Source organism: Aethalodelphis obliquidens, unplaced genomic scaffold (assembly GCF_003676395.1).
Source record: "Aethalodelphis obliquidens isolate GAN/ISIS:26980383/991018 unplaced genomic scaffold, ASM367639v1 scaffold51, whole genome shotgun sequence".
Lineage (NCBI taxonomy): Eukaryota > Metazoa > Chordata > Mammalia > Artiodactyla > Delphinidae > Aethalodelphis > Aethalodelphis obliquidens.
Window position 1 is genome coordinate 12,192,622 of NW_020837995.1, and position 68,331 is coordinate 12,260,952.

The 68,331-nt window shown below is 50.9% G+C and overlaps 4 protein-coding genes and 1 long non-coding RNA gene across 7 annotated transcripts in view; 3 read left to right on the forward strand and 2 right to left on the reverse strand.

The window, feature by feature from the left end:
- Positions 1-19,553: 19,553 nt before the first annotated feature.
- Positions 19,554-37,036, reverse strand: DUOX2 (dual oxidase 2). Of its 3 annotated transcripts, XM_027084179.1 has the most exons (33): positions 36,942-37,011; positions 36,565-36,654; positions 36,149-36,313; positions 35,363-35,550; positions 35,007-35,208; positions 34,742-34,908; positions 34,301-34,361; positions 34,057-34,153; positions 33,523-33,613; positions 33,146-33,248; positions 32,496-32,659; positions 31,790-31,965; positions 31,470-31,588; positions 30,971-31,108; positions 30,634-30,747; positions 30,234-30,436; positions 29,753-29,938; positions 28,752-28,977; positions 28,579-28,672; positions 26,792-26,979; positions 26,201-26,270; positions 25,693-25,776; positions 24,979-25,157; positions 24,591-24,821; positions 24,331-24,430; positions 23,575-23,624; positions 23,156-23,283; positions 22,751-22,904; positions 21,242-21,474; positions 20,856-21,014; positions 20,377-20,532; positions 20,098-20,226; positions 19,554-19,820 (listed from the first exon to the last, which is right to left on the reverse strand). In XM_027084179.1, exons 1-33 carry the CDS (start codon positions 37,009-37,011, stop codon positions 19,698-19,700), a joined length of 4,638 nt encoding a protein of 1,545 aa, XP_026939980.1. In that variant the 3' UTR covers positions 19,554-19,697. The 3 variants fall into 3 exon arrangements, with proteins under 3 accessions (XP_026939980.1, XP_026939978.1, XP_026939979.1); XM_027084177.1 differs by having other exon boundaries at positions 19,687-20,226; positions 36,942-37,036; XM_027084178.1 differs by lacking the exon at positions 36,565-36,654 and having other exon boundaries at positions 19,687-20,226; positions 36,942-37,028.
- Positions 37,037-38,120: 1,084 nt separating this feature from the next.
- On the forward strand, positions 38,121-41,461 carry LOC113608122 (dual oxidase maturation factor 2). The gene is made up of 6 exons (XM_027084206.1): positions 38,121-38,280; positions 39,348-39,405; positions 39,700-39,834; positions 40,094-40,307; positions 40,666-40,880; positions 41,237-41,461. The coding sequence occupies exons 1-6, from the start codon at positions 38,134-38,136 to the stop codon at positions 41,428-41,430; spliced, it is 963 nt and encodes a 320-aa protein (XP_026940007.1). The 5' UTR covers positions 38,121-38,133; the 3' UTR covers positions 41,431-41,461.
- A 156-nt stretch (positions 41,462-41,617) lies between these two features.
- Positions 41,618-49,678, reverse strand: LOC113608121 (dual oxidase maturation factor 1). Its single transcript, XM_027084205.1, is given in 9 exon segments — positions 41,618-42,867; positions 42,869-42,932; positions 43,619-43,836; positions 44,086-44,276; positions 44,278-44,300; positions 44,555-44,692; positions 45,361-45,418; positions 45,738-45,916; positions 46,022-49,678. Coding segments are annotated over 9 exon segments (1,224 nt in total). The 5' UTR covers positions 46,044-49,678; the 3' UTR covers positions 41,618-42,536.
- Positions 49,679-52,736: 3,058 nt separating this feature from the next.
- LOC113608123 (uncharacterized) lies at positions 52,737-58,168 on the forward strand. The gene is made up of 3 exons (XR_003428218.1): positions 52,737-52,877; positions 54,767-54,875; positions 56,947-58,168. It is a non-coding gene; the product is annotated as an uncharacterized LOC113608123 (long non-coding RNA).
- Positions 58,169-58,657: 489 nt separating this feature from the next.
- LOC113607904 (dual oxidase 1-like) overlaps positions 58,658-68,331 on the forward strand; it is a 14,699-nt gene continuing 5,025 nt past the window's right edge. Inside the window, 5 exon segments of the mRNA XM_027083645.1 lie at positions 58,658-58,748; positions 58,811-58,977; positions 59,358-59,418; positions 59,567-59,663; positions 65,594-65,721. Coding sequence (XP_026939446.1) covers positions 58,658-58,748; positions 58,811-58,977; positions 59,358-59,418; positions 59,567-59,663; positions 65,594-65,721 — 544 coding nt within the window.

The window sequence follows — 68,331 nt, forward strand, 5'->3', positions numbered from 1 at the left end:
TTCCAATCCATGAGCATGGTATATCTTTCCATCTGTGTTGTCTTCAATTTCTTTCATCATTGTCTTACAGTTTTCTGAGTACAGGTCTTTTATTTCCTTGGTTAGATTTATTCCTAGTTATTTTATTCTTTTTGATGCAATGATAAATGGGATTGTATTCTTTTTTTAAATAAATGTATTTATTTATTTAATTTTTGGCTATGTTGGGTCTTCATTGCTGCATGAGGCTTTCTCTAGTTGTGGCAAGCAGGGGCTACTCTTCAATGCAGTGCACGGGTTTATCATTGCAGTGGCTTCTCTTGTTGCGGAACACAGGATTTAGGCATGCAGGCTTCAGTAGTTGTGGTGCATGGGCTCAGCAGTTGTGACTCATGGGCTCTAGAGCGCAGGCTCAGTAGTTGTGGTGCATGGGCTTAGCTGCTCTGTGGCATGTAGGATCCTCACGGACCAGGGATCGAACCCATGTCCCCTGCATTGGCAGGCAGATTCTTAACCACTGCGCCACCGGTGAAGTCCCTGTCTTCGTAATTTCTCTTTCTGATAGTTCATTGTTTTTTTGTGTGTGTTTTTTTTTTACATCTTTATTGGGGTATAATTGTTTTACAATGGTGTGTTAGTTTCTTCTTTATAACAAAGTGAATCAGTTATACATATACAAATGTTCCCATATCTCTTCCCTCTTGTGTCTCCCTCCCTCCCACCCTCCCTATCCCACCCCTCCAGGTGGTCACAAAGCACCGAGCCGATATCCCTGTGCCATGCGGCTGCTTCCCACTAGCTATCTACCTTACGTTTGTTAGTGTATATATGTCCATGCCTCTCTCTCGCCCTGTCAAAGCTCACCCTTCCCCCTCCCCATATCCTCAAGTCCGTTCTCCAGTAGGTCTGTGTCTTTATTCCTGTCTTACCCCTAGGTTCTTCATGACATTTTTTTTCTTAAATTCAATATATATGTGTTAGCATACGGTATTTGTCTTTCTCTTTCTGACTTACTTCACTCTCTATGACACACTCTAGGTCTATCCACCTCATTACAAATAGCTCAATTTCATTTCTTTTTATGGCTGAGTAATATTCCATTGTATATATGTGCCACATCTTCTTTATCCATTCATCCAATGATGGGCACTTAGGTTGTTTCCATCTCCGGGCTATTGTAAATAGAGCTGCAATGAACATTTTGGTACATGACTCTTTTTGAATTTTGGTTTTCTCAGGGTATATGGTAGTTCATTGTTAGCATATAGAAACACAACAGATTTGTATATTAATTTTGTATCCTGCAACTTTATCAAATTTATTGATGAGTTCTAGTAGTTTTTTGGTGGTGTCTTTAGGATTTTCTATGTATAGTATCATGTCATCTGCAAACAGTGACAGTTTTAGTTTAGGGGAATTTTTAGCTATTACATCTTCAAATATGTTCTCTGCCTCTCTCACTCTTCTCTTTCTTGGACCCTTATAATGCGAATGTTAGTATGCTTTATGTTGTCCCAGAGGTCTCTTAAAACTGTCCTTACTTTTTAAGATTCCTTTTTCTGTTCAGGTTGAGTGATTTCCACTACTTTGTCTTCCAGTTTGCCGATCTGTCCCTCTATATCATCTAATCTACTGTTGATTTCTTCTACTGTATTTTTAAAATTTCAGTTATTGTATTCTTCATCTCTGGTTCTTCTTTATATTTTCTAACTCTTTGTTAAACTTTTCAGTGTGTTTATCCATTCTTCTCCTCAGTTCTTTGAGTATCTTTTAATTATGACCTTGAACTCTTTATAGGTAGGTTGCTTATCTCCACTTCACTTAGTTCTTATCCTGGGGTTTTATCTTGTTCCTTCATTTGGAACACATTCCTCTTTTGTCTCATTTTGGCTAATTCACTGTTTTTATTTCTATGTATTTGGTAGGTTGGTTGTGTGTCCCAATCTTGGAGAAGTGGCCTTTTGTAGGAGACATTCTTGGTGTCCCAGCAGTGCACTCCCCTCTGGTCACCAGAGCTGTACTCTCTAGCTGTACTCTGTGGGTCCTTAGGCTAACTAATATGGGTGGTCTGATAGGTGTTGCTGGTCTTTAGTCCAGTTGGCTACTGTGCCCTGCCTTGTGCGGAGGCTGCCAACTGTTAGTGAATGGATCCGGGTCATGAATCAACTGGCTGTGGAGTCCCAGGGAGTCCCAGGGCTAGTGCTGGCCCACTGATTGGAGGAGCCAGGTCCTGAGGTGGTGGCTGGTTGCAGGGCCAGGTATCCCAGATCTAGTGTCAACCTGCTGGTGGGCAGGGCCAATTCCTGACATGGCTAGCTGCAGGGTCTGGGATGTCCCAGTGCTGATATTGGCCCACTGGTGAGTGGGACTGGATACTGGAATGGCTGGCTGAGTAGCCCAAGGTGTCTCAGAGCTGGTGTCAGCCTGCTGGTGGGTGAGGTTTATCCTGGGCCTAGTGTGGGTCCACTGGTGGGCAGAGTTGGGTCCCACGGTCCCTGACTGCATGGCCCCGCAGGTCCCAGAGTTGGTGTTGGCTCACTGGTGGGTGGGGCCTGATCCCAATGGCTTCCTGCAGGGTCCCAGTGGTCCCAGGTCTAGTGCTAGTGCACTGGAGGGTGGGTCCAGGTTCTAGTCCCTCTGGTGTGTGGGGCTGGCACTAATAAGCTAGAGGGAGGATTCAAAAATGGCGCTTGCCAGCACCAGTGTCCTCATGGTAGAATGAGCTCCCCAAAATTGCTGCCGCCAATATGTTCCCAGTTGCCTCCTGCCTTTCTAGGAGGCTCTTTCCAAAATCAGCAGTTGGGTCTGACCCAGGCGTCTTTCAAATTACTGCTTTTGGCCTGGGTCTTGGAGCATGTGAGATTTTTGTGTGCCCTTTCAGAGTGGAGTCTCTATTTCCTCCAGCTTTCCTGAAAGTAAGCCCTGCTGGCCTTCAAAGCCAAATGTTCTAGGGACTTGTCTTTTCCATGCAGAACCCCCAGGATGGGGAGCCTGATGTGGGGTTCCCCCTGCTTCTTGGGGAGAGCCTCTGCAATTGTAATTATCCTCCCATTTGTGGGTCATCCATTGGGAGGTATGGGACTTGACTATACTGCATCTCTGCTCCTCCTACCCATCTTGCTGTGATTCCTTCTTTATATCTTTAGTTGTAGATCTTTTCTGCTAGTCTTCAGGTCTTTCTCATTAATAGTTGCTCTGTAAATACTTGTAATTTTGGTGTGCCTGTGGGAGAAGGTAAGCTCAGGGTCTTCCTACTCCACCGTCTTGGCCACTCCCATAACTACATCACACATCATCATTTTATATCACCATATCCCACTGTATGGATATACCATTATTTATAAAGCAAATCACAGTAGTTTGGATATTTGGGTAGTCTACAGGGTTTGGGGCTTAAGATAAAGTTGCAATGACTATCCTTGTACATGCATTTTTGTACTTCTGACTTATTCTTTCATGAAGTTATGTTTTATAATGACAATAGCTGGGTTGAAGAGTATACACATTTTAAAGGTGACTTGGTTAGACAAGAAAACAAAATATTGAGACTATCTACGAAAATCTGAGATTGGGTGTGCCCTGGTCCATGTTCAATGTGGGAGGACGCTGGGGAGTGGGAGAGCTTTCAGAGATGGGGCCATGAAGCCACTGGCTCTCTGGCTTCAGGCCAACCCTGGGAAAGCTGGAGGCTTCGGCCTCACCATCTATAACTTGGACAGGTCACCATTTCTTCAGGCATTAGTGTTCTTATTAGTAAACTCAGTGGTTGCTTCTAGTAGGACATGAGAACAAACAGCCCCTGTAAAGGGCTGGCATAGGATTCATGGGGAACTGTGGCTGGATTACTGTGGAGCAGTGGACCCCATAAAAAAACTTATACTGGAAGTCATTAGGAGGAAGTGAGGGTGGTGTATATAGAATGTTCCTTTTTGCCTCTGGCTTCTCTTATATATTCAAATCAATGTGGTATAGAATGAATTGGAATAGTTAATAAGATGCAAATCTTGGATTCTCAGACCCTAGAGATGGACAGTTTGTAATACTCTTAAGGAATTTCTGAGCGAGTGATTAAAATACAATCGTCATATTGCTATTTTAATCTCTTGTCACATATATATTTAATGCTCTGCTTATATAGCTTAACAATGTAGATTTTCAAGTGTGCTTGCATATTTTTTTAACATTTTTATTGAAGAATAATTGCTTTACAATGGTGTGTTAGTTTCTCCTTTACAACAAAGTGAATCAGCTATACATATACATATATCCCCATATCTCCTCCCTCTTGCGTCTCCCTCCCACCCTCCCTATCCCACCCCTCTAGGTGATCACAAAGCACCGAGTTGATCTCCCTGTGCTATGCGGCTGCTTCCCACTCGTTATGTATTTTACATTTGGTAGTGTATATATGTCCATGCCACTCTCTCACTTAGTCCCAGCTTACCCATCCCACTCCCCATGTCCTCAAGTCCATTCTCTACGTCTGCGTCTTTATTCCTGTCCTGCCCCTAGGTTCTTCAGAACCTTTTTTTCTTTTAGATTCCATATATATGTGTCAGCATATGGTATTTGTTTTTCTCTTTCTGACTTACTTCACTCTGTATGACAGACTCTAGGTCCATTAACCTCACTACAAATAACTCAGTTCTGCTTCTTTTTATGGCTGAGAAATATCCATTGTATATATGTACCACATCTTCTTTATCCATTCATCTGTCGATGGACACTTAGGTTGCTTCCATGTCCTGGCTATTGTAAATAGTGCTGCAATGAACATTGTGGTACATGTATCTTTTTGAATTATGGTTTTCTCAGGGTATATGGCCAGTAGTGGGATTGCTGGGTCATATGGTAGTTTCATTTTTAGTTTCTTTAAGGAACCTCCATACTGTTCTCCATAGTGGCTATATCAATTTACATTCCCACCAACAGTGCAAGAGGGTTCCCTTTTCTCCACACCCTCTCCAGCATTTATTGTTTGTAGATTTTATTTTACTTTTTTTTGCAGTATGCGGGCCTCTCCCCTCACGGAGCACAGGCTCCGGACGCGCAGGCCCACGGGCCCAGCTGCTCCGCGGCACGTGGGATCCTCCCGGATCGGGGCATGAACCTGCGTCCCCTGCATCGGCAGGTGGACTCTCAACCACTGTGCCACCAGGGAAGCCCTGTTTGTAGATTTTTTGATGATGGCCATTCTGAATGGTGTGAGGTGATACCTCACTGTAGTTTTGATTTGCATTTCTCTAATGATTAGTGATGTTGAGCATCCTTTCATGTGTTTGTTGGCAATCTGTATATCTTCTTTGGAGAAATGTCTATTTAGGTCTTCTGACCATTTTTAGATTGGGTTGTTTGTTTTTTTGATATTGAGCTACATGAGGTGCTTGTAAATTTTGGAGATTAATCCTTTGTCAGTTGCTTCATTTGGCAATATTTTCTCCCATTCTGAGGGTTGTCTTTTCACCTTGTTTATGGTTTCCTTTGCTGTGCAAAAGCTTTTAAGTTTCATTAGGTCCCATTTGTTTATTTTTGTTTTTATTTCCATTTCTCTAGGAAGTGGGTCAAAAAGGATCTTGCTGTGATTTATGTCATAGAGTGTTCTGCCCATGTTTTCCTCTAAGAGTTTTATAGTGTCTGGCCTTACATTTAGGTCTTTAATCCATTTTGAGTTTATTTTTGTGTATGGTGTTAGGGAGTGTTCTAATTTCATTCTTTTACATGTAGCTGTCCAGTTTTCCCAGCACCACTTATTGAAGAGGCTGTCTTTTCTCCACTGTATATTCTTGCCCCCTTTATCAAAGATAAGGTGACCATATGTGTGTGGGTGTATCTCTGGGCTTTCTATCCTGTACCATTGATCTATATTTCTGTTTTTGTGCCAGTACCATACTGTCTTGATTACTGTAGCTTTGTAGTATAGCCTGAAGTCAGGGAGCCTTATTCCTCCAGCTCCATTTTTCTTTCTCAAGATTGCTTTGGCTATTCGGGGTCTTTTGTGTTTCCATGCAAATTGTGAAATTTTTTGTTCTAGTTCTGTGAAAAATGCCAGTGGTAGTTTGATAGCGTTTGCTACTATTTTGTTGAGGATTTTTGCATCTGTGTTCATCGGTGATATTGTCCTGTAGTTTTCTTTCTTTGTGACATCTTTGTCTGGTTTTGGTATCAGGGTGATGGTGGCCTCATAGAATGAGTTTGGGAGTGTTTCTCCCTCTGCTATATTTTGGAGGAGTTTGAGAAGGATAGGTGTTAGCTCTTCTCTAAATGTTTGATAGAATTAGCCTGTGAAGCCATCTGGTCCTGGGCTTTTGTTTGTTGGAAGATTTTTAATCACAGTCTCAATTTCAGTGCTTGTGATTGGTCTGTTTATATTTTCTATTTCTTCCTGGTTTAGTCTCAGAAGGTTGTGCTTTTCTAAGAATCTGTCCATTTCTTCCAGGTTGTCCATTTTATTGGCATAGAGTTGCTTGTAGTAATCTCTCATGATCCTTTGTATTTCTACAGTGTCAGTTGTTACTTCTCCGTTTTCATTTCTAATTCTATTGATTTGAGTCTTCTCTCTTTTTTTCTTGATGAGTCTGGATAATGGTTTATCAATTTTGTTTATCTTCTCAAAGAACCAGGTTTTAGTCTTATTGATCTTTGGTATTGTTTCCTTCATTTCATTTTCATTATTTCTAATCTGATATTTATGATTTCTTTCCTTCTGCTAACTCTGGGTTTTGTTTGTTTGTTTGTTCTTCTTTCTCTAATTGCTTTAGGCATAAGGTTAGGTTGTTTATTTGAGATGTTTCTTGTTTCTTGAGGTAAGATTGTATTGCTATAAACTTCCCTCTCAGAACTGATTTTGCTGCATCCCATAGGCTTTGGGTTGCGTGTTTTCATTGTCATCTGTTTCTAGGTATTTTTTGATTTCCTCTTTGATTTCTTCAGTGATCTCTTGGTTATTTAGTAGTGTATTGTTTAGCCTCCATGTGTTTGTATTTTTTACAGATTTTTTTCCTGTAATTGATATCTAGTCTCATAGCGTTGTGGTCAGAAAAGTTACTTGATATAATTTCAGTTTCCTTAAATTTACCAAGACTTGATTTGTGACCCAAGATATGATCTATTCTGGGCAATGTTCCATGAGCACTTGAGAAGAAAATGTATTCTGTTATTTTTGGATGGAATGTCCTAGAAATATTAATTAAGTCCATCTTGTTTCATGCATCATTTAAAGCTTGTGTTTCCTTATTTATTTTCATTTTGGATGATCTGTCCATTGGTGAAAGTGGGGTGTTAAAGTCCCATACTATTATTGTGCTGCTGTTGACTTTTTGACTTTTATGACTGTTAGCATTTATTTGCCTTATATATTGAGGTGCTCCTATGTTGGATGCATAAATATTTACAATTGTTATATCTTCTTCTTGGACTGATCCCTTGATCATTAGGTACTGTCCTTTGTCTCTTGTAATAGTCTTTATTTAAAGTCTATTGTGTCTGGTATGACAATTGCTAGTCCAGCTTTCTTTTCATTTCCATTTGCATGGAATATCTTTTCCCATCCCCTCACTTTCAGTGTGTATGTGTCCCTAGGTCTGAATGGGTCTCTTGTAGACAGCATATATACGGGTCTTGTTCTTGTATCCATTCAGCCAGTCTATTTCTTTTTGTTAGAGCATTTAATCCATTTACATTTAAGGTAGTTATTGATATGTATGTTCCTATTCCCATTTTCTTAATTGCTTTGGGTTTGTTATTGTAGGTCTTTTCCTTCTCTTGTGTTTCCTGCCTAGAGAAGTTCCTTTGGCATTTGTTGTAAAGCTGGTTTGGTGGTGCTGAATTCTCTCAGCTTTTGCTTGTCTGTAAAGGTTTTAATTTCTCTGTCGATTCTGAATGAGATCCTTGCTGGGTAGAGTAATCTTGGTTGTAGGTTTTTCCCTTTCATCACCTTAAATATGTACTGCCACTCCCTTCTGGCTTGCAGAGTTTCTGCTGAAAGATCAGCTGTTAACCTTATGGTGATTCCCTTGTATGTTATTTGTTGTTTTTCCCTTGCTGCTTTTAATATGTTTTCTTTGTATTTAATTTTTGACAGTTTGATTAATATGTGTCTTGGCATGTTCCTCCTTGGATTTATCCTGTATGGGACTCTCTGTGCTTCCTGGAGTTGACTATTTCCTTTCCCATATTAGGGAAGTTTTCAACTATAATCTCTTCAAATATTTTCTCAGTCCCTTTCTTTTTCTCTTCTTCTTCTGGGACCGCTATAATTCAAATATTGATCTGTTTAATGTTGTCCCAGAGGTCTCTGAGACTGTCCTCAGTTCTTTTCATTCTTTTTTCTTTATTCTGCTCTGTGGTAGTTATTGGCACTATTTTATCTTCCAGGTCACTTATCCATTCTTCTGCCTCAGTTATTCTCTATTGAGTCCTTCTAGAGAATTTTTAATTTCATTTATTGTGTTTTTCATCATAGTTTGTTTGCTCTTTATTTCTTCTAGGTACTTATTAAATGTTTCTTGTATTTCTCCATTCTATTTCCAAGATTTTGGACCATCTATACTATCATTACTCTGAATTCTTTTTCAGGTAGACGGCCTAGTTCCTCTTCATTTGTTTGGCCTGGTGGGTTTTTACCCTTGCTCCTTCATCTGCTGTGTGTTTCTCTGTCTTCTTATTTTGCTTAACTTACTGTGTTTGGGGTCTCCTTTTCGCAGGCTGCAGGTTTGTAGTTCGGGTTGTTTTTGGTGTCTGCCCCCAGTGGCTAAGGTTGGTTCAGTGGGTTGTGTAGGCTTCCTGGTGGAGGGAACTGGTTTCTGTGTTCTGTTGGATGAGGCTGGATCTTGTCTTCCTCGTGGGCAGGACAGTGTCTTGTGGTGTGTTTTGGGGTGTCTGTGACCTTATGATTTTAGGCAGCCTTTCTGCTAATGGGTGGGGTTGTGTTCCTGTCTTGCTAGTTGTTTGGCATAGGGTGTCTAGCGCTGTAGCTTGCTGGTCGTTGCGTAGAGCTGGGTCTTAGTGTTGAGATGGAGATATCTGGGAGAGCTTTTACCGTTTGATATTACGTGGAGCTGGGAGGTCTCTGGTGTACGAGTGTCCTGAACTCAGCTCTCCCACCTCAGAGGCACAGGCCTGACACCTGGTCAGAGCACCAAGACCCTGTCAGCTACACGGCTAGGTACATGGAGAGTTTCTTGCCTTTTGGGAAGTCTGAGATCTTCTGCCAGCATTCAGTAAGTGTTCTGTAGGAGTTGTTCCACATGTAGATGTATTTCTGATCTATTTGTGGGGAGGAAGGTGATCTCCACGTCTCACTCCTCCACCATCTTGAAGGTCTCCCGTGCTTGCATATTTGTGCCATGTGCTTTCAGGAACACGAAAGTTAATCATCTCCCTTGTTACCCATTATATGGGGTGAGATAGGACTACCAACATTGATAGTCTCAAGGACTGATGATTCTAAGGGACTTCTGGATAAACTGTTATCAGTAAGCAGAATGAAGCACAACATATGACCTTAGAGGGAGTGAATGAGGAAAAAGCTCAGAGAAAAAGGAACTAGTAATCTAGGGCAGGGTGAAGAAAGTGACTCAGCTGTGACCTTTGTAGACTGGGGCTGCTTGTTCTGGGGAAAAAGAGCTGAGCTTTCAGTACAGCACAGGGACAGACAGGCTCTAGTCAGAGCTCTCCTGAGCACCCTGGACTTGGCTTCCCCTGCTACCACATACAAAATTCCCACATCTTGCTGTACACCCAAAAAAACTAGAACCTGAGGAAACCATTGCTCTGTTTACTGGTCCCTAAACCCATACTGCCTTTCCCAGAATAGGGTTCCAAAGGGAGTGAATCTTCCAGGGGTAAGACAGACATTGCTGAGGTGGTTGGCTGAGGCAGAGTATTCTGTCCATCCAACATGCATCTTGTCATTGGCCTGACTAGAGGAAAAGCTCTCCTGCATTTGGAAGAGGCAATAAAGGAAGAGGCCAGTGGGGTGTTTGGACATCTTGGGCTCCCTATAGTAAGAAAGAGGTAGGTACACGTTAGGCTACTCCGTTTTCTTATGACTTTGAGCAACTCAAATTCTTCAAGCGTCAGCTTCCTCATTCTTTAAGTGGGAAAGATAATACCTACCTCAGTGTTGTCACAGGGGCAGAATAAAGAGATTTTTAAGTCCTTAGCATGGTGAATAGCACCGTGATTATGCTCAGTAAGTGCTTGTACCCCTGCCCCTTCCTCACCAAACCTCTCTTCAGGTGGTAAGTGAGCAGAGTGGATGATCCCCAAGACTTTTCTAGCTCTGAGCCTCGAGTCTGCAAAGGTGCTTCAAAGAAGTTCTCAGGGTGACAGGAAAGGCTCAGCCTGTCCATGACTCAGTAGCCTCTGCTTTTCCATAAACCTTTCAGGGCAAGGGAGATAGCACCAGAGGTAGACGTGGAGGCCAGGCAGGTAGGAGAAGTGGGGACCAGGAATTGCTCTCAGGAGCTCCCTGTTATCTGCCTGCACTGCTCTGCCCCTGTGACCACCCAGAGGAGCCCCTGCACCCAGGAGCCCTAAGTAAGTGATTGGACCCTGCTGGACAGGGCCTCCCTGAGGCCATGGCTGTGCCTCACACCTACATTATGGAGGTATCCCTCAGTGGCTGGTGCAGTGCCTGGCATACACAGAGGGAGCTCTGGAAGTGTCTGTAGCCTGATAAGCAGCCTGATCTTACTCTCAGCTCTGAGCCATTGCCTTCTTGCCAATCAGCCTGAGCTAACCCCAGAGCAGCTGGGAGTGCTCAGCATGATTCACTGTGGAAACCCGTCAGAGACAGCCTGGGGTCCAAATAAGATGGGGCAACCAAGCTGGATCTCACTGGGGGACAAGGAGTGAGACCAGCTGCCCCCTTCAGACCTCTTTGGCTTTAAGGGGGCTTGTGGGGGACCCTGTGGTATGATAAGAACAACTCTGGGCCACAGGCAGAATCCTAGGTTCTGGGCCCAGCCCCCCACTAATTTTAGTAGAGCCATTTAATTTGTGTGTGTTCTTGGGCATCTGTGATGGGGACAGTAAAACCTCTCTCAGTAATGTCATCTGTACAGTAGGATACTAAGCTGCTGTGAAAAAGAATGAGGGAATAATCATAACAGCTAACCTCTGAGTGCTAACTACGGACCAGGCCCTTTTCTGAGAATGCTAGATATCTTAACTCATTTCACCCTCACAACAACCCCATGGGATTAGTATTTCCCCCATTTTAAAGCTGAGAAAACTGAGGTACAGAGATTAAATAATTGCTCCAGATGCCCCCCCATACATACATATGTTTGAGTATGTGTGGGAAAATTGTCTAGTAGGATAGACACCAAACTGTTAATAGTAGTTAACTCTGGAGGAGAGGATTTGGGGGTTTTGTGGTGTTTGAGGGTAGGGGAACCCGAGGACTTTCATTTTTTTACTGTATAAATTCCTCTATTGATCGAAAAAAGTTTTTACCATTATCATTTAAGAAATTTAAGAAAATGAATAAGGATGTCAAAACTCACTGTAGCTTTCAGACTCAAATGCAGAAGTGCATAAGCAGTGGCACAGGCTCCCAAGGCAGAGGACACTCTCCATTCCCAGAAATCCTTTGGCTGCAGCCAGTTCCCAGGAGCAGGGAGAGGAAAGGAGCCACCCAAGCTCAATTACAACCTCAACCCTCACCCCTAGAAGACCCCCGGCAGCCTGGGCAGGGTGATCTGTTACATCATGGGCCCAAGGATCACTTGTGAAGTCTCAGGACTATGGAGTGGAACCACTGGCTCTGAGAAGTGAGCTGTTTGCATCCTTGAGCTATCTCTTGGTCTTCTTAAGTAAATCATGTGCTTTATCTGATGACTAGGGGAGTAACCTCTCACAGCTGGGCAGTCATTGGCAGTCCTCCCTTTAGTTCTGCATGCCTGCATCTTTTGGTCTTAGCCGTGTTTTGTGGACTCCATGACACTGAGTTCTATTTTTGAATCGAGTCAAGGCCCTTTCCATTTTCAGAAGAATTCAGCTAGTACTCATTTATGCCTCTGATTATGGTGTCTGTCTTTCGTTATCCCTTGGACCTGCCTTGGTTACATAATTCTTTTGCTTCCATTCTCCCATATTTGATTTCTGTAGAGGACTTTGTGTTTTCTGGATCCTTTTAAGTTAGGTCAGAGGAGAACATTACCTCATCTTTCTAGCTTTTAAAACTGGTTTTTACCTTAAAAACCTTCAACAGAATGCTTTTTATCATTCCTGCTATTAATTTCTATGAACAATTAAGTTATATTTTAATCTTGCTTTAGAGAATTGTGGATTTAAGTGTTTCCTCCCCAGTCTTACTCAGCCCTTGGTATTATATAGCTGTCGAAAAAACCCTGTCAAACCTCCCTATTTACTCCCCTAGTGGTTCTCATGATATCGTATCTGATACACCATTTAATGAGACCTCATGCTGTTAAACAGGACCTCAGTTAAGTCTTTCAGATCATATTCCATTTGGTTATGTAGTTTACTGAACTACTCCCTTCCCATTGGACATCCAGATTATGGCTTCCTCATAGGGTTGCTGAGAGAATTGAGAAAGCATATTAGGGAACTAGTTCTGGGCCTGACTCAGAGGGGAACTCCATTTCTTTGTCTGCTGACCCCCTCCTTCAGCCATTCCAGGTAATGTCATTCCTGTCCCCCAGAAAACAGCCGTAACTGCCTCCCCTCCTCATCTGGGGGCCATTGCATCACATCCTCAAAAGTCTGTGCCTTCCAAGAGTGTCAGCCTCTCCTAAACCCAGACCAGGTAAGACTCTTGTTTCTTATAAAGTGATGTCATAAGGTGACAATCCTTCATTGGGGTCACTGACACTGATGACGTAGCCATATCACACTGGATGTCAGCAGATCCGAAGGTAATAGGAATTCAGAGATGTTCTTTCCTTATGAAGATGCCATCTTTAGGAAGGTCTGATTGTGAAAGGGGAATATAGCTCAAGTCTGGACCAGTAGAATGTGGACTCCAGCCCAGAGATGAGTTTGTACAATTGACCTTTATCCTTCAAGGTTTAGCTCCTTCCTCCAGAGACGTTTCCTGAACTCTCTCACGGCTCACCCACTCATCTTGGCATTTAATCAATTACTTATTGTGTAATGTAACTTATGCACCAAAAAGCCCGCGAGAATCTGCTCTGTGCCCGGCACTCTGCTAGGCAGTGGAGAAACAACAGTGAAACAGCAAGGGCCCAGGCCCTACCCTCTAGAAGCTTACAGCATAACAGGAAAGACGGACCTTGAACAAGCACTGTGCTTGCAAGTGTGATGAATTACTGCACTTTTTCCCCAGAGCTGGGCTAATTTTCCACTCCCAGAGGGCTGGGATATATTGGGTTGGCCAAAAAGTGCCTCCGGTTTTTAAGTAAACATAAAAGACACATTTTCCATTTTCACTAAGAACTTTATTGAACAACGTATTCACCCTTTTGTTCCACTACCTTCTGCCATTTTTCAGGCAACTTCATAATTCTGTCTTCCCAAGATTTTTTATCTCTTTGAGCAAAGAACTGTTCCAGGTGCCTTTTATAGTCTTCCAGGGAATTGAAATTTTTTCCATTAAGAGAATTTTATAAAGACTGAAACAAATGGAAATCCAGAGGTGCAATGTCTGGTGAATGTGGAGGATGAATCAGAACTTCCCAGCCAAGCTGTAACAATTTTTGCCTGGTGATCAAAGAAACATGTGATCTTGCCATTATCCTAATGGAATTGGATAATTGCAATTAATTAATTAATTGATAGTTACAATTAATTGTTTGGTTTTCTGGAAGGAGCTCATAATAGAGGATTCCCTTCCAGTCCCACCATGTATACAATGTCACCGTCTTTGGATAAAGACTGGCCTTTGGTGTGGTTGGTGGTGGTTCATTTTGCTTGCCCCACGATCTCTTCCATTCCACATTATTGTACAGTATCCACTTTTCATCACCTGTCACAATTTGTTTTAAAAACGGAACATTTTCATTACATTTCAGTAGAGAATTACGTGTGGAAATAGTCAAGGTTTTTTTCGCTTAACTTATGTGGAACCCAAACATCATTAACATAACCAGGCTGGTGCAAATGATTTTCAGTGCTTGCTTTGGATATTTTGAGTATGTTGGTTATCTCCGGCGTGGTATAACGTTGATTGTTCTTAATTAATGTCTCCATTTTGTCGCTATCAACTTCAGCTGGTCTACCTGACCATGGAGCATTGTCCAGCGAGAAATCTCCAGCATGGAACTTCACAAACCACTTTTGACACGTTCAATCCATCACAGCACCTTCTCCATACACTACACAAATCTTTTTTTGCGTTTTTACCTTTCTTGAAATAATAAAGCATAATATGCTGAAAAATGTTGCTTTTTTTCCTTCCATCTTCAATATTAAAATGGCTACACAAAAATTCACCAATTTTGATGTCTTTTATTTAAATGCACGCTGACATGACAGCTGTCACGTACAATCTAACAAAATTGTTTCAAATGAAGTTAAAGACAACTAAGTGCTACTAGAGCCATCTTATGGAAAAAACGGAATGAGCCTTTTGGCCAACCCAACATCTTGCATTCCTTTTGGGTCCTGTGGGCTCTAACGTGGCCTGTCACAGCAGTTGCTCAATAAATACTATTTGAATAATTAACAATGAGAAACAGATTATGAAAATGTTTGTTTCTTTTCTTAATTTAGGTATAATTGACATATAACATTTATATTAGTTTCAGGTGTGCAATGTAATGATCCAGTATCGTGAGATCACCACAGTAAGTCTAATTAATATCTGTCACCTTATATAGTTACAAAATTTTTTTCTTGTAATGAGAACTTTAAAAATCTACTCTCTTAGCAACTTTCAAATATGCAATACAGTATTATTAACTAGAGTCGCCACGCTATAGTTTGCTTCTTGATTGCCTTCTCTTTCTATACCATTAGAGGCACCAGGATGGAAAGAGCAGAGATTCTGAGATTTCATGGGACCTGGCTTCAAATCCTGGTTTTACTTGTTACTTCTTGGATGTTTATGGGCAATTTGCTCTCTGAGCCTCAGGTGCCTTCTCTGTAAAATGAAAGCAACAATACCTTCTCCAAAGAGTTATTGTGAAGATTAAATGAGGCAATTTATGTAAATGTGGTATAGGATCTAAAACACATACAAATTTTTAAATGTTGGTTTCCTTCCCCTAGCCAATTGAACCTTGGATGGAAGGCCAAAGAAGCTGTTTTCCTAATATAGGACTTCCATTCATTTAGGATAATGAGTGCAGAGGGGAACAGTAAAATTTTAGGTCTGGATGGGGTCTTAGCCTAATCCCTTTATTTTCTTGGTGAGGAAATTGAGGCCCAGAGAACTCAGGTGATTTCCCTAGGGTCGCACAATGATTTTAGTAGTAGGGCTGGAAACAGAACCCAGGTCCCGACCCAGCATCCAGTGCATTTTGGGCAGTTTCTCCTAGAATTTTATTGCCAGTCTCTCAATCTCAGAAAAGGGAATGCCTTCATGTTACAGTTCATCTGAAGTCTCCTTCCAGGGAGGAAGATAATTCCTGAGAAGTCAGCTGGAGAAGTTCCCAGACCCTTTACAACTTCCTGGAGACTGGGTGGGAAGGTGGTCAGCTCTCCTTGTTGCATTCCAGGAAAGACCAGGATAGAGTGACTTCCAGATGATCTGGGGGCCTGATGTCCCTAGAGGATAAGGCAGGCCTCCTCCTCCCCCTTCCTGGGGAGATGGGAAGGGAAGGGAGCAGTCAGCACAGGACAGTCAGAACACGCCACTTAGCATCACTCAAGCCCCAAACACTCCAAACTCCTCAGAATATGGAGCTCTGCCTCCTGGAACCTCAATTTCTCTTAATAACAATAATAACGATGACAACAACAATAATATTATGAAGTGCCAGGCACAGTTAAAGGCTATCATACATTATCTTTGCCTGCACACTTGCAGCCTGTTTTTGAGAGGCAAGATAAAGCAGTAGTTAAGGGCTTGGTCTCTGATTAAAACTTTCTGGGCTCAAATCTAGACCTTTCAACTTACATTCTGGGCAATATTGGGCAAGTTATTTAAGCCTTCTTTGTGCTTCAGCTTCCTTATCTATAAAATGGGAAGAATGGTAATATCTACTGCATAGGTTGTTCTAAAGATTAAGTGAGTTAATACATATGAAGCATTCACAATAGCACTGGGCACACAGCAAGCTCTGTGTGCATTAGTTGTTAATATCTTAGAGTCACTTCAGGGGCCTTCCCTTAATCATCTTATCTAAAGGGTCCCCGTTAGTGACTCACTATCAGATTATTGTTTTATTATTTTCAAAGTTCTTTATCATGATCTGGAATTATCTTCCTTTTTTTCTTTTACTTGTTTCTTGTCTGTTTGCTCCCACTAACAGCTAAGTTTCATGGGAACAGGACCTCGCCTGGGATCGAATAGACACTCAGCACACATTTGTTGAATTGAATTGAATTATATCATTGGGGTCTTCCCAAACTCCTGGAAGCAGATACTCCTGTTATTCCCCCCTTTATGAAGAAGCAACATGAGGCACTGAGAGCTCCTTTGTTTGCTCAGGGTCACCCAGCTGGTGGCCCAGTTTGACTCAGGTCAAACCCAGTTTGACTCAAGAGCCCTCACTCTTTTTTTATATATATATTTATTTATTATTTCTGGCTGTGTTGTCAAGAGCCCTCACTCTTAATGATTATGCTAGATTGGCTCCTCTTACTCAAAAATTCTTAGCAAGTGGGTGGGAAGGTTGCCACATCTTATCAACTTTCTCCCCTCTCAAATGGTGCTGGATCTGGAAAGTTTGAAAAAAAGACAAAGAGCTAGTCTTCACGTCTTTCTTCTACAGCTCAGTCTCAGCACCTCCCCATCCTTGTGCACTCCCTTCCCACCAGACCCTGAAGCCCTTCCATCCAGTCTCATCCTCATCTTCTCCATCTCCAATCCTATCTCCATCTAATCCCACCGGATTCCTTTTCCATCCCTGTTCCATTCTCATCTGCGTTCCTATGTCTATGAGGCAGGACTTGGGTTGGGCTCTGTCCTAGGGCCTGAGACCTATATCTGTGACCTGGAGCAGAAAAGGTTTGCTTTCTTTCTCACTGTCAACATAACAGTTTCCGTGAAGTTTTTCTGAGTCACCTTTCCCTAGTCCTCTTTTTATGAGACATTTTGTGGCCTCCCACGTTTACATATTTTCCAGAGCCTAACCTCTCCCCTGTACCCATTTGTGCAGTGACTTCATTTTCTCAGTCCAAAGGCATATCACCTGCTGGCTGCCTGATCTTGCCTTTTGATCCACTTCCCAAGAAGACTTGGCTACAAAGTTCCAGGAAGGGTGGGGCCCACTGAGGTTTTGGTGAATGACCAGGCTGAAAACACTTCTATCCTCTCTGCAAGTCCTTGACTTTTATCACAGCAACAAGTGGGTTTCTGGAAATTCAGCAAGATGGGATAGCAGTCAGATCATATGAATACATGCTTATAGCTGATATCTAGAACTTGGCTGGGGTTTGGAGTCAACGCCAGGCAGCCTAAGAGCCACCCGAGGCTACTCAGGATCATGATGGCACATCCTTCTGTCCAGCTGGACAGGCAATTGACATTGTCTGGGCTCTGGGAAAAAGTGATCATGGAGTCTTCAGGAGACCCTCACTCAGGCTCAGGAATGGTAGGGAGGATAGGGCTGAGTAGAGAATATTATGGACAATCATGACAGCCATGTTAACAATATCATCTGGTCTAGCAAGGGTAGATGAATTAGGATGAGACAGATAAATATTTTGAGTGGTCTTTAGAAAGGAACAAGGAAGGAATTGATGGGCCAGATTTGGGAATACAGCTAAGGCTGAGACTTAAGGGGCTGGAGTTTGGGATTAGTGACTGGTTGTAGACCCAGTGAGGGGCAGGAGGGCTGGAGGCCTGGAGGTTTGATGCTGTTAGGAAATAGGTAGATTAATAATCAAAATACATTGCAATTGTATAATATATTCTCATAAATTTTCTCATCTGTATAATTTTCTGGGCCAGTATCACTGTCTTCCTAATACCCACACAGACATTTTAATACATGAGAAAACAGGCTCAGAGAAGTTGAGGGATTTTCCTCGGTAGCTACATATAGGCAAAGTTGGCACTCGTATCCAGGTCTCTTAGCTCCTGATCTGGTGCTCTTCCAGTTCTGTCAGAGAGATTCCTTCAGTACAGAGGGTAGGGAGCTAAAGGCATCTGACCTGTCAGAAGAGGTAGAGTATGACCAATGAGGACAGAAGCCTGGGGCAGGAATGTGGAGATGGCCTGAAACTCTCCCTGCCACAGATCCTATTGGCTGGAGGACGCTATTACCCAGCAATTTTACTCCTAGATACATACCCAAGAGGAATGAGTGCATTATGTTCACCAAAAGATAAGTCCTAAGAAAGTTCATAGCAGCTTTATTCATAATTATCAAAAACCAGAAACAATCTAAATGTCTATTAACAGAAGATTGGATAAACTGTGGTAATCTCTACAATGGAATACGACACATCAATAAAAAGGAACAAACTACTGATATATACAACATGGATGAATCACAGAGACATTGTGCTAAGTAAAACAAGTCAGTTTCAAAAGAGTACATTCAGTATGACCAAATGAATCTGGAGTAATAACAAAAAATCACATCTGTGGTTGCTTCTAAGGCTTGGGGAGACTGACTGGAAGGGGTACAGGGAAGTTTCTGGGGTGATGGAAATGTTCTATATCTTGATTTGGGTAGTAGTAACATATGTAGTACATGGTAACTTTAAGATTTGTACACTTTATGCAAATTATACCTTTTGTTTTTTTAAATTACAGCTTAGCTTTTGAGGAAAGAGCCAGTTGAAGAAGGAAAAGGAAGGGTCTTAAAGAGTATGGAGGTGATGTCCCAGATTGGCTCCTGTGGAAGGTGACCAACTGCCCTGATTTGCCTGGGACCGAGGGGTTTCCTAGGACAAGAGACTTTCAGTGCCAAGACTGGGAGAGTCCTGGGCAAACCGGGACAGTTGGTCATCCAAGTCCTGTGGAGGAGGGGAGCTGAGTGGGAACTCTGGATGATTGGCAGAGAGGCTGGACTCCCTTGGTACCAGAGCTGAGGGGCTGCTCCAGCAGGCTAAGAGATGGGCCAGCCAAGAGGTGAGGGCAGCGGGTGTTGCTGGTTGCTCCTCAGGGTTCCTGATCCTCTCAGAGCAGGAATGGGTTGGGGGGTAGAGCTGGAGGGAAAAGGCCTCGGAGACTGAATTGAGGCAGGCAGGCCATCCAGGTTTAGCATCGCAACTTCTGAGCTGGGCTCTGAGGAGATTCTCACTCTGAACCCTCTCTTCACACCAGGTATCCCCACCCTGTCCTCCCTCAAATGCCTAGGCCAAGAAAATACCAAAGCAATACATTGATTTTCTGGGAGGAAAACAGACATGGGGACCTATCAGAGGAAAATGCGGTTGTATCTCTTCACCTCCATAGTTGTCACAAGGCAGGGACTGTCCCCTCCCCACTTTGTCTGCCACAGCCTGCTGTGGCTTAAGCTAGAAGGGTCTCCTCTATCTTCTCAGAGCCTGGGACAGATGGGGCAATGAGGGAGAGGCTCTTCCAGCTCTCCAGCTGAGGCCTGAGGTGAATTCTGACAGAAACTGCTGGCAGGGCTGGTCCACGGAGGGATCAGGAACCAGGGAGGGAGGGCTCAGAAGTTCTCATAGTGGTGCACAAAGTGGGCCTGGTCCTTCCTGTTGATGAGCTGACAGGCCTTCTCTACATTCTTGGTCATTCCTGGAGGGCCGCAGCTAAACACCCCAATCTTCCTCACCTGTCAAGGGTGTGGGGGGGGCAGTGGTTGCAGAGAAGCAGAGGCCTGTGGGCTTCCTCCCCAGGAGGGAGCTGCTTCTCAAGCCTGGCTGGAATGACCAGGCCATTGACCCCAGGCCCTGAGAAGGCAGCTTGAGTTGGGGAGGCAGGGGGTGGGGTTTGAAGCCCTTCTCCAATGCTTGACCCCATCCTGAGGTCCTCTGCTCAGTACCCAGCTGCAGGCTGCTTGAGGGCCAGGAAGTCCTGGCAGGGGAAGGATGGGTCGGGGTGGGACTGACCTTTGGGTGGACCTCCTGCAGAGAGTCGAAGAAGGGTTCGAAGGGGGGTCGGCCAAAGTGGGTGATGGAGCGCAAGCCCGTGAACAGACTCCGGTTCAGCACCTTCTGGAAGTGCCGCTCACAGATGTACTGGGGGAGGGAGTAGAGGAGGAAGGTCACAGCCAGGCAGAGCCAGGGTCAGCTCCTAGTCCAAATGGCGGTCCACCCACCTGCCTTGGCCATCCTTACCCTCAACCCACATACCCACTGAGCTGCCCTGCCTGGCCGGCCCTGACGTACCAGCATGGTGGTCCTGAGGTCAAACTTCTCAGCCAGCTGGGTGATGTAGATGTGCACAGACACCAGGTCCTGGTGGTCATTCTCCTCCACCTCCCGGATGATGTCAGCCAGCCACTCAAACTGCCGCTGGGTCCGTGTCACCCAGATGAAGTAGATCTGGGGACACACAACTAAAGCTCTGACTCAGCTCAGCTCAAGATTCCTCTACCCAGATGCTTATACTGAGATGGTGGGAAGCCCTGGACCCCCACAGGCCTGATCCAAGGCTTCTTAGCCACAGATCCCAGCAGAGGCTCTTCTGGCTACACCTCCTACCCTCCCTCTAATGTTTGCCATCTGGGCAACTGGGTATGAATGGTCCCAGCAGAACCAGTTGCCTAGGAGCCAGGGACTTTTTATCATGCTACTCTGCTGGGATGTGGGGACACAATCAGGCTGTCTGTCCCCATTTCTTTGAAGAATGGGAGAGGGACACTCACCTTTTTACAGAGCATTTGGCTGCCTAAGGATGATTTGAAGACCAGGTCTTTGAGGATGGAGGCAAAGGGGGTGACCCCAATGCCCCCTCCCACCAGCACGGACACCTCAAACTTATGCCACTCCTGGTGGCCCTCTCCAAATGGTCCATCGAGGTACAGCTGCCAACAGAAGAGGAAGATGAGATGAGCCTGGCCCTTCCCCAGCTCTGAGGTTAGAAATGGGGGGGGGGGGGCGGGGAGGACAGGGAGAACTAGTTTCTTTGAGGCACCCCAGCCCTCTCCCAGTCTGGCTTTGGGGTGGCTGGAGCATCTTATCCCAAGGTCGGGGAGGGTGGGGACCTTCTATCAATGCCAGAACCCCAAAAGTGGTTCCCAGTGATGGGCACCTTTGGATGTTTGGCCCAGCTGTCACCCGTCACGGGTGAGTAGATCTCCCTGAGGCGGGTGGTCCAGGGCCCTGCTGCCCGGATGTGCAGGCTAAGCGTGTCCTCGTGGGGTGCAGAAGTCAGGGTGAAGGGGTGGTACTCGTTGGTCCCCAGAGCCAGGCAGGCGATCCGCACCCACTGTCCTGACTTGTACTCAAAGTCTTGGGGCCGCTGGAACTCAAGGTGGGTCACTCCTGGGGGTCATGGGCAGGGAGGGGCAGGGATCAGAGGGCTTGCTCCTGGTACCTGAGGACTGGCAGGTACCCTGTCCTCTCCACACACCTGAGGCACAGGGAGTAGTAACATGATCTGAGCGAGTATGGCTTCTGGGGCTGGGAGTTGGAGGGCGCCCTTCTCTGTTTCCTGGGTAACTCAAGAGCTGGGCTTCTCTGCTCTCCTGTTCCAGCCCCTCCCCTCCTCTTTGCTGCTTCTTCCCACTAAGGGCCCAGGCCTGATACCACTGTCCTGGATACCAGCCTACTAGGTCAGGGGACCTCAGGCTCCCCAGGTACCATCTCAGTGTTTGCCAAACCTCCACCATATGAGGGTTACCTTTATGGTGGGCCATATCAGCACACCTGCTGCACTATCATTTATCTAACATTTTTCTTTAAATTGACTTACTTTTTCAATTCAATTTACCTTGAGAAGAACATTTAGGTCCCTAAGGTGAGTAGAAAACCAGCATCATGTGCTCTATCTAGCTCCAGAGGCCGTGCTCTATCTAGCTCCAGAGTCCAAGCTCTTAACCAATACCCTACATTGCCTTGCCTAAGTATCATGTGGTCTAAACAGAAGGTACCATGTTTTATCAAATTTTAGCTGGATACTGTTTGTTGCCTGACCATAGCTGAGCCTCAGGCTTGTTCTCTCTTTGTGGAAAAAGGAGATTCGCAAGTACTGGAGGATGCAGAAGGCATGCTAATACCATGCTGAGACTTTGTTCTTAAATAATCTTGATTGAAATACAGTTGAAGTGAGGTTTAATTTTCTTACTATGTGAGTCCTGAAGGTTAGCTGGCCCCTTGTCACTTAAGTCATCTTCCACCACCCTTTACATTGATGTGAATCCCCACTCTGGCCAACATTGACTATCAACAACAGACTCTTGCAGTCTGGGCCATTTATCTGTCTCTGAAGAGAGGTTATTCTGAGGGACGGAATGGGAGAGGGGTGTATGGTTCCCCACCCTGCACCCAGGCCACACAAGCGCGGGTCTTTCTTGTCCTTAAACACCTCTGAATGCACTTTCAGCCTCCTCTTCTCATAGTCACTTCTCACTGTCTGTAAGTCCTCCTGGGAACTAAACACAGCTCTTTTGGGGGCTGTAGTTCCATCAGGAAAGCTGCAGGGGTCCCTGAGAGGCTAACGGAGGCAGCAATGGGATGAGGAGGCCTGGGGAGCTGTCTTCCCACGTCCCATGAGTTGACCTCCAATGCTGCCCAGCGAGGGTCAGGCAAGGCCTGGTACCTGAAGGCAGCAGTTCTGCTTTCACCACGCCTATCTCCACCTTCTTCCGGCTCAGGCTCACCAGCTTGTCCCCCACATAGATAAGTGCTGGCACCAGGAAGTAGATGTGGAAACGGGGCAGTTGGATCAGAGCGAAGCTGCCGTGAATGATGAGCTGGAGACATGGTTAGTTAGTATAGCTCAGGCCCAGCTGGCCCCCTTCCTGCACCCACCCTACCCAGATACTTCCTGCCTGGGCCCTGGGCCTGGGCAGGGTAGGTGGGGCTGGCATAGGCTCCATAGGCTGTGGTCTCGGGTCTGGGGTCTCGGTCTGAGATCTCGCGTCCAATTCACCCTGCTCCCTCCCCACATCATGAGTGCTCATCTCTGCCTTGTGGCCTGGCCCTGCCCAGAGAAGTCCCTCACCAGCACGTAGAGCAGAATGTAGAGGTGGTGGGTCAGCCAGAAGCCCCGGAAGCTGCGGCGCCGGAAGTGGTGGGAGGCGAAGACGTACATGATGGCGAGAACCAGGAGCAGGAGCACCCCTGTCATACCTGGTGGCAGCGGGGACAGGGTCAGAGAGCCCCTGGCCTCGGGACCTCAGCCTGGGCTGAGAATGCCAGAGGGCATTTCCCCATTCCGCTCTTCTTCCCTGACCTCTCTCATCCCTCCCTGGCTCCCAGAACAGCTTGCCCAAAGAAGCTGGAGCTGAGGCTTGTGCTGGAGGCTGCAAAGGGATCCTATGACCACTATAGACAAGTGTGTATTCATGGGAAGATGAGGGAGGACAAAAGCAAAAGTCCTCAGACAGAAACCCCAGACTCCACATACAGTCTACTCTTTACCTGGGACTGTCTGGAAGAACCACCAGTAGAACTTCTGGGGAAGCTTGGACCTGTAGGACAAAGACACCCAGAGCCTCAGGCTGGGGCAGGAGGGGCTCCACCACTGTTGCAATGTGACTCTCTTCCTGACGGCCTTGAATGCGGAGGTTACTGGGCCTCAACCCAGATGGCCAAGGGTCCTTCCAAAGAACATGGCACCCAGCCTCCTGCAGTTCCACCCTCTGATCTCAAAGCAATTCTTCCTCCTGTGTTATCTTGAATTCTCCTACTGCAGCTGACCTTTGCTTCCTTGAAGCGCTTGGTTCATATTCTGTAAGCTCCATGAGGGCAGGGAGCTTACCTCCATGCTCTATCCCTATGCTCAAACAATGCCCAGCACAGAGTAAATGCTCAATAAATATTTGTTGAACGACTGCATGTATCTTGGCATCCCTACTCTTTGGCTCCTGGATGGACACACAGGACGTACTCCACAAATATTTGCCCAGTGAATGGACAGTAGGCTGAGATAGCAAGCTATGTGTCAGGTACGCGTGAGAAAGAGGCTCCGACTTCATCTCCCAAACTCCTTTCCTGGCCAATTACGGCCTACTTCCTTCCTGAGGGCAAGGAAGTCATCTCTCAGCTTCCCCGAGGATGCTAGCTTCTCGCCCTCACTTAGTGAGAGAGTGGAGGGTCTAGGGCCATCTACCTCTTTTCTGTTGTACCCTGAGGCCTGCCCCAGGATTCCCAAGGGGGACCCTCCCCAAAACTGACCCATCATTCACAAAGACGCTGGGGAAGATGCAGGCCAGCAGGCTGAGGGGGCTGACTGAGAAGATGTAGACATTCACCACGTGGCCAGCACTGTGCAAAACTGAAAGAGACACATCCTGTTAGAGATGCCTCCAGGGCCAACTCTACCTCCAGCCCCGAGGAGAACAGGAAGTATAAGTAGCTCCAGTCTCCCCACTGCCTCCCCCACAGCTCGACCCAGGGGACTGCAGCAGTGGCGAGCGTGCCCAGGAGCCACATACTGGCCAGGACGACAGCAGCCATGGCGATCCAGCGATGGAAGTCCACGGCGGCATCAAAGGGCACGTAGCGGTTGAGGAAGGTCTCTCTCAGGAAGGTGATGAGGTTGCGGCACATGGTGAGCAGGATGTAGGAGAACATGAAGGAGACGCTGGCCGCCGTGCCCCGCGACAGGATGATGCCCACGAGGGTGGTCTCTGCAATGCCCGAGGGTGGCGAGGCAAAGGCATAGTCTGGGGGCACAGTGGGGGTGGATCAGCACAGCACAGAAGCCTGGACCCCAGTCAGAACAGCTGGGCTCCCCTATCCAGATGCCTGAGGATCAAGAATAACAACCAGAAGGCTCTCACGTCTCCCCTCCCACTGCCCACAACCTGGAACTCTCCTTACAGTAAGCACGCTCCACAAACAGTCCGGCACAGATGGCTGAGAAGATTGCCACGACCACGATGTGCCGCCGGTAGTTCTCCACGAAGCGCTTGTACTGCTGCAGCTTCTGGGCCAGGAAGCCCCGCTGCATCTTCTCCTGCAGCGCCTCTGTGTATAGCCGGGGAGGGGGCACCACTGCCCTGCAGCAATGGGAGGCAGGTGGCCCGAGATCAGGGCACCCTGTCCTCCCCTAAATGCCACCCTATAAAGGAGACCTGGTGATCTGGTAGCGGTCAGGATGGGCCTCAACAGATGAAAGAAAAAGCTTTTGGGGGGTAGAATCCACTCTGCCAAGCCTTTACCTCTCGGCTTTATTTGCCCTCTCCACCCACTCCTCCGTCTCCCCACGACTCCGTCTCCACCTCCTCCTCTCTGTTCTGTGCTTCCTTCTTCCTGCTCCCTGCACAGGCCTCACTGCTGTGCCCAAAGCAGGCAGGAGCCAGGAGACCCCTCACTGCCTGGTGTTGCATCCGAGTGCCAGGCCCCCTGCCTGAAGATTAGGGTGCAGAGGTTGGAAAAGGTGGAAGAGTCATTAACTCAATAGCCTGCCAATCCGGTCAGGGACACCTGGAATGAGTCTCAGGATGGTTCCTCGTGTGTGGGGGTGTGCGCAGACCAGAGACCCTGAGACTTCTCCCCGTGTCTCCTTGGGTCAAGGGTCTGGGAAACACTTACTTTTTGCCAAACCTCTTCTTCAACCCAGGGCCTCCCAACTCTGGGGCTTCTGAGACAGGGAGCCCCACTCCCTGAGGGCAAGAACTGAGAAGAGAAAAATGGGTTTCATTCTCCCCTTGTCTTTGCAGCCAGGAGAAGAACTGCCAAGTCAGAGCTGGGGCTGGTGTGGGAGGGGATAGATCCTGGGACTCATTTCTGTCCACAGAACCTGCCCATAAAACCGGTCAGAAAGAAGCCAGGCAGAAGGCAAGACAGAAGGAATGAACATGATCTGATCACATGTTCTGTAGAATGATTCTGTCCTGGAGGGGCAGGGAGAGAGCCAGGCTCCTGAGCAGTAAGGCGTTATGTGTGTGAGGCAGCTGGAACTTGGTCTAGAACAACCGTGCGCTGAAAGCTACTTTCAGAGCAAATGTCTGGCCCAGGGGCTGATTCCACCAGCCCTACTCCTTCATTTCTCTGCAGGGGACCCAGCCGGGGCACCTCCCAGTGCCCCATTCCCACTCACCGTTCCCCAGAAGTCCGAGTGATGAATGACACTCGACAGCTGACGTTTGGTTTAAGAATGTCTCCAGTACCTGGGGAGAACAAGAAGCTGGACGGGCTTCCCCACGAGGGAGGAGACTCTCCTAGGAAGGCTGCCGTGGCACTTGCCAGTGACTTGGTCGTGTCCCCATCTCTTTCCCCAGCCTTGCTCCCCTCACTGCCCACACCGAGCACCCACTGTACACAGGGTGGCGGCCACTGCTAGACAATGTGGCAACTGAGTGCAATTAGAAAAGGGGCCCCCCTCCAGGCGGATGCAACCCTGCAGGTCCTTTGTGTAGAGAAAATAGGGCCTCTTCCTCTGGCCAGACACACCCCAGACCAATGCACATGGTTGGTGTGTAGAATGTAGGCTGGACTTCAGCCTGCCCTGACCCCTCAGTGGGTATCTTTGTGCATAAATTGCGCAGGTGTATGTGATGCCCTTGATTACACGTGCCTGGCTCTCTACCAGGCACCAAGGACTAGAAGAGAAATAAGACCTGAGTGCTATGCACCAGGAACTCTCATTTTGAAGACACGCCCATTCCTGACACCTTCCAAACTCACACACCTCCACCTCCACCCTTGACACGGAGCTGGGTGCCGCGGAGCTCGTTGTCATGGTCCCGCAGCATGAAGTGGAAGTCCTCCCACGTCAGCTCCTGCTTGTCCTGGAAGCCCGACTCCCGGAACATGGACTCCACCACCTCAGCCAGCTGGGCCTTGGACAGGCAGTTGTTGGAGATCTCGATGAAGGACCTGGGCAGGGGGAGGGAGGAGAGACGAACGCAGCCTGTCACCTGGCAAGGTCAGGTTCAGGCAGGTGCTGGGTGGGGTGGGTCCCAGCCTATCTAATGTGGTTACCAGTGACCCAGGAAATGGCACTGAGAAGGTGTTCATCCAGCCTGCTGCTGACGCTAAGCTGGGTGGGGTGGCCAAGGGCTCAAAAGGCAGAACAAAATTCAAAGTGACCTTGACCAGTTAAAGAAAGCAGTCCCCAAACAGGGGGGCACCTACAGCTGGGATGAATGTCCACTTAGTGTAGGGACTTGTCCAGGTGTGCCATGGCTCTCTCACGTGGCAGGCTCTTATGTTGATACCTCCCACACCACCGCTGGGCACCCCGTTCATGGTCCAGCGGGGGGTTGGGAGAGGAGATGTAGCTGCACTGGCTGCTGCTTCCTTGTGCCAACAGCCTGGGGCATAGGCAGGAGTATCTCCGCACCCAATGTGACAGCACCCACAGTGGCAGCTACAGGGGCCATAACTCTTTTCTTAGACTGTGCTTTGGGACAAAAGCAAACAAACATGCAAGTCTGTGTGAGTCCAGCAGAAAAAGACCTTTGTGTGCACGGCACAGCAAGCACTGCCATCACATTAAAAAACACATCATCCCACTGGCTCAGGGTGAGACTGAGCAAGAGCCACACTGAGTACAGGCCAAGGAGGTGGACCTCAGCCCCTGGGGGCAGAGACCGTCTCCTAGAGGGTCCTGCAGCAGCACGCCCAGCGAGGGACAACTGCAATGCGCCTCGCCCTAGCCCTTTCAGAAGCCCATGTCCAGTTGTGGTATCTGGACTGTAAAGAATGTGGCAGTTAAGGTGAAAGCTGAAAGCAATGAGGAGGCTTACAGGGGTAGAAGAGTTAAAAGGGTCTGGGCTGTTCTACGCATTCTGTTTATTCATTTACTTATTTGTTTCATCTGATTCAGTTAACTATGTATTGAATGCCTGCTATGTGCCAATCACAGTGCGGAGGAGGGGATTCAGCAGGGAACAAAGAGAGATATGAACCCTGTCCTTATAGAGCTGTAGGCAGCTGTGGAGCACGGTCTTCAGGAATAAGCCTGTGAGCTCAAAACTGGTCTTTATCGGCACACCACAACCAGAAATGGCTTAAGAAGCAGGAAGAGAGAAGGGTTGGAATATAGAAGAACTTTCCATGTTTCTCCTCCTGCCTGTCATGGTGATTAATACTGGCAGTAACCCAGGGCATCCGTCCTCCATGATTCATTATCTCACTGTGTAAAGCACAGCATTTGAAGAGTTAGCAAAGTCCCAAAGGCATCCAGAAGGGGTTAGTGGGCTTTGTTACTGGTCATCTTGATGTTGGTTGTCTTTTGTAACTAGGGAGAATTTTCTGGTGGTGTTGGCACTGCAAATACAGACTCTCCTGGAGGCAGGGGCCTGGCCAGATAAACTTCTGAAGCTGGATGCTCTGAGCGTCTAGGATATAGTACCTAGGCCACCTCTCAATGTAGATGGACTCATAACCTCCTCGCCTACCCTCCTCTGACCTGACCTGTTTTCCTGTTTAAAATATCAGGAAGTCTCAGGACTGGAGGGGCCCACCCCATACCGCATCATGGTAAAGAACTCGTCCTTGGAGAGGAAGCCATTCCCATCAAGGTCATACATGGTGAACATCAAGCGGGACTTGTCCTCTGGGGAGCCTGGCAAGACATAGGGGGATGCCCGTCAACTCTCTGCTGAAAGACACCTGACTCCTGGGATGGTCCACCATCCCCCTACCTTTCATGAAGACCACCAGGACGTCCAGGAACTCCCGGAAGGACAGGTAGCCATTGCCGTCCTTGTCGGCCAGAGAAAACATGGACTCCACAAACATGTCCTGGGGCTTGAGGCCCAGGGACTCGGCAAACTCGGCCCGGCTCAGCTCACACGTCAGGGCCTCCCGCACCTTCTGTGACGAATCCAGGGGCAGGGTCCCGGCGTCTGCGTGGTCGATGTCCAGCACCTGCACTCGGGCAGCAGCAGAGGGAAGGAGAGAAGGAGGTGAGGCTGGAAGCAGTTCAGTGACCTCTCACATCTCCCCAAAGTCCAGCTCAGAAAGGGGGAGTCCTGGTGGCTGCTCACGGTCATTAGATAAACTTCTGACTTGGGCTTCTGCTTTCCTGCAGAGGGGGTGACTGTAGCAGGGGATGGGGTGGGAATGGGGAGGGGCACGGTTTGGGAATGCAAAGTGAAAGAGCCTACACTGGGGACAGAAGCTGCAGCAGACATTAAGTGGACAGGGAGGAAGGGGCTAAAGATACATTCTCTTGTCAATTCAGACAGGGCTGTCATGTGCCTGATTTTAAAAGTCATATACATGTAACTACCATTTGTTAAATGCCTATAACGAAGCAAGCACACATAGAACAGTGTTTATCAAACTTTAGAGTGAATCAGAAGCCTCTGGTGGGCTTGTGGGCCCCAACCCCAGAGTTCCTGATTTCCTAGGTCTTGGGGAAGGGCCTGAGGACTTGAATTTCTAACAAATTCCCAGATGAGCCTGCTGCTGCTGGTCCAGGGGCCACACTTTGAGAACCACTGATGTAGACCATCTCCCTGAATCCTCACAGCAACCTAGAGGGATGGATCCTATTTTAATCACTGTTTCATAGATGAGGAAACTGAAATCTCCAGCCCGCAGAGCAGAAGCTTAGATCACCCCACATAGGGTCCTGTCCAGCCCAGGGTCCCTTCAACCCCTGGGCCCGGTCCTGCCTCCAAAAGGCACAGTCAGGCACCTGGGCAAAGAGGTGTCTGAAGAAGACCTCCAGGATGCGGCCCCGCTGCTGCTTGGTCACAGCCTTCCTGAACAGCTCGTTCTCACTCATCTCAGCCTCATCAAGGCCCAGAGTCCAGCTCTCACAGAAGCCCTGCAGCTGCTGCACGAAGGTGCCTCGCTCTTCCTCGGAGTTAAACAGCATCACCTGGTGGGAGGAAGGCTCAAGCTTCTGGTTCAGCCTCCCCTCAGAGGGTCTTGGGTTGAGGGATGGAGAAAAAAGCTGTCCCCCATTCCATCCCGGCTGGGGCCAGGTGAGAGGCTCAAAGGGGATCAGAGGGAGAGTGTGGTGGGGCTGGGGACCTCTGAAAGGAGTGGATCCTCCCAGCATCAGCCTTCACAACTGAGCTCTGTAGCTGAGGACGGGGTGGCCGGAGAGGACTCGCCATGAGAGGGGAGATGTGCGAGGGCAGCCCAAGCTGGGGAGGCAGGATGGGCCATACCAGGTCATACTCCTTGGGGATCTTGAGCAGCAGGGTGCGGCGTCCGCTGTTGCTGGACAGGATGAGGTGGACCTGCTGCGGGGGCCTCAGCTGGATGGTGCGGAGCACAGAGAGACGCCTGTCCAGGACCTGCAGACGCCTGTCTGGGAGCAGCTGGATGGTGATGGGATAGCTCCTCTCCCTGGGTCCCGGCCACTCCATCGCTAGGGAAGGGACAATGGGGCAGAGTGGTTCAGCAGAGTTCCCCAGGCCCCTGCCCTCAGGCTAGCTCCACTCTGCCAGTCTGAGCAGGCACCCCCAAAGCCTGGCTCTCTCCCCACATCTGTAACCTGGTTCTTTCTCCCAGCACCGCCCCCCCATCTGTCCCCTTCCCTCTTCCCGTCCCTTGGCCCCATCTCACCTGACATTCCATCTTTGGCTGCTTCTTTCTTCACACTCTCTCTGCCTTTCTTTTGTAGCTTCTTGAGCTCTTGGCCCCGGAAATAGGCCACCACCCCAGAGATAAGCAGGCTCACTGAAGGGGGTCAGAAGGAGACACTGGGTGGGGGGGGGCGCGGCCTCGCCTACAGCTTCACTGAGGCTTTGGCTGCCGCCCCTCCCTTCCCAAGGCCCCTTGAGCCTGGCTTCAAATGTACCTAGGAGCTAGCCTTACAGGCCAGCAGATAATGAGGGGCAGGGACAGTCTGTGAGGAGGAGGGGAGCCAGAAGAGAAATGGGCGAAGGGGTAAAGGGCTCACCTAGGGGGAGACAGCACAGAGCCACGATGGTGATGCCAAAACCAGGACCACTGCCCTCGAAGAAATGAGTCACAGTCAGGGGCACACAGGGGGGCAAGCCTTCACTTGTGAGCTGCCGGGGCTGAGGGCAGGGTGCACCTGAGGGAAAGACACAGAAGATCTCAGGGCCTGAGGATCCCACTCCTTGGCCAGGCAGCCTTCCCTTCTGTCCTATAAAGGACCAGGTACCCACTCCCTCCCAAACCCTCCTCCCTGGAACTTGTTCCCGTCAAAAATTCCTCTTCCACATCCCATCTCTCAGCATCTATCCCAACTTGACCACAAGGTTCAGCCTGCAAACCAGTCTAGTCTCTACTGGGGGAGGTGGCCTAATGCAGGCCTCCCAGACCAACACAGAAGGAGCTGCCGGTGCCCAGCTCCCTGGACAGCACCAAGTGATCCCCACACAACCTCTGTCTCTTCTCTGCCACCATTGCTTGTGTTCTCCCAGGCCACCCACCTTGTTGCCAAATAAAGACATTGGGCTGCAGGGCACTATGGTTCACGCTGGTGACAGCCACCAGCACGTCCCGAAGAGTGGTGTTTCTGATTTCTGCAATTTCCTCCGTAGAGAATAGCCTAAGTTAGAGAAAGCCAGGAATTGTTGGGATGGGAAGGGGACACAGGTCTCCAGCAAACTCAGGCCCAGGGACCCAGATGAGAAAAGAGATCGAGAGGGGTTGGGGAGGGGTGCTGGGACATCCGGGTGCTGTTTACAGGTAGAGGGTCTGGGGCCCAGGCCGAGGTAGAGTCTGAGGTGGGAACCCAGGCAGGCCTCACCCATTCCTGCTGTTCTCAAACCAGTAGCGGTCGCCATCCCGCAGTCGCACAAACTGATCGAGGACGATGGTGCTGAAGAGGGGTCCAGGGCCCCCATGGCTCTCCAGGAGCCCCCCGGGGAGTAGCTCCAGCCGGGACACGTCCTGGTTGTACAGGGCGGCTATGGCCTCCAGCATCTGGGGCCACACAGGAAGTGAGGAGCGTGTGAGCGTGGATACGGTTTTGTGTTGGGAGAGCAGCCACTATTGCCCCATCCCTCAAACACAGGACCCCATCAGCTGCCTGGCTTGCTGCTCAGGCCTGAGGAAGTGTCCTCTATCTAGGCAGCACTCCTCAGGTGGTGACAAGTCTGGTGGGAGGACCAGTGCGTCACTACCCAGACCGCCTATCCCCAGTGATCAGCAGCTTCAGGGTCACCCAACTCATGGGGCGAGATCCTGCAGGAATAGGACAATGGCACCCCAGGGGCCACTCTGCAGTAATGGTACAATGCAGTGGTGAGGATACTCTGGAATCAGATGGCTGAATTTAAATCCTGCTTCCAAGACAGACTTACCAATTATGTCATCAGTAAAATGGCGATAATTATGGTCTCTACTCTGTAACGTTCTTGACATAGATTAAATGTGTTACATGTGTAAAGAACTTAGAACAGTATCACCACAAGAAAGCTTTAGCTGCCATTATCATCATCACTATTCCTGACCTGACGGTCCACGGTGGTGTTGAGGTCACTCCAGTTCCCTGGGGTCTCCAGCCCCAAGGCCTGTCGGGCTTGGCTATAGCTGGGCAGCCCCATATCTCGGCCACGTTGGATGCTGCTGGCCACATAGTCAGTGCGGGAGAACTTGCCAGGGCCAGGCCAGTAATCTGAGGAGGAGAGAGGACCAGGCTCTAGGCTCAGTCCCTCTAACCCTTCTTCGCCCAGCAGCCTTGAATTGGGCTGTTGGCATTACCCACACTCAGCACTCCTCGACATGTGCCCTGCCTTGGTGCAGGGTCACTGTCATCATGTGTGACCAGGGGCAATTTTTCTGGCAAAACTCTTCCCCTAAGACTCAGGACTGTTCTAGTCACCAAGCAGTAAATTCCCCGTCCCACCTACTTAACCTCAGCATAGGGCTGGACAAAAACCTTTAGCGACCTAAGCACCAGAGATTGTGGTGCCACCCTTCCCCCACACCCTCAGATGTTAGTAATTTAGAATAAAGCTTGTTTTCTTCTAATGGCTGTTTGCTGTGTGTTTGTCTATGTTCCTGCTTTATAGGTACCCTAGATCTGCCTGATGCTTAACCCAGAAGGGTCCCCAGGCTCCCGGACCTCTGGGCCCTCATCCCCTCTGCCTCCAGTGCTTACCCCTCAGATCTTCAACCACTATGTTGTCCTCCCGCTCCGAAATCTGGGAGGCCATTCCCAGCAGCAGATGATTCACTGCCTCGGCACTGTTCAGATTGGGGTTCTGGAATAAAACAACACACTCAAGGTAGGTTCTCAGGCCCCTCCCTAAAGCCAGGTCCTTCTCAGGACCACTGCAGCACCTCAGGATAAAGGGCCCTTGGCCAGTCCTAGACTCTCTTGAGCTGTTGTCCCCAGATAATTTTCTGATCACTCTACCCTTCAACTCCCACCACCCTGGAGCTGCAACACCTAAGAACTGGAATTGTTGCTTTTCCCAGCCTGTGTGATGAGACTGACCTTGACCCACCTCCCCTTGCCCCTGACCCCAGGCTGACCTCCCGAATCCAGTAGCTGTTGCAGACTCTGAGAGCTGGGGAGCTGCCAGAACCCTCATTCAGGACCATCTGGAAATGACAGCTGGTGTTTCTGAAATGGGGAATCAAGGATGCAGTAAGAGAATTCAAAGAAGTTGAGGTGGGGTTGAGTGGGGCGAGGGATTCAGAGGGGGCCTGGCCAGTACTAAGAGGTGTCCTCGGAACTTCCTTGAACATGGCAGGGGTTTGGCAACGAGTGCGGATTGAAGGTAGAGGTTGCTCTTTGTCCACACAGGGTAGGAAGGGAAGGAGGGAAGAGAGTGACCCAGCTGCTGGACAAATCCTGCTCTCAACAACTGAAGTTCAGCCATTAGGAGGAAATGGGGAGATTTTCCTGTTAAGACTGAACTTCCTACCCCAGGGTGCTGTTTCAGGGCACCAAATTCTGCTTCTTTTCCCCCATGAAACTGTAGGGGTGTAAAAAAGGCCCCAGGCCCACAAGACCACTAATTCTTCACCTCTGCCAGTGTGATGCTCAGCCAAACCCTCCCTCACCTCATGTAGACGCCAGGGGGCACCATGGTGGAGAAGAACTGCTCAGAGGCCACCAGGAACTCCGGAGAGATGCTGGGGTCCAGGAAAGGGCGGTACTCTGTCCACAGGGGTAAGAAGAGAAATAGGCTCTTTACCCTCACACACTCGTCACACGAACCCACCTGTCTTCTTTGTCCTATGGATCCTGACCCCCTCCCCCTCCTCAAACCCCTCCTCAGCCCAGGTGTTCCCCAAACTCCCTCACCTGTGTAATTCGGCGGTGCTTGCTGCAGGAAGCTGGGCAGCCACTCATACATCGCGATGTTCTGAGGGTCAAGAGAGGGGGAAATGGGAGGTCAGCGCTGGAGCAGCCAGGCCAGGAAGGATCTGAGCTCAAGGAAGGCTTAGGTGTGAGACGAGGACCAGGCAGGGCAGTCACGGGAGAGACACTCAAACAGGAGAGGGGAGGAGGTTCCCGTTGCCCACGAGGAACGAGGGCAGGGGGGAGGGGCAGCTAAATAACAATCACGAGAAAACCTCTGGTATAACTAGCGCTTTGCCTCCTTATCACTCTCAGGGACTTTCCCTAGACGGTAGCTGCCTGGGGAGGGGTGTTTCTGGGTGGGCTTGTCCAAGGATGGAGGGCTCTGCGGGGCAGCGGAGTCTCCCGGGGACAAGGACGTGGGGGCAGGGCTGCGCGACCGACCTGGTAGGTGGCGATGACCCTCTTGCGCGCGTGCTGGAACAGCTCCTCGTCATCCCAGAGCGGGTGCTGGCTGGCCAGCTTCTGCGCCCACAGGTTGTGGTAGCGGAACCAGAGCAGGCCCAGCGCCTGCAGGAAGGGCTCGCGGTTCCCTCGCTCCGCCCCGAAGGCTGCCCGCGCGGTGGGGACACAGGGGAGGAGTTGAGCGCGGGTGGGCCCGAGGAGGGCGCACCTCGTCGGCCCCAAGCCCGCGCCCCCGCCGCCTCACCGTACAGCCCCCGGGGCCCGCGCCGTCCCGTGGCGGGGTCGGGCGCAGTCCACATGCGCAGCGGGTCCTGCGCGTTCCGGGGAAAGGCGGGGTCGGGCCCCGACGCCAGCTGCCCACCGGAGAAGCTGCGCAGCTCGTCGCTCCAGGAGTGCGAGGAGCCATAGATGGCGCTGCCGTCCAGCCAGCCCGTCGCCTCGTTGGTCTGCGGGGACAGCGGGAGGCTGAGCCGGGGGTCGGGTGGCCGAGGCGGCTCAGGGCGGGCGAGGGCCGGGCGGCCGTTGCGGGTGGTGGGAGCCTCTCCACAGCTGCCTCACGTCCCGCCCCACCCCACCCCCCCAGCCGCCTGCCCTGCCCACCAGGTCCCGGGGGTTGCTGGGGCTCTGTCCGGTCTCGGGGTCCCAGCGACTCCTCTGGAAGGGCAGCACCACGTCCCCGCTGTGGTCGCGATCGAACACGGGGTCTCCGGGCGGGATGTGGATGTTGAGGAACTCGGCTGGGCAGCCAGGGTTTTCCACGCTCACCAGGTCCGAGAGCACGTGGTAGCCTGCGGGCGTCGGGGGGCAAACTGGTGAGAATTGCTACTCCCCACCGCCAAGGCTGACGCCAATTTCTGAAGAGCCTAAAGGCAGATGTTCCAAGGCAAATTCCGCGCCACCAGCTCTAAAACATTTTTCTAATTTGCAAAGTGGGGTTATAGTACCCTCCTCGCCCACCCCATAATGTTGTTGGGAGAATCAAAATAATAGAATTAATGTAAGGGCTCCCCCAAGCCAGTCCCCCTCTCCTAACAGATCCTGCCTCTCCCTCCCTCTTCGGGGGAGAGAAGATATAAGCACAACAGGAGAGGGGCGGTAGTGGAATCAGCTTCTAAGAGCTATAATGAGGGTTAGTGGCACTCCTGGGTTTGTAGTCAGTGATAAGAGAAAGATTAGGAGAGCAAATACCCCCGAATCAACACCCCCAAATCCCTCCAAGAGGAAGAAAGGCTTGAAGTGAGGCTTGGTGGGGAGAGGAAGTGGTTCGGGGTCTTGTATCGGTCTCCTGTGGACTTGCAGAGAGGCCTCAGGGCCCCTCTCCCCAGGCTCTGAGCTGAGCGCCACGTCAACCCTCACCGAAGACGCGTTCTCCCACTTTGCTCTCACCGAAGAAGACCCCCAGCACTGTGCGATTGCGGCTGGATGATAGCCCAGCTTTGCCCCGCATGGCGGCGTTGCTGAGTCGGCGCGGGTTGGGCAGCAGCGGCTCCCCCAGAGCCTGATACACGCCGTCCGCGTAATTAGCAGGTACAAGGCGCCGCAGTCGGGAGCCTGTGGGAAGCAGGGAGCCGGGCTCTGTCTGAGCACTCCGTCTCCAACAAGCCCACGAAACTCGCTCTACTCCTCCCTCCAACTCCCCACTCCCACTGACGAGACCCCTTCTTCTGTCCCCAGGGGTGTACAGGAATTCGCGGCGCAGGCAGCCGGGCGGCTGGCGGCTCGCTCTCTCGGCTTCTCCGCGCCGGGTCTCCCGCGACCCTGCCCTTCACTAGCCGTTCTCCACCCCAGACCAAGGGACGCACCGGCAGCGCCACGCTCGTGGTGCCTCAGGTTGTTGAACCAGCCGTCATAGCGCTGCACTTCCCAGGTCAGCGAGACTGAGCCCTGGCCTCCTGTGGGTCAGAGGGTGGTCCACTCAGTGCTAGCCTCCCTGCGACCCCTCTGGGACCCGACGGCCTCGGCCCGTGCTTCTCCAGACCGCCGAGCGCCCCCAACCCGACCCAAGTGGCGATACTCGCCCGGCGTCTAGGCTGCGCCAGGAAGTTTCCCATCTGGCTTAGCCGCTCAGCCATCTCACCCGATCTTCCAGCCTCAGGAAGCCGCTTGCCTGCACGTCTCCCTTCCCCAACTCCCAAGGGAAACTGGGAGACATCCCGAACTAGGGGCACCTGGTACTTACCCGCTGGGTCCAGGAGTGCAGTCAGCAGAGCTCCCAGGAGCACCAGGGCCTCTGGCCTTGCACGGACCATGCTGACCCTGTGGCCAAAAGGGTGGGAGGTGGTACATAGAGACACGGAGCAGGCGTCCCCCACACCGACAGTTGGCACAGGAGGAGGAGGCACCAGCCGTGTCCACTTCTGGATCGAAGCTTTTAGAAACGTCACCAAGTACCCGCACCTGCGGGGCACTTTTTTAAACGCATAAGCAGCCCTCAAGGCAGTGACACTGGTCCCCACCCTCCACCCCGTGGAAGAACTAACCCCGATCACACACAGGAACCCGGGAGGCACAAATCCTTTGGGGCTTGTCAGTCCCTGGCAGGACTTTACCTCCAGCCTCCCAGGTCCCGAACAAAGCCTCGAGTCCTACCCCTCAAGAACTGCTTCTCCTAGAGGAGGCAGGGAAAGGAACGTGGCTAGTGAGCTGGGAATCTGGAACCTGCAGTCCCTCGTACCCCTCAGTGAATGCCTGTGCATGGACATGAGGGATGGGAAGATCAGGTCCCAAGTCCCACTCAGACCTCTGGCTTAGGGCCCCCATCGGGGTCAGAAGTCTTCTTTTTCTTGGAATCTTTGCTTCTCTGCTCTGCTCTCTGCCTCTCCCCCACCACTCCTCCCCAGCTCCGCAGATCCTCAGCCTCCCCGGCTTCATTCTCACCCTCCTCTCTGGGTCCTCTGAGGCCAGCTGTGCAGGTGTCCACTCAGGCCAGACCAGCACCAGATGTGAGCATCTGGACTGGAATTCACCCTCTTGCTATGCAGGTGGGGCTCCTCTCATTTGCATAGCAACCTCCGCCTCTCATTTGCATGACCTTATCCCTCTGGGACCTGGCTGCAAAGCCCCGACATGGCTCGGCACGCTGCCCAGGCTGCTATAAAAAGGATTTCAGGTCTTGTGCGACTTCCAAACGCAGAGTGAACGCGCAGAGCTGGCCCTCCCACCTACCTAACTCCGTCCCGGCCAACCCAGAGCGTCTGAGGGCAGCTAGCTTCTGCGCTTCCTTAGGGGCAAGCCGAGGCGCTCAGACTTGACTTGTCTATTGAGTCCAGTCCTCGCACGCAGGGAACGGGGTAAAGGGAAGTGGGATCCGGGCTCGGACGCCAGTGACCGCTCTCCCCGTTGGAACAGACCCAGCTCGGCCGGGTTGCAGCATGACTCTGTGGAACGGTGTTCTGCCCTTCTACCCTCAGCCCCGGCATGCCGCCGGCATCAGCGTCCCGCTACTCATTGTCATTCTGGTGTTCTTGGCCTTGGCTGCCAGCTTCCTACTCATCTTACCCGGGATTCGTGGCCACTCGGTAAGGGGGTACTAGAAGTTTAGGTCTGGGGGTGGAGGGCGTCAAGGATAGCATGTCTCTGGAGGATAGGACAGTTAAGACGGCGGCAAGATCTTCCATGCACTGAAGCACTGAACCAGACAGGTGGAGCATAGGCAGAAGTCTGGCCCAGCAAGCACCCCTTCCCAAGGTTAGGGAGAGGTCCCATACAAGATATCCAGAGGCTGACCCCAGCTGGAACATTCAGGAGGCTGCTGCAGAGAGTGGGTGCCCAGTCCAGCAATCCTGGGGCCAATTCTAGTCTTCACATGCTGCAGGGGTCTCCTGCCTCTCCTCAGGCTGCACCTCCACTCCCATCCCACTCCCATCCCGACCTCAGGTGATGACCTTCTGGCCAAGAGGACAGAAACCAGCAACTCATACTGCTGTGTTTCACCTGTGCACTGGGTTGAGTCATGTGTGTGGGACAGAGATATCTCCACAGAAATTTCTTCGAAGTTGTAGCAGACTGGGCACTTTTTCTTAGATTCCCTCCTCTCCCAGAGCCTAAGTTGTCTGTTTTTCAAGTCTAGGAGGACCTAGCCTCCCTGAGTCTTGTGTTTGTTTTCTGGGAAACTGGCACACCTAGTAATATCTGAGAGGTTGTGTTCGCACCTCCTCTACTTGGTGACCAGACCTTGAGGCCTCCCTCTCCTGAGGGAGGTGACCGCTGCCTGCCTAGCACTTCTGGACTCACTGAGCCTCATCATGGCAGTGACCCAAGCAGGAGGTGGGACCAGGGCTGAAGAGGAAAGGGGATGAAGGTGGTGGGAGAGCAGCAGATAGAGACAGCCCAGTTGCAGGGTGGACTGGAAAATGGGGCTGGGAGGCAGAATCATGCAGCCAAAAAACATTAGAAAATGCCAGTGGCTCAGAGGGACTTGCATGACTTGCCTTCAGCCTTTAAAGGTCAGGAATGTAACTGGGAAAAGTGGGCAAGAGAGGGAAGTTGCAGAAGCACTAAAGACCTGGGTGGCATGGGGTCAATGGAGAGCTTGGGGACTCTGGTTGGGCAGTACCCAGGCCTGACCCGGTTCCTGTTCCTGCAGCGCTGGTTCTGGTTGGTGAGAGTTCTCCTCAGCCTGTTCATAGGAGCAGAAATTGTGGGTGAGTGTGTGATGCAGCGGAGGGGGAGAGGACCTGGGGTGAGGAAGGAGGTGGCCTGAGGGCACCTGGGAAAATGGAGAACTGGGGATGGGTTCCCGCTCCCTCTTCCCATTCTCTTTCTAGTGGGCTCCTTCTAGTGCCCACTCTTCCACCCTTACCGTGTATATCCCTTTGGACTCCTAGACCCCCCCATCTCTGTGCAGTGTCCCAACTCCCATCACCACTCTCCCAATCCCGTCTCCCCAATCTTCTCCCTAACCTTTCCCCTCCCCCACGGTTTGCCTCTCCCCACAGCGGTACGCTTCAGCACAGAATGGTCAGTGGGCAGAGTTAGCACCAATACATCCTACAAGGCCTTCAGTGCGGCACGCGTCCGAGCCCACGTCGGTCTGCACGTGGGCCTGGCGGGCGTTAATGTTACACTCACAGGTGAGGAGCTGCGGCGAAGTGAACTCCTGAGGTTGACAGACACCATGGTTGGGGGTGTGTGGCAGGCAGGGGCAGCTGGAGGACCTGTGAGGACAGCTCCCACAAGCTCATATAGAATAGCTTTTGGTTCTCATTGATTTGTGTTTTCCCCAACCGCTGCCAAACCTATTTCTCTCAAGATTCTCACTCTCCTATCCGAATCCGCTTAGTTGCCCGGTCCTCGCTGTACGCAGCCGGGTGACGACGCCGCCCTCCGCAGGGAACCCAGTGCAGCAGTTGAACGAGACCATCGACTACAACGAGCAGTTCATTTGGCGGATCGGCGAAAACTATGCTGGGGCGTACACGGAGGCATTGCAGAAGGGGCTGCCGGATCCAGTTCTCTATCTGGCGGAGAAGTTCACTCCGAGCAGCCCCTGCGGGGTTTACCGCCAATACCGCTTGGCGGGACACTACGCCTCGGCCACGCTGTGGTGAGCGCGGAAAGAAGACACTTTGCGTACTTGCGCGCGCGCGTGCGTGTGCGTGGCGGGGGTCGGGGTGGGGGCATGTGAGCCGGAGGATGTGAGCTACAGTTACAGACCGACGCGCTTGGGGTGAGAGTTGCCGCCTCGCGAGCAGATGGTCACGAGGTCCGTACAGACCGTGGGAATCCGAAGAGACGCAGCAATGGCTGGGCGCCGGCTACTCCCCTCCGGTGTTTCCCTGCGCCTCCGCCATCCCAGCCCCGGGCTTTTGTTCTGGGGCCGGGAGGTAGGGGAGGCGAGCCCGTGGGAACCCGAGCGGGCTGGGGGAATCCGGCTCACAGCTCCACTGGTCCCCTCCCCGCAGGGTGGCGTTCTGCTTCTGGCTCCTCTCCAACGTGCTGCTCTCCATGCCGGCCCCGCACTACGGAGGCCTGGCTCTCCTGATCACCGGCGCCTTCGCACTCTTCTCCGTCTTCGCCTTCGCCTCCATCTCCAGCGTGTCTCTCTGCCAGCTCCGCCTTGGCTCCTCCGAGCTCACCACTCACTACGGTGCCGCCTTTTGGATCACGCTGGCCACGGGTGAGGACCGAGGGAACCGGCCCCCGGGTGTCTGGGGGCAGAGACGAGATTTATCCCAGCGTGCGCTTTCCGGTTTGCATAATGAGTTCACATATATTATCTAATTTGCCCCTCTCAGTAGTTCGTAGAGGCAGGCACTGTTGTGCCTATTTTACAGAGGAGGGGAAGGGAGTTCGGAAGGGTTCGGTATCTTGCCCCAGTGGCGTGCGAACCCGTGTATCATGTATGCCATATTAGAGGTCTTTCCGTGGTGCGTGTGTCTGGGGAAGAAACGCAAATACCTCCAATAGATGGAGTCGGGCGGCCAGGTTCTGGAGCCCTGACCGCCCTCTTTACCCGCGACTGCGCTAACACAGGCATCCTGTGCCTCCTCCTCGGAGTTGCGGTGCTGAGTCTCCACTACGCTCGGACCAGCGCTCTTCGCACCTTCTTGGATGGAAGCGTCAAGGGCCTCGAAAGTCAGGCGAAAAGGAGCTCTTCTCTCATCCTCAACAACCCACTGCATAAGCAGTTCTGGGGCTCAGACTTAACCATCAGTACTAACCTGTGAAAGGGACTCAACCTCGGACTCCTACTCTGCCTTGGTCCCCCGCAGGCCGGGGAGCAGTGCCCACCGGGCCTGGGGAGCTCCAGGAGGGCACTGCGCTGGGGGCGCGGGGGGAAAGGGCCAGTGGCCTCAGATGTGCCGCCTGCACCCGGGAAAGAGTCTCCCAGCGTGAGCTGTAAATAAACTTTCTTCTTTTTTTCTTTTTTTTTTTTAAACTTTCTCCCATTATTTTCCATGGCTTTTCAAGGCTTTTCGGGATACGAGCTCTGGGGAGACTTCCCTGGGTTGGAGGCAGCCTAGTACACTCTTTCTCTGCTTTGCCACAGACACCGGATTCTCTGTGTCTGAAGAATGCAGAGTAACCCGGGAAAGGGTCTGGGAGAGGGTGCCCTCTAGTGAGCCCAGAGAAGAACAATCAGAGCCTGCATCTTCCTGAGCTACCCCAAGTGGATGGTAGCAGTGACCAGGCAGGTCATTCCCCCACACCTCCACCCCCGCTGGCCCTGTGGGATCCCCCTCTGCTGGCCCAGCTGAGGGGGCTAAGAAGAAATGGCATTTTGGAGTTTATTCACTAACTTCACTTTATTCATTAAAGGGGTGGTGTCTGAAGGCCGAGGTAAATGTCAGCAAGGCATAAAGCTGTAAACCCCGGGATTTTTTGTTTGTTTGTTTTAGGTCCTTGGCAAGTCCTACAGTCTTATTTGGCAGATTTGAGAACTGAAGCTCAGAGAGAATGGGGCACAATCGGTTAATATTAGATCTAGAACAAGAAGTTTGGTCTCTCCTCCCTCGCAGTACGTTCATTGTACCAAGAGATCACACAAGCTGGGGAAGTGAAGGGAGAACAAAAGGGAGCCAGGAAAAAGGAAAACAAGAGATGAAGAGGGATGAGAGGGAACATGGGAGAATCCCACTGTAAGCCCCCCGTACACGTTTGTCATCATGTGGGTGGAGCTGGGTTTCAGTAAATGGCACCTCGAAGAGGCAAAGCCCCAAGGGAGGGCAGGGTAGCTGGGCAGAAGGAGGGGCAGCCCCTGCTTGGTCTCATCATGCATGGCAGCAGGGTTTATGGCAGCCCCAACATCTGCCTTAGGGCTTTTTGTTTTGTTTCATGTTTTAACATCAATAGGTAGAGCCTCTTTTCCTACTCCACCTACACATTGGGGCTGGGAACCTGATACAACCCATCCTGCAGGCAGTTCTGGTGGTGTTTTGGAGGGGGGGTTCCAGTGAAGTCTGGAGCCAGATTGGAAGTCCGGGTGGCCACCAGGGAGATGAACTTTCCAGGGCAAGTCAGACTCCTCACAGGGCACCTCAGAGGAAGCCTCTGACAGAGGAATGTCCTGGGGCTCGAGACTCTCAGCTGTGGACCTGTAGCGAGGGCTCAGGAGTCCCCCTTCCTCAGGATCCCACTCCAGGACAGGGTCCTCTCCCACAGTGGCTGAAGAAAGCCTGCAGCCTGTGGGCCACCACCATGGCCAGGCCCAGCAGCACACAGAGCAGGCCTGGGGATGAGGCAACAAGTATCCCGCCTTAGTGATAGTAACACCTTCCCAAGGACATCTTCTGCTAAGAGCATTAGAACCCCTCTTAAGGGAAGCCTATATCGTCCCTGCTTCAGGGCAACTTAGGCTCCGAGAAGTGACTGGCATAGGGTCATATGGCTGGTGTGGCTCTGTTGCTCTGAGTTTTTGGACTCTAAACCCAGTGCTCCTTCAATTACATCCCAGGAGAGAGAGAGAGAGAGAGAACTCTGAAAACAGAGAAACCCTGGGGGGAGGGCAGGACACAGTGGGACAGGAGAGGACAATAAAACTGCAGGGCAATTTAAGGCTATGTGAAATAGGCAGAGAGAAGTGTTCTAGGAATGGGGGACACAGAGAAGAGTGTTTGGGGGAAGGGGGGACATGAGATCGTAAGATCTGGGGAAGAGCTGGGTGAACAGAGAGTTAAGGGATGAGGGACATGACAGAGATAAGACACAGGGGAGTAGGGACATATGAGGAGGGAGGGGCTGTGGGTCTGAGAAGGGGAAACACAGCAATGAGGGATCTAAGACGGAGGGGGCTCTAAAGAGGGGAAAGGTCCCCTGAAGTGCCTCTCGGTCCCTGGAGGCAGACGCTCAACCCCACGGACCTGACGGGCCCCAGCCCTGAGTCCTCCCATCCCTGCCTTCAGGATTGGGCCTCACCTGTGGTCAATGTGATCCAGTAGGCAGGCCCACGGTGAGTGTGCAGTGTGGCAGTGCCCAAGCGTAGGGGACAGGGCAGGGTGAGTGACATGGCCGTGGAGAAGAAGAGCAGTCCCAACAGCTGGAAGACACCCGTGGCCAGCAGCACGTGGCCACCGTAGACCAGCACAGGCATGGACAGCATCACATCCGCCAGCAGCCAGCAGAGGAATGCCACCCTGGAGAGCCAGGGGAAGGCTGGCCCAGGCACCTCTACCTTGTTTGGGGTGAACGTCTACCTGGAGGGGCCCAGGTGGAGGACACCCCAAAGAGGTGAGGTAGGGATTCCTGCCTGTGGGCTTCCCAACCAAGCACCGTGGTGACTGGTGCCAGACTGTCCCACTAGGGGTCTCCACATGAGTGGGGGAGAGATGGGTAGGAACCCCACTCCTGGGTCTAGGCCAGCAGGGCCTCCGTCCCACCCTCACCACAGTGTGGCCGAGGTGTAGTGTCCCGCCAGGCGGTACTGGCCATGCAGGCCACACGGGCTGTGTGGGGTGAACTTCTCGGCCAGGTAGAGCACGGGGTCTGGCAGCCCCTTCTCCAGTGCCTTGGCATACTCCTCGGCGTAGTTCTCCCCCAGGCGCCAGGTGGACTCCTTGTTGTAATAGCCAGTCTCCGTTCAGCTGCTGCATTGGGGTCCCTGGGGAATGGAGCAGCTGTGCCCAGCAGGGACCCGAGGGCCAGAGTGGGTATTTACCTGGGCAGAGGCTTATCACACTGGAAGAAGACCAGGCTCTGGTCTCAAGTGAGAGAAGGCAGCTTCTGAGGCCTGAGAACTTCCCTTCCTACCTCCCCCCGCCCAGATCCTAGAGCTCTTTAGACCACACCCAACATAGATCCCAAAGCCGCAGAGCAGAGGCTTTCCCTTTCTCCCAGGCAAGAGCCCCCCCTCACCTGTGAGCGTGATGTTGACTCCTCCCAGCCCAATCTGCAGCAGCCCAACAGCGGTGCTGATGCATTCCGAACTGAAGGCCTCGTATGATGTGTTGGTGCTGACCTGGCCCACAGACCACTCAGAACTGAAATTCATGGCTGGGGTTGGGGAGTTTGATGTTCAGGAACTCAGGGAGGTCTGGGCATTGCTGGGTTAGTCAGAGGGAGAGCTGCAAGGGGACCATGTCAGTTTTGCTCATAGTTGTGTATCCATTAACCCGCCTAGGACCTGGCTCATGGTAAGTTTGCCAACAATAGGTATGGGATGAATAAATGAATAAATGGGTCAGAATCTAATATCTCCCCTGGTCATAATCCTCTTCCCCCTGTCCTCCCTTCCTGCCCCCATATAGGGAGAACTACTCAAGCAGCTGGGGCAGGAAACATTAACATAATAAACCATGCTGGGCAAACACAGAGAGCTTCAACATAGAGACTTTCTGTGTTTCCTATCGCCTAATCCCCAAAGCAAAGCAAGCAGCCCTCCACCGTTCTCTCCCTCCAGCCTCCGCAGACCCTGTCCCCAAAGGCATTCATTTTGACCTGCTTTCCTCTGAATAAATATGTTAGGAAGGTTGGAGAGATGCATCCAGGAGGCTTGCACCTGTCAGGGCAAAGGTAGATGTGAGGGGATAAGGCCAGGGTGAGGGAGGCGTGCGGGCAGGGAGGTCTAGAAGCCCACCCTGAAGCAGAGCCTCTGTGAGGGAGCCAGGATAGAAGAGATGGGATGCAGGCAGCTGCCCAAGTCAGCTACACTCCACACTCACCCAGGATCACAGCTCCAATGAATAAGCTGGTCACTACTCGCAGGATCCGGAACAGCCTCTGCATCACAGGGTGGGCGGGTTTAGGATGGAGCACCCTCCTTCCAAATCCACCCTTTCTCTTTCCAGACTCGGGAAGGGTGTTCTAGAACTGATGTCCCTTGGTCACCAGAGATCAAAGTGCCTGGCCCATAATAGATACTCCGTAATTATCTGTTGAATCAATGAGCAGGGAGCTCTCTGCTGGGAGGGTGGGTGACGCTTTCTCGGGACTAGAATCTCTTTCCTGAATCTGATTGTAATCAGAAAGTCTGGCCCCCTCACCTCGAGGCCGAGGTCTCTCTGGGGCTGGGGTCTCCAGGGCTGGTTTTGTTTCTCACCATCTTGCCCCGAATGCCTGGCAGGATGATGATGAAGGTGACCAGTGAAGTCATAAAGATGGTGATGATGATGGCCAAGGTGGTGACCATTGGGAAGTTCGGCTTGGGGCCAGCGTAGAAGGGGAATGTGTGTCCCAAAGCAGCCATTCTGGTGGGGTTGTTCAGGGGAGGCGGATGCTCTACAACAACAGGTGTTTACTGAGTGCCCTCTATGTGCCACACACTGTTCTTGGGGCCAGAGATCCAGTAGAGAATAAACCACACCCTTCTTCTCTGGTGCTCACCAGACGTCACTGTTACTGCCATTTCCGCTACCCCTCAGCCATCCATCTCCACGTGTTTTTAGCTGTGAGAGAATAAGGGTCTTGGCAATCAGTCTCTGTCACTCCATGCTCCCTTGCTAACCCCCAGGTCCCCTAAACCAGTGCCACCACTACCCTCCAGGCTTCTCTGCTTCCTCTGGGACTGTCTTAAGAAATGTAATTCTCTTGTATCTCCCTCAGGCCTCCAGCACAAGCAGATGGATCACAGAACATAGAAAGAGCTATATTTTCTGTCAAGAGAAGGCATAAGGCTGAAAGATGGTACAGATACAAAAAGGTTGGCTTTCCTCCTCACTCCCCAAAGAACAAAGGCAAGATAGCTCTGCTAAGTATATAATCCAACTACATCATCAGAGGGCTGATTCCCAGACCTGGCACTGCCCAGGCTGGTCTGACAAGCTTTCCTGGGCACCCTGGCTCCTGTTCTGGCAGCTCGAGAGCAATCAAGCTGAACTGAGCTCACCTCAATAGGCAGTGAAGGAGCCTGCCCTCCACTAGGGCACAGTGCTGGGGCCAGATGTCCTTCTACCCCACACATCATCAACAGCAGCCTTCCTCCTTGATTTAAGTTCCTAGGCTTCATTTCAGGTCAAACCCTGGCTTAGCTCTTTTCTGTCTGTCCCCTGATCTCAGAGCTATTTTGGCTCTAGTTTGTCTCTTTGCAGACAGGATATTGGGGAAATGGCACCTAAATTTACTGTGCTTTCTTAAATCCAGACAGAATGATTGCAAGACATGCCATTATTTTAAGTACCACAAAGAAAGAAAGAGGAAAAAACACTGCCAATTAAACAATGACAGCCATCGCTGGTAAAACACACCTCAATTTCAGAGATGTCAAAATGTGAAAAAAAAATGCATCTTACAATCAACGAACCCAGCTCTGCTCATTTCCCTGTGTATAATCTGTACTGGGGCCTTGGTACCCAGGAGGCTCTGTAAGTTACAGTCTGACCAGGTAGTGTCTGGTTAAGTGATACAGTGAAAGAATAAGCTTAGAAGTTTAGCAGCTCTGTGTTTGAATTCTGCCTTTGCCTCTTCAAGTTACAGAGACTTGGGTGTATTTTAAAAATAGGGATGATGATGATAATGTTTACTTCATAGGGTCATTGTGAATAGGAAACAAGATTGTGTCTGTAAAGTGTTAAGAATAGGACCTGGAACAGAATAATATTAATAAATGGAAGCTACCAGATTGGGAAGGAGGGGACATTTCATTACTCCATTTCTCTCTTTCACCAATCCTTCTTGATGGGAACCCTGGGCAGGAATCAGTTCTGGGTCTCATTCCGGTTCTTCACTGACTGATTTTTTTTTCTTTAATTTAAAAATATTTTTGGCCACACTGCACGGCGTGTGGGATCTAGGTTCCCAGACCAGGGATTGAACCTGCACCCCTGCATTGGAATCCTGGGGTCTTAACCATTGGACCGACAGGAAAGTCCCATTCACTGACTGATTTTATAACTGGACAGGCAAATGACAACCTCCCTGTTTCTTGGCTTCCTCCTCTACAGTTGGATATGATGATCTCCAGGACCCATTCTAGTTCTAAATTCTGTGATTCTCTGTGACACATCGGAGCTCCCAACCTCTCTCTCTCCTTCTAGGCTGGCCACCTCCTGGTGCTGTCTCTGGGGAGTAGCATGGTATCAGGCAAAGACAAAGAGACAGTTTAAATGTTTATTCTGTCTTTGGGGCAAGTGAAATAAACGCTGTCTCAGTTTTAACATGAAGTTTTGCTTTTTTCCCTTAACTCTTCAACTCTCCCATTCCAGAGGAATGTGTATCTCCTTTCTCCTTGGGCTCTGACTCCAATCCTGCCTGCCTTCACCACCACCTTTCTCATCAGTTCTCCCCCTTTCTCTTGGTGACTTTTCAGCTTCTCTTTCTCTGCTGGCTCTTTCTCTCAAGGATATGCTTACATTTCTCCCATCTTAAGAACACAAAGAAAAGGAACTCTTTCTCTTGACCTTTTGGGTCCCCTCCAGCTACTGTCTTATGCCACTCTCTCCCTTTCACAGCCAGGCTTTTGGGAAGAAGAATAGTCTATGTACGTCCACGGCCTTATTTCCTCAGTGAATCTGGCTTCTTCCCATCCCCAACTTCTCTCCTTTAGGTTACCAAGCGCTAAATCTAAAGGGAAATTTTCACTTTTCATCATTCTTGATCTCTCTGTAGTAATGCCTCTTTCTTCAGGCTTCCTCCCCGGGCCTCAATGACACCATGTTCTCCTGGGTCTCCTGCCTTTGGCCAACCCTTCTGTGGCTCCTTTGCTAGTTCTTTCTCCCCTCTTAAACATTTATGCTCCCTAGGATTCTGTCTTGACGCTCTTCTTCCAGCACTCTTCGTGATTCCCTCGGCAAGTGCATCCATTCCCATGGCTGATGCTTCTCAAATCTATGTCTCCATGTAGACCCCCTACTTGGGCTCCACACACAAAAGGGCCAGCTATCCTCTGGACATTTCACTTGGCTGTTCCGAGGATGCCTTGGATTTAACAGGTCCCAAACTGAATTCACGGTCTCCACTCTGCTTTTTCTTCTGTTTTATTTGTCTCTTTGGTGGCATCACCACCTCCCCAATCAAATAAGCCAGAGAGCTGAACCATCTTACCTCCTAAATATTTCTTGAAACCACCCAGGCATTTCCTTCCCTACTGCCTCTGCCCTAATTCAGCCTCATCCTATCTGGCCCAGGGCCACAACGATTCTTCTAACAAGCAAATATAATCATTTCACTTCTTTGCTCTGGGTTAAATCTAATCTTCTCACCATCACATGCAAAGTCCTTTGTGATCTGGTCCCACCTGCACTTCCATCTCCATCTTTTGTGCAATCTAATCTCTAGCCATACTAAACTACTGGCCTCTCCCTGAATCTGACGCGCTCTTTCAAGCCTTCGTGCCTTTGTATATGCTATTTCCTCTGTCTGGAATGCTCGTACTCCCATGGCAAACTCTTCACCCATCAAGTCTCAGCTTGTGTTACCACCTCTGTGAAGTTTCCTCTGACGTCATCAGGCCAGTGTAGATGTTCCCACCTCTAATGTTCTGACTGCATTTTGAACATACCTTCACAATCACAATAATTACACTGCACTCTAACTGTCTGAACGTTTAGAACCCATTAGCTTCTAATCTCCTGAAGGGCGACGACTTTGTCTTTCCATTTTTGCATCCCCTGCATGCAGCATATACTTACCAATCAGTCTGTGGATGGAATGGATGAATATATGAACGAACGGGTCCCTATCCCTGCTAGAGGCATCTTCTGTTTTGCACACAAGAGGGAGCTGTACTCCCTCACTGCCCTCTTTCATAATCATTCAACATTAACTATCACCAACATAGGGCTAGGGACTGGACAGGAAGGGATTTGACCAACCCTGTCAATTTTTAGTGCTTTCACAAAATTTTCAGAAAGCCTCTTCCAACAGCTGGAGTCTCCAAAGCATGAATGTTCATGTTTAATTGAATCTGAAACATAAATTTCAACTCCAGCTGAAGATAAGTAAGAATCTGAGGATTAAATTATTTTGTAAAATATGTGATAGGGATACTTATCTTTTTAATATTTATTTTATTTTATTGTTTATTTATTTATTTGGCTGCGCCGGGTCTTAGTTGCGGCACGTGGGATCTTTTTAGTTGCAGCATGCAGGCTCTTAGTTGCGGCATGCATGTGGGATCTAGTTCCCTGACCAGGCATCAAACCCGGGCCCCCTGCATTGGGAGCGTGGAGTCTTAACCCCTGGACCACCAAGGAAGTCCCAATGATACTTATTTTAAAGCAGATATTTATTGGTCTAAGAATTTTTTATTTATGACACCTAGACTGAAGCCGTTACAATTTTGATGGAAGGCTATATGATTTAGGAAAGGCTATAAAATGTAGAATATCTTGGTTAATATAGGAAGATAAAGCAAGTCTGAATACATAGTATTCAAGTAAGAGTAAATGTTATATGCTGGAATTTCAAAAACAAATATTTGCAACATAGGCAAATAATAAAGGTGCAATGTATTTTGATCAGGGTCATGTATTAGCATTATTCCTGCATTTATTTCAAAGAGAGGTTATAAAATATTTTATAAGAATGGCTCATCTCTATTAACATGATGATTCAAAGAAACACTAACAAAAGGGTTTCTGTATCTTAAGCACAGAAGAACATGTTAACTTATCTCCAATTCTCCAAAACATTAAAATTGACTAAAGCAAAAAGACAGTTGGTGAATAAAATTTACCTTAATTCCTTCTTGTTCAGTTTAATGAATTAGGTCTTCTTTAATCTACATTGCCCAATTTAAAGTTAATTTTTATTGACCCTGATCCTAATTTGTTTTTAATTATTAAGCTAAGAGGCCTCCTGCATGAAGAGGTGGGACTGAAATGAAAAGTTCCCACACCCAATAATCCTGCTTTTCCTACAAAGCTTGTAGTTTCCCTTGGGAACATCTTCCTCCCTGGCTTGCCAAGGAGGGTCTGACAGTAGAATTTTTCTAATCTGAGAGAAATCTCATGTCAATCTTCACTCCACCACTTCTCCCCTAGCTGACTACCATGATTGTTATATTGATATAAATATATACTAATATAAATAAGCACAGAATATAGTCAGACATACACCTGCAGGTTCATATAAACAGAAATACAGACACAAGAAGGAAGGAGTTCCCAGTAACAGACCTCTAGACACAAAAACGCTGCATCAGAGGCTCCTGTGACAAAACTGAGGTGCTTTCTCACAGGGTGGGCCAATCCCTACACTTTGGGGGTTCTCCTTTCTCACCTGGCCTGGAGAGGTAAGGGACACCTTTTCCCTTTCTGAACTCCCTTGAAATACTAAAGCATTTCTCATACTCAGTTGCATCTCAGATACAGTTACCCATTCCTTACCTACCACAGGAGAAGTGGGGTTCCTGTGTGTGTATGAGGGATGGCCAAGAAATAAGGCTACAATCTTTTAAGGAAATATAGCCTAGTACAAGCTCCAGACTTCAGCATTCAAAGTTCTTATATACTTTCTTAATGCTCTGTGGCCTCTGGTAACTTCACAGGGATTTCTTCCTGAAGTCTTCCCCTGACTGCCTTCCCCTTCTTCTAGAACCCATAAAGACTACTAATTCTCTACAAAGGGGGAGTGGGTGACATTCCTGGAGTTGCCAAGAGCTCTTATTGGTGATACAGACCTACTAGAATGTGATGGTTTATTTCTCTGGTTAGGGTGGACCCCATTCAAAGTTTACGGCTCTGGATGGCTAAGAGGACCCTGTCCAGAACTCCTGTCCCAGTCTCTTTTCTTCAAGAAGGTGTGTGGGCGTGTGTATGTGTGCTTTTGCACCAAAGTGGGAGTTAAGTGGAGAAAGAGAACAAGATCTGAAAAGCACGTTGGGGTAGGAACCCCTAATAAGGGCTGTGGTGTGTGAGGAGCCTTGGGGTGCTGAATCACGCCAGTCAAACTATCTAGACTCCAGTTAAGCAGAGATAAACCTTGGAACCTTATTAAGTTTGTTGTTGTTGTTTTGTTTGTTTGCCTGTTCTTAGTTTCTCACCATACTTTGTTCTTGAACTCCCACTAGATCTGAACTTGGTCTGGGCGGATGCAGGAAGTGCGCCTCTAGGGGCCGGGGCGGGGACAACACTTCAAGGTACCCTCCAAAACCCACCCGGACCGCACAGACCCCAGCAGGCGCATCCCCGCCACTCAAACCCGGACCGCTGTTTCCTACCTTCGCCTCTTCTAAACACTGCGTGCCTCGCAGCACGCGCAGCTCTCCTCCTCGTGGTGGAACCTCACACGCAGCGCCCCCAGGGATGGGATAGAGAAGGAACTAGGTCTGGACGTTCTGTCGCCCAAAGCGCACGCCCTTTCTCCTGGCGGGGCTCTCTTCCACCCCCCACTCTTCTAACTCACTTAAGTACTAGACTATGACCAGACAAACCAGGTCCGGGATGCTTTCCCGCCCTTCCCCCAGCCCCCCACTCCAAATAGCCTCAACCTACTCAGACCGCACCCGCGGCTCTGAGGCGCTGCGCCCGCGCCCACCCAGCCTGGGATAGAAAAAGGACGGGTGCACGAGAACCATGTCCTACGCAGCCATCCCTCGGACCCCTGCTTCTCCTCGCCCCTTGCCCACAACCCAGGGCAGTTCTAGTACAAACCTAGCGATGCAATCCGGGGTCCGGCAGGGCGCGGGAGGCGCTCGAGGGCGGTGAGACCCCCGAGATCTCACGAGGACCTCCGGGGGGTGGGTGTTACCACGGACTCTTAAAGGGTCTTAGGACGGATGCCTTGCTCGAACGCGTGGCCTGGTCTGCAGGCGCTGACCGATCCTCTTGGTCTTAGAGCCCAGATCCGCCCGCGTGGAGAGGATTTGGGGGACGCCTCCCCCGTCTCCTCGCACCCTCTCCCCCTCTTCTGCCCTCTCCCCAGCCCCAGCAGACCGGTAGAGGCGGACTTGCCCTTTTCGCCGTTCACTCGGCCGCATTAGCCGAGCCTCGCCACGGACTGGACATCTACCCCATCTGAGCCTTGCGAACCCGTGCGGTCTCACCTTGCGCTCCTGGGTCCCCTCGGAGCCCCCTCGGAGGTTCCCGGCGCGCCCGCTTTTTTCCGCTCCACCCCGCCCCGCCCCGCCCCGCCTCGCCCCGCCTGAGAACTGGGACGTGTGGTCCCTTCTTCACCCCCCAGCCCCGGCAGCCCCGGCGCAGAGCTGGAGAGGGAGACGGACCCGAGCGCAAGTCGCGGGCCCAGCTGTGAGCCCGGCGGGAGACAATCCGCCGTCCGCGCTCGAGAGACGCCGCGGCCGCAGGTCAGACCCAGGAGGGCATCCCCCGCCCGCGGGCCCGGGCGCTCCGGGGAAGGTGACTGCGGTGGCGTGTGCCCCAGCGCCGCCACGTTTTTGAGGGAAGGGGAATTCTAGCTTTGGCCCCCCTGCGCCTCCGTTCTTAACCTGAGGCTAAAATGAGCCTGTGAGGTCCTATCCTCCGCCCCCACCCCCCTCAAAGACTGTTTGGAGAGACTGGATTCTTTGGGAACTGGGAATGTTGGGTGGCCTAGTTTGCCTGGGCCTAGGGGCTCTCTCTGGAGCTCCTCCTGGTTCCAGCACATCATGCCAAAAAGGGAACTCTGGGCATTTAGAGTCCAGGCTTTCCCCTTCAGCCCTCCCTTGGGACCACGTTGGACCACCTATGGAGCTGACTCATCTTTTCCCTAGCCCAGGGTCACGACACTAGGGCTTTGGGCCTGGAAAGCAGCCATGTGGGGAAAGAACCAGGCAACCTGTGTTCCCTCCTGGTTCTACCACAGCCCCGGGGGCTTCACTGCCTTGTCATGAGGCTGTGCTTTCTTTTCAAGGCTGTTGGGAAGTTACGGAACCAGCGATGCTGCATAAATGGTTGTGGCTACCCACCCAAAAGCAGTGGTTATGAAGCATGTCCACCTTCCCCTTCAGTTTCTCCCCACAGCCTGGCCTGAAAGCTCACCGCATGCTTTTACTGGTTGAGTGGTACACCTGGCTGGGGCCCAGACTCCTGAAGACATAGTGGTGGGGGGAAGGGGCAAGACATCCTGGATCAGGGAAGAACCACTGTGGCCACTTCAGCATGTGCAGCCTTTTGCCTTTAACCATCCAAAGCCCTTCACTGGGGTGGAGTGAGTGGAATGCTGAGCTTTTGAATTATGCTGGGCCTACATTTTTTTCATTTGTTTAATGGGAGATGTCAAGTCGGGGAGGAGATCATCCTCTGGGTTCCCTCCTCTGTGACTAGACGACAACCTGTCCAGGAGCCCTGAGGGTTTGGCTAGGGATGAGGCTTTCCCTGAGCTCCTACCTTCCTCTGCTAGACAGTTCCCCAGCCCCACCCCACCCCCTTCTCCATATTGCCTTTAGGAGGTCTTCACTGGCCTTAGGCACTCCTTGCGCCACTCAGGAGTCCCAGCCTGAGTCCCCTGCTGCCTCTGTTTTCCTGTCATCCCTAGGTGATTTGTTGGCCTGGGAGAGAGAGCAGAAAGCCAGCCCCAAACACATAAGCACCGGGGGCTGCATCCTTCCTGAGTCTGCCCAGAGAAGCCAAGCTCCAGCCTACCCTCTCTATATCACATTTACATAACATCTGTCACTTTTCTTGCTTGGAATTCAACCTCATTCTCACATTTGATTCTGGCAACCAGGCTAGGAGGTAGGCAGTTCAGGCATGTGTACTCACATAGCCAGAAGAGGAAACCAAGGTCCAGAGCAGATAAGTGACCTGCCTAAGATCACACTAGTGGACTGTCAGCCGCACAGTATCCTGGCCTCAACCCAGTGCTCTGGCCCCCAAGCAAGACTCTGTCCAAGGAACACACACACACACACACACACACACACACACACACACACACACACACACGGTAGGAAGCTGAGTCAAAGCAAGGTTTCCAATTAATCTGAGAAAGTAAAGTCCAGGAAAGCAGAGATTTCTGTCTGCTTTGTTTATCACTTAATCTCCAGTGCCTAGGTCAGTGCCCACTATGTAGTGGGTGCTTATCAAGTGTTTGTTGAGTGAATGAAAGATTCTTGGGAGAGAGTCAGTCTCCTGCCATTTGCTACACACTCTGGTCTTAGCCCAGCCCCAGGCCTTGATTCATAGGGGCCTCAAGAGGCCCTGACTCTCCTGAACTGCTGGAGCTCATTCTCTCTGTCCTTTGTCTTTTTTCTAGGGTCTCCATTTTAGGGTGTTCTAACAACTGAGCCCTATTAACATTTTCATCATGGGCTTCCGCTTGGCTCTGGCATGGACACTCCTGATTGGGCCATGGGTGCCCATGGGTGAGTACAGATTGGAGGAGAAGCACAGCTAGGAGCAGAGGAACCCAGCATCCTCTGGGGTCCTCCAAGGACAGAAGCTGTGTCATATTCACCTCTGTATCCCTAGTCCCTAGCTAAACCAGCACGCTGCACATGGTAGGTGCTCATTTCAAGCTTCTTGACTAGATGAATGGATAATGGAATGAAAAATTTCCCCAAATACACAGAATTAGGGAGCCTTCATCTGCTGTGTCAGCACTTCCTGTTTTATTCCTTACAAACTGGGGGCCTTTTCTCTCTCTTCTGTCTTCCCTCTTTCTTCACGCAGTAAGGACCCCTGACACCCCATAGAGGAAAAGACTGATCAGATACACAAAACAATAAAGGATCTTGGTATCGGACTGGACCCAAAGCTAAAGGGAAGTCGCCAGTGTTTTAACACAATGTGATAAAAACAAAAACAAAAATCAATAAGATCCGGGAGTTTCCTGGTGGCCTAGTGGTTAGAATTCTGGGCTTTCACTGCCGTGGCCTGAATTCAATCCCTGGTCGGGGAACTGATGGCATGGCAAAAAAATAAAAATGAAAAAAATATATATCCATAAACGTTTGTTACTTCAGCTTTAGACAGTCTCTTATTAGAATCTGAGGCCATTCTCTGTAGTCTGGGTCTCTGAGGAGAAAAGTGAGCGTAAGGTGCCACAAATTAGGTTAAAAGAGCAAGTCTCTGATCATCAGGGGTGGGGGATGCACCAGGAGAAAGCAGAGAGAATCTGTGGCGTGATTGGTCTTGGCTGGAGGCGATAGCATGGTGAGGCAGCCCGTGCAGTTTCTCCCTTGCCAAAGCTTCTCACGTTCCCTTTCCTCCCAGTCCTCTCCTTGCCTTGGCCTTGGATTTTCCTTTTTTTCCCCAGCTCTTAACTCTTATTCCCAGAGGTATTCTCCCCCATACCCTACCCAAGAGGCGGCCTCCTTGTTCTGCCACCGGTTCATCTTATTTTAGAGACCACATGTATGTGGCTGCCCTAGTTCCTGCCCCATGTCCTGGATCCTTAGTTGAGTTCTTTGCTCAAACATCAGGGCCTGAGTCATCTACCTTCTCAGACCCCCTGGCGAGTGTATGTATGATGTGTGCTGACGTGCGTGCTCCCAGGGCATGGGGCAGGAAAGTAGCTCTGAGATCCTGTCCTTGGTCTGAGTGGAGAGACAACTGGAGGAATGGGTCTCTCTCTGGCTGATGAGAGTCCTTTTCTTTTCTCTGTTCTCTGAGGTGAGCAGACAGGGAGCTTAAGCCCTGTAGCCTCCTAGTTTGGGGAAAGGACTCTGGCTGGTCATCTGATCTACTGACCAGAAGGATCCTTGCTCCACTTCTGATTCTAGACCCTTCCTTCTGCCCCCACTGCCTGAGTTCTTTCCTCAACAGCTGAGTGCTTCCTCCTAGACCCTAGTTTTTGGAGAATAAAATAGGGTCAATAGAGGAATCATATGGGGAACATGATGCCCCAGAAGAGGAGGCAGCAAGGTTATCCACATGACCAGTCAGTCCCTGATCTCACCCAAGAAACTGGGGAAAAGATAGGGGTAACAATAGGCCCCAAAGCCACAGCCCCATGGCCCATACCCTTGCTCTGAGAGCGGCTCAACGAGAGAGAGCCAAGCCCCTCTCCATATTTCCCCTGCCCAGGGGTGAGTCACAGAATGACATGTCCTTCACTGGGTGGAAGAGTGGCTGACTCTTGCACTGTATGATGTTTTAGGGCTGGGAACAGTTTCTGTCCTGTCCCCCAGGGAGTTGGGGTGTGAGGGCAGTAGAAGGCTCCTACATCCCTTGCGCCACCGCCACTGTTCTCTTTCACCCTCCTCTTCCTCTCTGAGGCCATTTATCAGCACACACTGGCTACACCACTTTAGTGCTCCCTGCCATAGTTGTCCAGTGAGCAGCTTAAAGACTGGGCTTGAGTTTGGACATACCCTGGGTAAACTCCCTCCGTACCCTACCTCCTGCACTGTGCTGGGTATCCACTTTCTGCTGCTGGCCTGTCCTCTCATGCACTGATTTGCTCAGCTACCCCTTCCCTCTGTTCTCACACAGGAGCTCAGAACCCCATTTCATGGGAGGTGCAGCGATTTGATGGGTGGTACAACAACCTCATGGAGCACAGATGGGGCAGCAAAGGTAGGTGAGAGCCAAGTGGAGATGGAGCCCCAGGGTCAGGGAGGTAGCCACCGCTAAGGGGCAAGGGCTGGCAGGTACCAGCAAAGGCTCACCCATTCCTAAGGTTTTAGGATCTGTGGTGTGGAAGGGAGCCTGGCAGAGAGGTCAGGGAGCCCCCTGGGGATTCATCCTTGCCCCTACCCCTCCTACTCTAGGCTCCCGGCTGCAGCGCCTCATCCCAGCCAGCTATGCAGTTGGTGTGTACCAGCCCTTCCGAGAGCCTCATTTGCCCAACCCCCGGGCACTTAGCAACACAGCCATGAGGGGCCCCGCAGGGCAGGCCTCCCTGCGAAACCGCACAGTGCTGGGAGTGTTCTTCCACGAGAGCCTCAACCTCTGGGGAAGGGAAGCCAGTGGGGTCAGCTGGACACCTCTGTGTCTGAGGCGGGGAGTCAGGGAATGAAGGGAGAGAGTGATGGAGGGTCTGAGAGAGGGGGTGAGAGATGGAAGAGGAGGCAATGGGGTGGGGTAGGGGTCGGAGCAGGGGGAGAACGTCTGCTTGGGGGAGGCATAAATCTGCGTCACCTTGAGTTGTTGATGGGAGTAGGGTTAGAGGAGCATGGAAATAATCTGGTAGGTACTCTTGGGGGGACTCTGTTCTCACTCTGCCCCTGTGGCTCCTAGGACAGGTTCAGGGCAGGGTTCTGATTCTGGTAAGAGGGCTGGGGGGTGGGCCAGCAAAATGGGGGTGCCAGGTGGGCCTGACTGCAGTGACTGTGGGTTGTTGGCTCCCAGCAGGAATGCTCAGCTCCTGCTGGCCATCCATGGTGCCCACACTTGCTATCCAGTGTCCAGTGTCCCACTGAGTCTGGCAGGCCCTTTGGGCAGCCTGCTCCCAGCTGCATTTTGGAGCCGGTGCTGCCAGCCCTACTGCTTAGGCACATTCACTGGGCACCTCCCAGTTACCAAGGAGAAGACCAAACTTACAACGAAAACAGTTTGGATGAAGGCTTGGGAAGGGGTGGGGAGGTCCAGGCTTACACTTGACCTTAATGGCTTCTGAGTCTTTTGAAGCTTCAGGGGAAGCGGGTGGGGGGTCTAGATAGACTGCTCAGCGGCCCTCAGCTGGCCCTCCCACGCCTTCCGCCATTGCGGGCAGGCTACCACGTGCTCTCGGACCTGGTGAGCGTGGAAAAGCCTGGCTGCCCAGCCGAGTTCCTCAACATCCACATCCCGCCCGGAGACCCCGTGTTCGATCGCGACCAGAGCGGGGACGTGGTGCTGCCCTTCCAGAGGAGCCGCTGGGACCCCGAGACCGGACACAGCCCCAGCAACCCCCGGGACCTGGTGGGCGGGGCAGGCGGCTGGGGGGGTGGGGTGGGGCGGGACCTGAGGCAGCTGTGGAGAGGCTCCCACCACCCGCAACGGCCGCCCGGCCTTCGCCCGCCCTGAGCCGCCTCGGCCACCCGACCCCCGGCTCAGCCTCCTGCTGTCCCCACAGACCCACGAGGCGACGGGCTGGCTGGACGGCAGCGCCATCTATAGCTCCTCGCACTCCTGGAGCGACGAGCTGCGCAGCTTCTCCGGTGGGCAGCTGGCGTCGGGGCCCGACCCCGCCTTCCCCCGGAACGCGCAGGACCCGCTGCGCATGTGGACTGCGCCCGACCCCGCCACGGGACGGCGCGGGCCCCGGGGGCTGTACCGTGAGGCGGCGGAGGCGCGGGCTTGGGGCCGGCGAGGTGCGCCCCCCTCGGGCCCACCCGCGCTCAACTCCTCCCCTGTGTCCCCACCGCGCGGGCAGCCTTCGGGGCGGAGCGAGGGAACCGCGAGCCCTTCCTGCAGGCGCTGGGCCTGCTCTGGTTCCGCTACCACAACCTGTGGGCCCAGAAGCTGGTCCGCCAGCACCCGCTCTGGGGCGACGAGGAGCTGTTCCAGCACGCGCGCAAGAGGGTCATCGCCACCTACCAGGTCGGTCGCGCGGCCCTGCCCCCACGTCCTTGTCCCTGGGAGACTCCGCTGCCCCGCAGAGCCCTCCATCCTTGGACAAGCCCACCCAGAAACACCCCTCCCCAGGCAGCTACCGTCTAGGGAAAGCACCTGAGAGTGATAAGGAGGCAAAGCGCTAGTTATACCAGAGGTTTTCTCGTGATTGTTATTTAGCTGCCCCTCCCCCCGGCCCTCGTTCCTCGTGGGCAACGGGAACCTCCTCCCCTCTCCTGTTTGAGTGTCTCTCCCGTGACTGCCCTGCCTGGTCCTCGTCTCACACCTAAGCCTTCCTTGAGCTCAGATCCTTCCTGGCCTTGCTGCTCCAGCGCTGGCCTCCCATTTCCCCCTCTCTTGACCCTCAGAACATCGCGATGTATGAGTGGCTGCCCAGCTTCCTGCAGCAAGCACCGCCGAATTACACAGGTGAGGGAGTTTGGGGAACACCTGGGCTGAGGGGGGGGTTGGGGGAGGGGGAGGGGGTCAGGATCCATAGGACAAAGAAGACAAGTGGGTTCGTGTGACGAGTGTGTGAGGGTAAAGAGCCTATTTCTCTTCTTACCCCTGTGGACAGAGTACCGCCCTTTCCTGGACGCCAGCATCTCTCCGGAGTTCCTGGCGGCCTCTGAGCAGTTCTTCTCCACCATGGTGCCCCCTGGCGTCTACATGAGGTGAGGGAGGGGCTCAGATGTTTGTGTGTTTGGAGGGGTGGAGGTGTATATTGAGAAAAATCTGCCTCAGGAGACCTCAGGACAGGCTTATCAATCAGAATTGTGCCCATTCCCCAGGGAACAGTGAATATGGAGGGAAGGAAGAACAACAGTTGTTTAAAAAGATACATCATTGTGGTTTTTGAGCACCTTAATGTCCATTTTTCTGCAGCTGGTTTAGATATTAATCCTCCAATTAAAGACGGGCTAACTGAGGTTCAGAGGGTGAGTCACAAAGCCCGCAGGTGTTGACACTACACTGGGGATATTTTTAGCTATAAGGACAGGAAGTGGGGCTTATAAGCCTTTGGAGGGAATTACAATAAAAATGTGTGAGAGCTGAAGAAAAGTATTGACTCCAAAATAATGAAAAATAAACTTAAAAATATACCTATTAAATTAAAAGTATATAAAATAAAGCATGCAGTCTATTTTTTTTACAATTGCGTTATAAGTTAAAACAGTTCATGGATTAGATTATTTTTACTCCGGACCAATTTCTGGATATGGCTTATGATGGACAAGAAATCGTAGTAATTGAGTTATACATAGACAAGTAATTTCAAAAGAACGAATACTAATCCTTTTTTAAATGTTTTAATTTACATATATAAAAAGATATATAAAGAATGTTGCCCACCATCCAGCTCTACAAGGATCAGGTCATTAGCCACTGCAGTCGCCTTCTAACAGTACACCCTGAAAAGGAATTCGGGACAAAAAACAGGATAAGACACTCAGTGCTTTGGGAAAACAAACCCCTTAGATAGTTAGAGATATCTCAGGAAAAAATTTTAATGGACCCAGATTGTTGCACCTTCCCATACACAGAAAAACACAAAAACCATTTACTGAGGTACCTGATCCTTGTGACTAGCAGTAACCTTTTACAGAAATGTATGTTTGACTGCACCCATTCCCTAGCCCAAATCCTATATGTACTGGGTTCTCCCCCTCCCTGTTTGGAGCAGTCCCCTCAGAGCTACTAAGAGGCTGTTTTCTGGCCTATAGTCCTCAGTAAGTTTCCTGAATAAAATTGAAACTCACAACTCTTATGTTGTGCATTTTTTCTTTCAGTTGACAGTTTATCTGTCTCTGTCTCTTTCTCTATTGAGAGAGAGAAGAAGAGAGAGAGAATGAAACATGGTGAAATAAGGGATACACTTTTAGACGTTTGGTCTGATGTTTTCTTTACTTTTATTTTTTATTGCTTCCAAAAATTCAGGTTGTTCAGGACCTACCCTGACCACACACCACCTCAAGGAAGCAATAGCCTGGACCCTTGGCTCTAGCCTTGGAGACTAGAGCTGATGCCTGACATTGGGGCTTCATAGCCTCGGTCACCACTAACCTCCTTGCATTTCAGAAATGCCAGCTGCCACTTCCAGGGGGTCATCAATAGGAACTCAAGTGTCTCCAGAGCTCTCCGGGTCTGCAATAGCTACTGGAGCTGAGAGGTCAGGGCTGGGGGCACATATGTGGGTGTGTGTGTGTTGTGGTGTGTGTGTGTTTGTGTCTGAGGGTGTGTGGTGAAGGGGGGCAGTAGGACTGAGGCAGCCAGCTGGGATGGGCTGGGGTAGAGGAAGCAGCCTGGGGCACCCCAGCCATCTCCCCTACCAACTGTCTGAGATGACCAGGTAGCTATACACCGTCAAACGTCAGTCCTCCATGCCCACCTCAGGGCTGTGTGAGGCACAGCAGGGGCCTGTGCAGATGTGGCTCTACATCTATCACTTCCTTCCAGGTTTTTCTTCTCCCTTGACAACTCTGGGTCCCCTGTAGGCAATGGAGTACCCCAGCCATCCCAGCCCCCAAGGAAACTTCCCAGTTAGACACACCAGGGCAGTGTGTGAATGTGAACATATGGGGAGGGCAAGGTGGAGAAAGGAATTCTGAGATTACCAGGCATCATCTGTCCAGGCCAGTATGGGTAAAGACCATTGACCATTAATTTAAAGCAAAATCAGATACTTTGTGTAGAGTGTTCATAAAGGGGGAAGGCGGTGGGAGGAAAGAGGGAAGAGGCAAGCATAGAATCAGAGTCATGGAGCTGAGCTGAAAGAGACCTCAGTGTCTGCTAATACCTGTTTATTATTTTATTTATTAATCCCTAAGGGCCTTTTTATTAAGGGCAGGACACTGAGTTCAGAGAGGTCCTGTCACACAGCTGGTTACTAACCGAGCAAGGACCAAGACCTAGATCTAGTGCCTTTGTCAACCATACCGTCGAGTTTCCTAAAATAGAAGCAAAGTTTTCGGTTCCTTGTGCTTGTGGAGACCTGTGTCCTAGCAGCATGAGCTTTGGATGGGGACATTGCGCACCCTGAGTGGGGAATCAACCTGTAGAGAAGCAATGGCCCCGCAGTTTGGGAGCAAATAGCAGGACTGGGTGGGCCCAGGACATGAACTGTGGGGTTGAGGGAGCCTGGCTGCCGAACCGCTGGCCTCATTAGCCATGCCCCCCTCTTCTCCCTACCCCCAAAGCACACAAACCTACAAAGAGCTGAAGATGTGGACCCGCTGCTGGGCATGGCCTCCCAGATCGCTGAGTGAGAGGACCATGTGGTGGTTGAGGATGCATGAGGTGAGGCTGAGGCTGTCCCTGCAGGCTGTGTATGCCTGGCCCCCGGGAAGAAGTTCAGCTGGAGCTCCAGAGTTGGGCAGGGAGGGGTGCCCAGGGCTGGGAGCCTACACTCTCTCGCTGCTAAGAGAGCTTCTGACCTGCTGACCATGGCTCCCTCTGTATGGCTTAGGTCCCCCTGGGGCTGATTGGAGCCTGGGGCATGGGCCAGAGGAGCTCCCTCAGACTTGGTATCTCATCCCGATTTCTTGCCTGGGCCACTGAAGTTTTTCCGCACAGACCACCTGGCCAGTTGCCTGCAGCCAGGCCGGGATCTGGGCCTGCCCTCTTACACAAAGGCCAGGGCAACACTGGGCCTGCCTCCAGTTACCAGATGGCAGGACGTCAACCCCGCACTCTTCCGGAGTGATGGCACTGTGAGGAGGGGTCAGGACCCAGAGGGCAGGGTGGGAGGTCCAGGGCACACTGGCTTGAGACACGGAAGATGGGCGGCGAAACACATGCATCAGAGACAAGCACCTTGTGAGAGGGGCAGGGCTCACACAGGTCGCTTTTCCCAGTATCACACACCAGGCTGGAGGTTACCAGACCAGCAGGATTAGGCTTTAGACTCTGTGACTGTGCAGATCCAGCGAATGTTTATTGAGCATTTGTTGCATGCCAAGCACTTAATAGGGTTCATCTCATTTACTCTTCCCAACAACTCCCTAAATGGGTTTAGAAGGTCCTTGACTCAGGAACAAGCTATACTTTCATGCACCAACATTCGAGCTGCTTTTGAGGAGTCAGCTGTCATACCCTGAGCTACCTGCTGGACAAATGGCATTGCCTGCCAGCCAACAGACCAGTTTTGGCTGCCTTAACATCTTGGCACAGCATTGTTTCTACAAGTGGGTGCCTATTTTATTGTGTTTGCCCTTACTATTTTATAACATTGTTGGAAAGTGGAGAATTGAAAGGCTATAAAGAAGTGATATGTACATGAGACTTGTAACCTTTTATAAAATCAGTAGGTAGATAGGAATCACCAGCTATGCCAAAGGTAGCAAATCTTTAACTTTGGACTTCCCTGGTGGTCCAGTGGTTAGGACTGGATGCTCTCACTGCCAGGGCCCCGGGTTCTATCCCTAGTCGGGGAACTAAGATGCCACAAGCCTCTTGGTGAGCCAAACAAACAAAAACACGTAATTCTATGAGAGAAACCAAAGGAATGAACTTCTAATGGTATAATTTCAGACGCATGTGGCTATTTTCATGGATGGTGTGTATATGGGGCAGGGGAGGAACAGGAGGTTTATTAAAGAATAGAAGTCCAGATCCCTAGGGTCCTTTTTCAGGCCCCCAACTCTGGCTGGCTGGAGTCCTAGAGCTTGGGCTGAATGGGTTGAGCACCCCCAGTGGGCTGGTCCCAGGCTCAACCCCACCCTGTCTGGTCTTCCTTAGCCTTAACACAGTGCAGGCCGTGTGGTGAATGTCTACCTCTTCTCCATCAGCCCGCTCACATCCTTTCCTGCCTCTTACCTGGCCTCTTCCATGACAACGGGTGAGTGAGTGTGTATATGTGTGTGTGTGTGCATGTGTGTGGCCTGGCTCCGGGGTGAAGGGGGTGGAATTCTTTGCAGAAATTCTCTTGGTTCAGAGGAGTGTGTCACCCTCCAAGTTACAGGACAATGACCAGCCTGAGTCCCCAATCCCAAGTCACAGAAAGGGAGACTGGTGACTGGTGTGGGGTGCTTCCTCTGGAGGATCCTTTCTGAAGGTCCCAGACATCTCCTCACAGGATCCGTCCTTGCTTTCCCTAACCCTCAGGTCTGAGTTCCCCCAGAAGTGTTACTGGTGGTTCTTCCAGACCATGCCAGGTGAGAGCCCTCTCTGCTCCGTGAATTTCTGGGCCTGCCTCTGAGTTCCAGGCTCTGGGTTCTGTCTGCCACAGGCAGCCCAGTCGCTCTCACTCAGCCCTCATAGCCTTCACGGTGAGCCAGGCTCTGCCCTTGCCCCGAGCGCTCTCCTGGGCAGTAGGAGACTGCATTCCAGGCCTTCTCTCAGGAGCTTAGCTGGGCTTCTGCCCTGGTTCTGAACTAGTCCCTCCCTCTGAGGAATGGGAGTGCACCCCTCCACCCCCGACACACACAGCTACCGTGACAGTGACTTTGAGGAATGCTATGCCCCAGCTGCATGCGGGAGGGACCAGGCTCTTTGTGGAGCCTGGTGGACGCCCCCTCCCCTTCTCCCCCTCCATTCTGTAGTCTGTCTTGACAAGAGCTGTTTAGGGGCATATTCCTAACTCCCCATAATCACCCATTTTAGAGCTATTAGCTGTGAATCTATTCAAATGCTTCTTGAAGCTATTTATATTTTCACTCTGTTCCCTCCTTGGGGTAAGACATTTTCTACACTCCTTTCTGTGAAACACAGCGTGTTGTTTTTCATTTTTCTTTAAATCCTAAAACGATCGGCTTTGAACTTCAGGGAATGCTTGCTAACTCCTGCACACTGGGGTTTACTGGATCAGGCCGCGTTTATGCCCTTCTCTCCATTCAGGACTTTACAGGCTTTGGCTAGATCCCTTCTTAACCTCTGCTTTTCCACACTACAGGGCTCTAATCTTCTTCACTTCTGCCTCTCTCCTTGATCACTTGAGGGGCCGTTATCTGGAATGGCTCCAGTATTGCCCTCCTGTGCACCCCTAGCCTGGGATCCCCTTTGAGAGGAGGGGTCTCCCACCAGGTCTGGGCCAGATCCATGGGGGCTCTGGTGATGAGCAGCGACAGTGTGGTCCCACTCGCTCACTAACAGTGCCAGTGCTCATGCTTGGTGCTGTGGCTGCCAGGTACAGTGCAGCTGGAATGCTGGCCAAGCCTCGACTCCCTGATGGCAGGGCCTACGATGTCCAGAGTTCCACAGAGGGCTCAGAGCAGCTGCCCTGTACATTCATTCATTCAGCACACATGTCCATAAGGCCCATGGTGTGCCAGGCCCAGCACTAGGCACTCAGGTGCAGTGGTGAACTAGCCTAGCCTGGTCCCTGTTCTTGTGGACCTGAGAGTCAAGAAAGTGACAGACGTAAAACAAGTAATGACACAGGTGCTTGAAAAATAACCATCATGACAAGGTCCGCGAAGGACAAGTAGGATCTGTTGAGATGAAAGGTACCTGTGATCAGTGGTGTCGGAGAGAGGAAGAGGGAAGGATGCTGGGCTTTCTGCCCCCTGCCTGGAGCTGTGGAGTGGAGAGGGGACCCTGGCAGCCTCAGAACAGCCCCCTCTGTGAGGCCCTGCGCCTCTGCCCTTCACCCCATGTTCATTTGCAGGTCTCACGGGGGTCATGCTGCTCCTGGTTCTCGCCGTCATGTACATCTTCGCCTCCCACCACTTCCAGCGCCGCAGCTTCCGGGGCTTCTGGCTGACCCACCACCTCTACATCCTGCTCTACGTGCTGGTGAGGGCTTTTTGCTGTGAACCAGGCCAGCGGAGTCTGGGCAGATGTTCCCAGGGAGGCAGTGATGCCTGAGACATCAGTTCTCCATCCCCTTAGTTATTTCAAGTATCCTCTTCACTTCTCCATATCTCTCTCAAAAGGTGGAGCTTATATAGTATGGGGCTCTCAGGTAGGCTGACCCAATATGCGGCACTTGGAAGACTGACTCCCTGGCATGGGATTTGTAGTAGCAGCCTTACCTGGCTGATCTGCATTCCTTCCAGACACCCCACATCATTTCTGCCCAGTCAGTCTTTCCCTACCTTTGGGTGGTGGTTTGGGTTCTTGGGTGGACTGTCTGCATTCAAGGGAGCGTCACCTTCTTAAAGAGAAACTTACCTTAAATAGGTTCTGCCACTTTTGTTCTGATCCTGTTTTCTGGGGGGTTAGCTACATCCATCCAGCTAGCTAAATGCCACCTGTAAAGTTAATGAACTTGCTCAAAATGTCTCCATTGGACTGTTGATAAAATGGATTTTTAAGACTCCACCTCTCCCCTTTCCTTCTTAACCTGGGCCCCTGCCTCCCTTCCTTCACATTCCCTCCCTTCTTCTCTCCTGTTCCCTTTTCACCTTTCCCTGGCTTTGTCCTCAGCTGCTTCAGCTGGCTATTTCCAGAGATGACTCTGATCTGTGCCCCTATGTCATGGCTCTACTTGGCCTGCCTTTCTCACAGACACAGGCATTTCCCCGAAGGGCACCCTGAGGGCCTTGCTGAGGAGTTAAACCAAGTCCCAATGCTCTGATGTCCCCATTGATGATAGCTTGGCTGCCAGCATTCAAGAAGTGCAGAGCCCAGATGGCTGCCCTATCACCTGGCTCCAGGCAGAACTGCACACAGGGGTCTCCTTTGTCCTGAGACAAGGGAGAAAGGTCATCATTGCCTGGGTCAGGCTGGTGCTGGGGTGCAGTCTGTCTTCACTGGTAGGTAGGCGGGTCTGCTTCCAACCTGCTCAGCACTTCATGGTTCTGAAGATGACTATCCAGCCTGGGCTTAGGATGTTTCCTAGAACCGATGACGTTAGTTTCTCTGGAAATTGTGGCTAATTTATGCCTCCCTCCCAACGTTCCTGATAATGGGTAGAGCCCTAGCATCTGGGTTACTGTTTCTGTTAGGGGTGGAAATGATGGTCTTGTTTCTGGTGATAAAGCAGCTTTTTTGAACTAGATGGGAGACCCAGAAGAGTGGCCAGCCTGGTACCCTGAGACCAAGACCGGTTTCTGATTTATCCCCAGCTGTGGGGATCACTGGGGGATCCAGAAGGGAAGTTAGCAGCTCAGAAAGGTGCAGGCCACTCTGCTGGGAAGTCCTAGCCCCTGCAGCTTGGGAGCATCTCATCTGGGGGGAGATCAGAGCCAAAGCACCTGCTGCCTTCCTGTTTATCTCAGGTATGGCCACTTGACCTCTGGCAGAAAGAGAAGTTACAAGTAAACGACCCCAGTGTGGAGCAGACCCTGGGGAAGGGTGTCCAGGCTCCTGATCCAGGCTGTAGAGGGTGGAGTTAGCACAGCAGAAACTGAGCTGGCAGGCTGTTCCCCAGGCTCCTCAGTCAACCATGACCCTGCAGCAGCTTTGTGGTTTAAAGGTAGAGCCAACACCAAGCAAGATGTATAAACAAAGGAGTATGAAGTCACCTTGACATTGTTCTCAGCCTGGTTGGATTCTCAGAAAGCCTTGGGGGTGGGCGTGGGCTCCTTAATGAAAGAGGAACTTGGGAAAACTGGAGCCAATTGAGAGAAGAGCCCAAGGAGGTTTGAGTTAGCTCTGTGGAGAAAGTTTCAAGAATAGGGTAACACTCAGCTGGAGGAATGGAGAGCTGAATGAGGAACCAGAGTTCACTTTAACTGTTATGTGTTAAGGGTCTAGTATATACTTGCTCTGTGCTAGGCCCAGCAGAGGAGGGGGAGACTCTAAGCTCTGCCCTCAGGAACTGAGGATTTGCTGCAGAGATAAGTGCCATGCATGTGAAATGATCAAAATGAACAGATAATACAGGATTAATTGCTGAGCTGAGTGTTCCAGTCAGTCAGTTAGAAGAGCTCATTGAAGGGAGTTTCGTTTGGGCCAAACTGGTTAGAGAAGACTTTGGGGAGAAGGTGGAACTTGTGCTAAGCTTAAGGAGAGATAAGCTAAGGTTTGACAGGGCAGAGTGGAAACTGAAGAGCATTCCAGGTGGAAGGAAGGGCATGAGGGACTTCCCTGGAGGTCCAGTGGTTAGGACTCTGTGCTTTCACTGCCGAGGGTCGAGGTTCAATCCCTGGTTGGGCCAAAAAAAAAAAAAAAAAGAAGAAGAAGGAGAAAGGCACGAACAGTGGTGCAGAGGTGGGAATGATGGTGGAATATTCGGGGCACAGAGGAGATGGGCCTGGCTATGAGTGGCCAACAGGGCAGTAGGTGGTGGCAGGACATGGTGGACCTGTGCAGGCTGCAGCTGCAGCTGAAGGGCTGTGGCTCAGCTGAGAGGCTGCGCCAGGTGGGAGATCATAGAAAGAGAAGAGCAGAGGGTGAGGAAATCAGACTTGGGCAACACACAGGATTGGGGGTGGGAGAAGGAGCAGAGCCAGTGCAGGA

What these genes read in the sequence shown, in the direction of transcription:
- DUOX2 (XM_027084177.1), bottom strand. Translation starts at nt 37,011, where the DNA reads ATGGTCCGTGCAAGGCCAGAGGCCCTGGTGCTCCTGGGAGCTCTGCTG. An exon ending in AAGAAGAGGTTTGGCAAAAA is followed by an intron (nt 25,158 to 25,692) that starts GTAAGTGTTTCC and finishes CCATTGCTGCAG; the next exon opens with GGCAGTGGTGCCCCCTCCCC. An exon ending in ACATTCTGCTCTACGTGCTG is followed by an intron (nt 22,905 to 23,155) that starts GTGAGGGACTTC and finishes CCATGTCTCCAG; the next exon opens with CTCATCATTCACGGCAGCTT.
- LOC113608122 (XM_027084206.1), top strand. Translation starts at nt 38,134, where the DNA reads ATGACTCTGTGGAACGGTGTTCTGCCCTTCTACCCTCAGCCCCGGCAT. An exon ending in TACGCCTCGGCCACGCTGTG is followed by an intron (nt 40,308 to 40,665) that starts GTGAGCGCGGAA and finishes CCCTCCCCGCAG; the next exon opens with GGTGGCGTTCTGCTTCTGGC. An exon ending in TTGGATCACGCTGGCCACGG is followed by an intron (nt 40,881 to 41,236) that starts GTGAGGACCGAG and finishes GCGCTAACACAG; the next exon opens with GCATCCTGTGCCTCCTCCTC.